Here is a 54,729-nt window from a genome sequence, read left to right as displayed (position 1 = left end):
TCTATAGAAAACCCAGCACAGAGGCGCTTAATATCCCCGTGTTTACAGTTTCATCTAGTCCTGTTGTACACAATTGTCGTGAAATTAGCTGGTTGTATTGTGGCCTTTTGGTGATAATTAATGATAGGGATGTAGTATAAAAGGATATTGACGGCATCTAGTGGTAGAGAGACACAGTCCATGGTATCGATGTGTCTACAATAGGCCGCGCTAATCACTGGCTCTGTGGCGGCTATTGAACAGCCAGAGACTGGCTTCATTAACAGCAGTTAGCCTGCTTAATTGTTATTGATACTGAAAGGAAAATATATATTACACACAAAACACACACAAACCGTTTGATTCCTAAAGTGATAAATTGCTTCACTCTCAAACGACTCTCAATAGACTGATTATACACTGAAAGGAGGAAAGGGGGGGGGCTTTATAAACTCATCAATACTCCATACAGACCTCTCTCATTAAAACACAATCATTGAGTTTACTATGAAAAACACTTCATCAACAACTGGTTTTCTCCAACACATTAAGATGTTCCCCATTGACTACTAAAGCTTTGTTGCTGACATTTCTGTGTGTTTTGTAGACTTGAACTACTGCACCCACCACTCGCCCTGTAGAAATGGAGGGATCTGTAAGAACACCGGCCAGGGCAGCTACACCTGTGACTGTCCCAGCGGCTTCATGGGGACAAACTGTGAGGTGGAGGTCAACAACTGTGAGCAACAGCCTTGTGCCAACGGGGGCACCTGTAAGGTAGGTCCTGGGGTTCATAGCAAGGGTCAGGGGGGAACATGAAGCAACAGATATGGTTATCATCAAAATTTTAAATAATGCCTCAAATTCAAAATAAAAATAATTTAAAATTACATAATTTATTGTTATTTAATATAAAATGTAAACAAAGTTTTAAATAGCTAGACAATTTTTAACATATTTGTTGATTTTATTTTCCAGACTGTCGGGGAGGGATATGTGTGTGACTGCCCAGAGGGTTTCACTGGCCGGAGATGTGACATTGTTGGAAGTTCCTGTGAAACCAATCCCTGCCTCAATAATGGAACCTGCATCCAAGTGGATGGGGTGTACCAGTGCAAGTGTATGGAGGGATTCACGGGATTCTACTGTGATGTGGAACGCAACGAGTGTGTCTCCCGTCCCTGTCAAAATGGAGGCCGCTGCATCGACGAAGTGAATGGATTCCGCTGCATATGCACAGCCGAGTACAAGGGACCAACTTGCAATGAAAACATTGACAATTGTGCAAACAATCCTTGTTACAACGATGGCACCTGCATTGATGGGGACAATGATTTTACCTGTAGGTGTCGGCCTGGATTCGTGGGACAGCTATGTCAAGAAAATGTTCCCGATTGCGATGCACGTCCATGTGCTAATGGTGGAACCTGTCATGATGAAATCAACGACTTTCGCTGTTCTTGTGCAATAGGCTGGGAGGGTAAAGATTGTTCCATTAAGATCAACGAGTGTGAAAGCAGCCCTTGTCAGAATGGGGGTGTGTGCACCGATTTCGTTGGATACTATGAATGCAAGTGTGCTTCTGGGTTTTACGGAAACAACTGTGAAAATTCCAATGGACAGCCACCCTCTACTGCTACCCCCAAACCCCAGCCTGCTGCTAACTCCTCCTCAGCTCTGATGTCGGAGGGAAAATCCTCAGAGATCACCATGATTCAGCTGGTACTGATCGTTTGCCTGGGAGCAGGAATCCCCCTCCTGCTCATCATCCTTGTAGTCATCTTCTTATTGCTACGCAAAAGGAATGCTCCAACTGAAAGGCTGGACACCAGCAAAGAACACCAGCAAAATGTGGTTAACAACATCAACAACAAACTGTCAGAATCCCCAATATTCACAACGTCATCAACAATCAGTGGCAAATTGACCAATGAAAAACAAAATGACTTCAATAATTACAGTGCATCTGGAGGACACTCTTCCTCAGATAAATCCAACAACAAAGTTTTATTAAATTCAAAAGACTTAAACATTCATCATGAACAATTTTCAAAAACCCCGCCTGCATCAACGGCGGAGAAATATAATTATGACCCCGATGCTGCGAGGGGGGGAGGGTGCAGTGTTATGAAATCAAATAATGAAAATAGTAGTAGTTGGTAAGTATTTGTTTATAAATTTAACCATATACAAATTATATGCAATTTTGTGGGTTTTTTCATAGGTTTTACATCTGCATCCAAAGTAACATTGGTTTTGTTTTTGTATTTCAGTTATGACCACAATGCTTCTATTCACACAATAGGAAAGTCTAAAGCCTTTCAGAGGGATGCGGACAGAAATTCCACACTTTTTCTCGATCATCCATCTGTGCATCGACATTCGTTCCTGGCCACAGAAGTCTGACATTCTTCTAGGCTTTATTTTGACCAAATTTTTTTTCGCAATACATCATATCACGTGATGTGCCGGCACTGACTGCACACACCGCATTGTGCTTCATTGGATTAATTTATCAAGTGCCTTCGGTATTTCTACTGCCAGGAATACGGGCTGATTCTGTGGAAACTGTCTCCAAGACAATAACTTCTCTGATGGATAATCACAAGTCGGTTTGCTATATTATGCAATGCTTGGGCCTATTTCTGTTTGCTTTTTCCCGATCGAGGGTCTTACGAGTGTCACCATGGACAGCAGATCATCTGCCGCGAGGAACCGAGTTGTGACTAGAACATTTGGCGGGAAAAATGAGTGCAGGCACTGCCATGTGATATTTAGTCCCTCCATGTTTTGTATTGACCCTGTTACTATGACACTGGATGTGAGGAGTGCTTGAATGTTTGTCTGTTAAACAGGAATTTATTACATTGTGTGTTAATTTTGATTGCAAGCTAATAAGTGTGCATTGTCGTGTTTCCTGGCCACTGCTTCATGTTAAACCTTTGTACACTATTATCTTTAGTCAAAGTGTAGTTAATATGAAATGTGCATAATATATATAGTGGCAGACCAGTGTGTGTAATGTTATGTAATTTATTTGTCTCAATCAGTATTGGTCGCTTCCAGTCGAATTCATAATGCGAAATTGATATAGGGCATTTTTGTATGAGCTTTATACTGAAAAAAAAATTTTGTATTGAAAAATAATTTGAGTTAATATTATCTAACCAGACTGGGCCTTGTCTTAATGCTCGGAACCTCTGCCCAATCACAATTGTTATTAATCGTGTTTTTCTCTGAACAAATTGGTTTGTGGATTTCTTAATGCCTCCCCTACCATTCCACCGGGCCAAGCCCTAACACTGAAGCAACTGGATGGTTGACAATATTCATGTTAACATCTGAGGTTTTTTTTTATATTTTGTTACTGAAAAATTGCTTAACAAGCATTCCACATTCATTTTATCATTTAATCTTTAACAGTCTGCTCTGTCACCCAAAACTACAACTGTTCACTGAGAGAGGAACTTACAGTTTATCTTTGACTTCATCCTGTCACATGGCTGTCAATATCATGTCTCACTTGAAAATATGCCTCCTTGTCTGTGATTGTTTAATGTACATATAATGTATATTTATAGAAAAATGTTTGGTTGTACATATTTGTTATGACATTATTATATTATTAATTTTCATGAAAACATCAATTAAAAAGTCACAAATATTTTTTCCAAAGTACCTTGTTGTTGTTTTCACTGGAATCTTGTTGCTGGGATGGCGGACGACAACTTGTGAAAGTCAAAAGAAAGCTCAGACGACGAGTTTGTAATCTGGTTCAGCAATGGCTGGACTGCGTCAGAGCACGTGCTCAGTTGATCATCGTACGACGTATCTATGAAACCAAACGTACCCATTTCGATTGCGTCAATTAAAAAAATTCAAAAGTTACAATGTGTTGATCAAAGGTTAATTACGAGAAAAACCCATTCGAATGCGCACAATGTCTTAATGGAGTACTTTGGTCGACAATAAGGATGATATAATGAAGCGGATGAAAGAAAATTATTCTAATTGAAACAGAATGTTTTTAAAAAGTTGACAAGGATAAAATTTCGTCTACTTTAAAAGATACCCTACAAAATAGACGTTTTTCAAACACTTCTTGAACAATGTATTCATTATTTCAATTACTTTCAGTTGACATTGACAACTAAGGTCGAGTAGCTAACATTCAAAGGGTTTTTGAATAGGATGCGTTATCCCGCGAAAATACGGGGAATTTTTGAGACTACAAGACTTCATAGAAGTTTTTGTAACTGTAAACACAACAAAACATTTCAATAATGGACAGGAAGTAGGTGTGCCCTGTTCAGATATATATGTACCTCTTCCTGGATTAGATTGGAGTAGTGAGTGGGTGGGGATGGTGTCACCAGAAAACCCCGCAGTTAGAGACACGTCACTTTTTGTTTTTAAGTTACGTACATTTGTACCCGAACTTCAAATGTACAGTTAATTAAATGCCTGTGGAAATGATACAAGGAGGCTGGTTTTCAGAACCTGTCGGTCGATAACGGCGGCCTTGTTCTGCCAATTGTTTCAAAAGTTCTTGTCCCGCAACCTTGGCCAACTGGGGAACCCGGGTAGTGGGCCTGGGGTGTTAGGATTCAGCGGCGAGATCCACATGAATTAAACCACCACGAATAGACAAACACCAGAGAGAAAGGAAAAGTCGATTGCTCGATTAGTCACTGACACAGTTCATACACGGCGATTGTGACCGAACTGTAAACAGAGCCACACTGTGACAACAAACACAGCTTCAGTGGGGTGGGTATCGATCGACCAGGGTCGGGTGGTTCGTCGGCAGACGGCCTGTCCTCCTGCCCACCAAGCGGCACCGGCTGATTCTTGCTCGGTCTTGCAGCTTGCAAACCTACGCTTTTCTTTGCAAGTTAAAGAAATATGCGATGTGTATGTTACTAAAAAGATAAACTAAAGGTTAAGATCTTGAAATTAAATAACTGTCTCGTAAATTACCGCAGTATTTTATGAAATTTTCTTTTCAGATTCGCAATTTTATCTAATGTCTTTTGATATTCAGTTATTAATATAACAACATTTTAAGGATACTACAAATAGCTAAATAGTTAACCATGGAGCCCCGCCCTCCAAAATCCGCATCTGACCGGTAACTAAAACGCTCTCTCTCTCTCTCTCTCTCTCTCTCTCTCTCTCTCTCTCTCTCTCTCTCTCTCTCTCTCTCTCTCTCTCTCTCTCCAGGAATAGCTTTTAGGAAAGACATATTTGAAATTGAAATTTAAACACATCTTTCTTAAATGCTGCTTAAACTTTGAATGCATGGAGCTGTCGAATAAAACAAAGATATCACATCCGATTTTCATGACAAGTAGAGAAATTGGTTAATGGTATTCGTACGAGTGTACGTAAGCCTAGGTTGCAGATTCTGAACAGAGATGGTGTTTGCTACCTGCCGCGACTCTCAAAATCCAGACAAACCTGACGGGGAAATATATTCCTATATTCGCCTAATAAACGAGAAAAACAACATTTTTAAAAGACAAATCATAGGAATAAAAAATGATATTCTTTGATGTTGATTTAAGAAATATAACAAAACTGTCAAAGGAAAGAAGCTTGATCAAAAGATTATCACGTTTAACAGCGAAAAGCAGATGAATTATGGACATGCACTTAGAGTCAACCCTGTATGCCTTATCTCTGAAAACACAATAAAACTACTATAACACTGTAGTTGTCTACATGGAGAGGATATATAGACAAAACGAACAAGCTGTATACGGTGGGGTTGTCTTTGTTCCATGTCATATTAATTGATGCTGGCTCTGGGAACAATACATATACGAATACTCTATTAATTGTATCTGTGGATAATACTGGTGCCTATTTGTACACACTGTAGTTGTCTGTTGGGATAATATCTCTATCTACACAGTATAGTTGTGTACGTGGAAAATACTTCTATCTACACATTGTAGTTGTCTATTGGGATAATATCTCTATCTACACAGTATAGTTGTGTACGTCGATAATATTTCTATCTACACATTGTAGTTGTCTATTGGGATAATATCTTTATCTACACAGTATAGTTGTGTACGTGGATAATGCTTCTATCTACACATAGTAGTTGTCTATTGGGATAATATCTCTATCTACACAGTATAGTTATGTACGTCGATAATATTTCAATCTTCACATTGCAGTTGTCTATTGGGATAATATCTCTATCTACACAGTATAGTTGTGTACGTGGATAATGCTTCTATCTACACACTGTAGTTGTCTATTGGGATAATACCTCTATCTACACAGTATGGTTGTGTACGTGGATAATACTTCTATCAACACACTGTAGTTGTCTATTGGGATAATACCTCTATCTACACATTGTATTGTTGTGTATACGTGGATAATACTTCTATCAACACACTGTAGTTGACTATTGGGATAATACCTCTATCTACACATTGTATAGTTGTGTATACGTGGATAATACTTCTATCAACACACTGTAGTTGACTATTGGGATAATACTTCTATCTACACAGTATAATTGTGTACGTGGATAATACTTCAATCTACACATTGTAGTTGTCTATTGGGATACTATTTCTATCTACACATTGTAGTTGTCTATTGGGATAATATCTCTATCTACACATTGTATAGTTGTGTACGTGGATAAAACTTCTATCAACGCACTGTAGTTGTCTATTGGGATAATACCTCTATCTACACATTGTATAGTTGTGTATACGTGGATAATACATCTATCTGCACAGTGTAGTTGTCTATTGAGATAATATTTCTATCTACACAGTATAGTTGTGTACGTGGATAATACTTCTATCAGCACACTGTAGTTGTCTATTGGTATAATACCTCTATCTACACAGTCTAGTTGTGTACACAATGTATAGTTGTGTACGTGGATAATACTTCTATCTACACATTGTAGTTGTCTATTGGGATAATACTTCTATCTACACATTGTAGTTGTCTATTGGGACAATACTTATATCTACACATTGTATAGTTGTGTACGTGGATAATACTTCTATCAACACACTGTAGTTGACTATTGGGATAATACTTCTATCTACACAGTATAGTTGTGTACGTGGATAATACCTTTATCTTCACATTGTAGTTGTCTATTGGGATAATATCTCTATCTACACAGTATAATTGTGTACGTGTATAATACTTCTATCTACACATTTTAGTTGTCTATTGGGATAATATCTCTATCTACACATTATTACACATTAAAGTAGTGTATGTGCAATTTATGCATATAATCTCTATCTACACAATATGGTTGTGTATGTGGATATTAACTCGATCTATTTACACCGAACTTTTGGCTATACGGATAACATCTCTTTTTACATATTTTAGTTGTGTTTGTGGATAATATCTCCATTTCAATGTAGAGAAGACCTCTATCTTCACATCGTAGTTATGTATGTGGATAATATCTCTATATACACTTTGCATGTGTCTATGTGGTTAAACTATATCTCTGTCTAAACATAGTAGGTGTCACTGTGGATAAGATGTGTACATATTGTGGTTGCCTATTGGGTTAGCAGCACCTGTTTATTTACACGTGATATAGTTATACCGATATCTATACACTTTAACTGTCTATACAGTGAGGATGTCTACGCATATATTGTAGTTGTCTAGTATGTGAAGAGAAAGCCCGACGGTGTCACTGAACTAATATGCAGCTGGTTGTAAGGGTACAAACTGTATTTGTAATTGTGGATATGATGTCTATATAAACTATGTAGCAGTCTCTGTTGATAAGACGTCTTTGCACATCTTTGTACATACATATTGTTGTTGTCTAAGTGGATAGAATATCTGTGTACACACATTGTGTTTGACCACATTGTTTAAGGTGGAATAACACATCGTAATAAAATGGATGACCTCTGATCGAAATGACATTTTGTTTTATTAAAAGGATTTTATCGACGGCAACATATAACTTACCTCATAGCGGAGTGGATAAAGTGTCGGGCTTGTGATCCGTACATACCGAGTTCGGATCCAGCAAGGGCTTTTGTTGTTACTTACTTAATTGAATTTTTAGAAATTCATTTTTTATCCCCAATTTGCAAATTTTTCGCTTATTTGACATATGTATAGTTTATTTATCATTATATCTTTGAGTGACTTTTTCCAGGTGTGTATCCTTGTTGTCTATGATAGAAGGACGGGTATATTTAGTTGCAATTGATGTCAAGTACGCGTAAGTACGCGTAAAACACGTGGTGTCAGGCAATTATATGATTTCTACCCCTATCAAATTGATGACTTTGTGTGATATTCTTTGATTTATAACTTTTGTTCACTGCATTATTACCTGTACTCTATTAGTTTTATGTACATATGTGCGTTTATCTTTGTTGCTCCGTCTGTAGCAGCAGCTGCCTGTTAGTAGGTCACTGGTCTCCGTCGCTGACCATGATGACGTGACAGTCTGTGGCTGACGTGCACCTGTTGGTGCCAGGGTCGGGGTAACCTAGGTTCCGGCGTCATCACCAGGGCGACCTAACCGTATCGATCTTACTTCCGGAACATCATGAACGATTTCCGGAGATGCCTGTCGTGATTACGTGATGAACCCAATAAAAGAAACCTCTCGTCGACCGGTCAGCTGGCTCTTCACACTAAGTGGACGGATCCATTACTGTCCGCGCGGGGATTCAGAGTGGTCAAAGGTTTCTCTGACTAAGCGAAGTTTTATAATTCATTTCTTTATTATTACTGAAGTATAAATTTTTTAAAAACCAAAATCCACTTGTATAGAAAAAAATTTTTTTTTTTACAAGTTTTGGACTTATTCGTTGACCTGCGGTATATTTAATATTTGATATGATTTCTTTATCCTTGTAACTTATCTTCACTGTTGTACAGAAAAACTTCTGTTTTATTTCGAAACAGGTGCAAATTAATCATTCAGGCCTGTGTATGCGTACTCTGAAATTAAATTCAAATTTAATTTGAACTTAGAATATTAATGAACCAAACAAAATAAAAATACAAAACTTGTATTTTTCATGTTCATGTTGCGTAAATATTGTGAATATTGATTTTTTGTTTTTTCCACAAAATATATCAAAAATTTAATTTTTCAGTAGATGAAGTGTAACGTTATATTAATATACTAAGAGTTAAAAAGTCGAAAAATATCGGATCAAGTTTGGCTAAAGAGAGCTAACTCTTGCAGTATTCTGCGCCTGTCTTTGCTCGGACCGTTGGACGGGGTTGGAATGAGGGATTTTTGGGTGTTTTTTTTTTAGGGGGGGGGGGGGGGGTGAGCGTCTCTCCATCGGCTTGGTCCCATTATGTCTTGCCGTAAAAATAATGTCAATTTCGCAATATATTAATTTTGTTATTTTGGGCCTGTGCTCGTGTGCTTTATTAATTGCTCTGTTTAGTTTTTATTTCGGTGTACTTATTTAAACCAAGAACTTCCGTTAACGAGTTATAATTTGTCTTTTGAAAATATAATTCTTTGATATTAGATAATTAGCTTTATCAGATTGATGTGTATTTTGTAGATTTTATCCAAGGGGTTTAAAAATTGATAACCATGATAACCGTGCAATAACGATTTTATGTTCATAAAATTATTAAAAGTTAAAAAAAAATTATATGACCTTCTTTGATATGTGATATCATGCATTTATTATACAAACCTTTAACAATGCATGTTTGCACTATAAATTTTAAAATATTTATTGGGAATAAATTACCCCCCCCCCCCCCCACACACACACACACAATATTTAGAAAATGTGGATTATTTTCTAAATGCAGACAGAGATCAAACTTTAGAAAATTATTCCCCACAATGGTAAATCGATATTTTGGCTTAAAAAAAAAGACTCTCTTGATATGAAACCGAAATAGTTTTGGTACACCCGAATCATACTCAATGAGCATGCGCAAATTTAATTAAAAATAAACATGGCGGAGAAATCTGCCAGAACGATAGGAATGGGCACAAAACCTGTGCCCATGAAGTTCTTCGCTGTTTTAGAGGTGGAGAAAACTGCCCCAAGTTGTATTCCAAGGTATTTTCCAGAAGCCACAGAGCGTGAGATGTGCAATGTTATCTTGAAATTATATTATTTAGCATCAAAACTATTTATGTTGACAAACCGAGAAATGACAGAAGGGTGGGAAAGATAAAAATTCGTCTGCAATGCATCATTCTTACATTTCAGGTTATGCACTCTGACTCTTAGTAGATTGGTTATACACAAACCACTAGAAAATGATTTGAATTCTGTGATCATTGCTGTGAAAATGCAGGTAAGAATCTTACTTAGAGTCTTACTTAGATGAATCAGGAACTTAAAACGTGGTTTTGGGATTTGACATTTGAAGTGACAACGCACATGACAGACTGAAATGTATACTTTTAACATGACAGCTAGATCTATATGCAAGTCTTATGAGACTTTATTCACGGGATGCTAACAGGATATTGTGATCTTAAAAAACCCCTTTTAGAATCGAATGTTAAATCAACAAATCGTAATGAACACCAACTTGTTGCTATTAAATTCAAAATATTGGTGTATCTTGCCCTTGTCATTTCTACAGCTCAAACATTCTTCAAATTAGTATGCACTTCTAGCATTTACGTAGCATTGTTATGACAATTTTTCAAGGTGATGCATTTGATTTGATGTTGGCCACCATTGTAAACCACTGGGATAATTTGTGGGATTATCAGTACATAAAGACAAGATGGCAATTTTTGATTGAAGTAAATTTATACATGTGATTAAAAAGATATTCAAGCAGCAAAATTGAAGTAGGCAAGAATTGTGACTATCCCAATTTGTTTTATTATAAGTGAACAAATTTTGGGACCAAATTTCCAGACACAAGTTATGAAGGACTGCCCTTAGATTAGGCAAAGGCATCAATCCAAATATGAAGTGGAGTTGAATCTTAGATTTAACTAGACAGCCGACTGTTTAAAACTTTCCACTTCAATGCTGATTTCCCATTGTCAAATGCATGAAATGCCTAATGTGAAATATGATTGGGAATTTAAAGTCAGAATATCAAATTTCAGTGATAAAATAAAATGAGGCAAGATTTGAAAAACAACTGTAAAACGGGATTTGGAGAAGTCGAGTAAAATATTTTTTTAAGGTGGTCTTATGGAGATATGTTTGTCAGTGTATGCTGATAATGTTTCTTCCTGATCAGCCTTATGACCTATGGTAACAGGAGCAGATCAATTTTAATCACACCATACCTTTAGGTTATATATCAGTAGTCGACCTTGTCAATTTCTGAAATATAGTCACAGGAAGTAAAGTCTACCCATGCAACAAAATTGAACTAAATATGGTAATTTTTAGTTAAGAAGTCAGGGTCTACAAGTTTATTTTGTAGCAAAACAATGTTACATACCCAATATTCAGACTATAGGCACCTTTAATTCTAAATCTTGATACACGCACCAACAGAATGCATAGTATATTTTTCAGTTTATGACAGAGAAAAGAAATAAACAATTTAGAGGTAAATCGAATAAAAAAACCAGATGGGATAAAAAGTATTTAATTAAAAATAAAGTCAAATTTTGTGGTTTTTTGTTGTTTTTTCAGTTTTTTAGGGATAATTACCGGTAACCTTGGACATAAGGGAAATATCTCAAACTTTATTTACATAAAACCCTCAAATTTTACCGCAGTTCTTGTTTGTGCTACCTAATTCTGTTTTCAGAGTACTAAATGAAAATAAAGCATATGAAAGCCTTTGATAATTTATTGTGCTTTACATTTTATAGTTTTATGAAGTATCCTTTTGATTTTCAGAACTCCAAGAGAATTCTAAGGTCCAATGAAATTATTGTACCCCAAGGAGGACTGCTTGATACAGAGTTGGATCTCACTTTCTCTCTACAGGTCTGTAGTCAATATTTACCACTAGATAAAATAGCATTTTTAGCAGAGTTGGGGCCTGTTCTTATTTTTGCATATTTTGCATATTAATATTGTATTGATTTGAATTATATTTTCTCCTTGATTTTCTTTAAGTATCCTCATTATCTGAAGAGAGACTGTAAGCTGCAAGTCATGTTACAGAGAAGGAAGAAGTACAAGAACAAAACTATTCTAGGCTACAAAACGCTGGCTGCTGGACAAGTGAACATGACACATGTAAGAACAAGGAAGTTGGATATCATCACAGATATCTCTGATCTAGTTCTGTTCTCTGATGTAATGAAATACTTTAAGCAATATTGCTGGAGATAATTATTTTTAAGTTTTCCAAGTATTGAACATTAAGCATTTATTTCCTGTGATTATGAAATCTAATGGAAAATTAAACTATCTCCAAAGTAATTTAAGGCCCAAAAAATTAATATTTTGTTGTTCTGGCATCACTGAATCAAACCAAATGCTGCAGTATTGATTATTATTGCCATTATTCTGCTACAAAATATTCTGAAAATTTAGCCTGTGAAACTGAATATTATTTTGGCCGTAATGTCAAGATTTTAAAAGAATCGTATAAATTTGAAGTTTATCTAAATTTCTACGTATATATAAAAAAGCTAAATGGTTTGAAGTTTGTTATAAAGCATATCCTGTTCATTTATGCTGTAATTAAGAACCATACTACTTTCTGATAATGATTATGGTTATAGTACGTGTATAAGTAATGAAAAAATGTCACATTGTTACATTAGACATGAATGGTGCCTGCTTATTATCACGTACCTATACTGGTCGTTCAGACCTTTCGTAAAAAGTTGTTAAAATATACATCTCCAAAGCAAAATTGAAAGTCACTCTCTTTTAATTTTGATGATTTATTTCTTTGTTTCTCTCATTAATTGAATCTCCTGTGTGAATTAGATGTAAATTAACAATAATTTCCTGGTTTTGTTCTCTGGTTTATATTAATATCAATATTTAAACTGATAAGCCGTTGCACTGAGGTTCTATCTTGTGCTGAGGTTCAAAGATCAAGTAAGCTTTAATTGTAGTCTGTTGTCACTGTATATTTCTGTAGCCTTTTACGTTTTCTTTTTCTGCTTCAGAAATACCCTTTGGAATTCAGTTGTGTTCCAAAGTGTTCAAAGACTCTTTTGGCAAGAGAGATACTGTAGATTCCTATCTAAGATTTACAGTCAAGTCGTACACAGACCAACTCGTATACAGGTCAACTCGTATACAAATTTTCCGCATAAAAAAACGAAAGTCAACTCGTATACAAAAATTTCCGCATAAAAAACTAAAAGTCAACTCGTATACAAAAAATTCCGCGTATAAAATAGGTATGCTAAACCGAAAGTCAACTCGTATACAAAAAATTCCCGTATACTAAATCGACAGGAAACACACAGGTGTCGTACCATGTTGAAAGAAGTTTGGGAAATGACATATAAAAGCGGAAAGTTGGATATATTTTTTTCAAACAAAATAATGATGAGTATCTTAATTAGCCTTTGAGAAGTCATCCGTTTGGAGAAGGAAGAAACACCGCGCTTGTTGTTTTAACAATTATTGTTTTGATGTGTAGAAATAATTACTAAATAATAATGATTGGATTGACACAATTAATTATCGTTAATTTTTTTGTTGTAATTTCACATTGTTACCGAGTTTAGTCATAATGCACAATTAAACATGTATGAATTTTGCAAACTTTGCTATAGTTGATAACATCCATTTTATTCTTATTAACCGGGTTTTCCAACGGAAAAATCCGGTTATTAAAATGGTGAAAATGGCGGGCGGGCGGGCGGGTGGGCGGGCGGATTGGCGGGCGGGCGGCTGCCAAAAGGGTACCCTCATTGTACGGATAACTCCTCCTACAGTTTTCAAGATAGGAAGTTGTTCTTTTGCAGATCAATTGTACATATATCAGAGGTGTGCATATTGCTAAGATTTTGATTTCCGATAATTTATCGAAAAAATACCAGCTTTTGAACTTAGTCATTTTTTGGCAAAATGTTGCATATAGGGTACCCTCATTGTACGGATAACTCCTCCTACAGTTCTCAAGATAGGAAGTTGTTCTTTTGCAGATCAATTGTACATATATCAGAGGTGTGCATATTGCTAGGATTTTGATTTCCGATAATTTATCGAAAAAATACCAGCTTTTGAACTTAGTCATTTTTTAACAAAATGTTGCATATAGGGTACCCTCATTGTACGGATAACTCCTCCTACAGTTCTCAAGATAGGAAGTTGTTCTTTTGCAGATTAATTGTACATATATCAGAGGTGTGCATATTGCTAGGATTTTGATTTCTGATAATTTATCGAAAAAATACCAGCTTTTGAACTTAGTCATTTTTTGGCAAAATATTGCATATAGGGTACCCTCATTGTATGGATAAATCCTCCTACAGTTCTCAAGATAGGAAGTTGTTCTTTTGCAGATCAATTGTACATTTATCAGATGTGTGCATATTGCTAGGATTTTGATTTCTGATAATTAATTGAAAAAATATCAACTTTTGAACTTAGTCATTTTTTGGCAAAATATTGCATATAGGGTACCCTCATGGTACGGATAACTCCTCCTACAGTTCTCAAGATAGGAAGTTGTTCTTTTGCAGATCAATTGTACATATATCAGAGGTGTGCATATTGCTAGGATTTCGATTTCCGATAATTTATGAAAAAAATACTAGCTTTTGAACTTAGTCATTTTTTGGCAAAATGTTGCATAAACATGTAGGGTACTCCATTTCACTGGAAAAGGGTTGACATGGATTATGGATACAGTTTACATAAAAGAAAACCCGGTTTGCTGTCACATTGACAGCTTTTCACTTGTATGTCCTTTTTACGCTGAATTACGGAAGCAACATATAAAGAAATTTTATTACAAGAAACCAAGTGTTTTTAAGTTACTTTTAAATTACTTTTACGTTTTGTTTCTAACTTTTTGCATACGGGTTGACTTTCAAATTATGGTGATTTTTTGTATACTAGTTGTTTTTCGGTTAAATATACGGGAATTTTTGTATACGAGTTGACTTTCGATTTTGTAACAGGATTTTTTTGTATACGAGTTGACTTTCGGTTAGGTATACGGGAATTTTTTTGTATACGAGATGACTTTCGTTTTTTTTATGCGGAAATTTTGTATACGAGTTGACCTGTATACGAGTTGGTCTGTGTACGACTTGACCGGACACCCTATCTAAATGTGAGGAATTAATATCCACGTAAAATCACTGGATGTACACCTCACAAATTTTAAAATCTTGCTTTTATTTTTCGGACACATGTAAACTACATGAAACTACCTTAAGATAAACATTTGGGATTCAGCGATTTTATGTTCATGCGATTTGAAGAAAAAAAGGCAGAATTAAGTACCGGTACTCGTGTAAGATAAGGAATATACAGTAATTTGAATTTCTTGTAGTGTTTAAGTTTTACAGCAGATGTTTTACAGCCTTTATTATTTCAGTTGTTTACAGTCTAGCTGTTTGTTGTGTTTTGGTTTTCAACTCAAATATTACATTCTGTTTGTTGTGGTTTTACAGCTGATGTTTTTTAGTCTCTTTGTTATTCAGGGTGTTTATAGTCTGTTGTTGTGTGTAGGTTTTACAGCAGATGTATTTCAGTCTATTTGTTATTTAGGTTGTTACAGTCTGATGCTGCGTGTAGGTTTTACAGACATATTACAGTCTATTTCTTAATTAGGTTGTTTATAGTCTGTTGTTGTGTGTAGGTTTTACAGCAGATGTATTTCAGTCTATTTGTTATTTAGGTTGTTACAGTCTGATGTTGCGTGTAGGTTTTACAGACATATTACAGTCTATTTCTTAATTAGGTTGTTTACAGTCTGTTGTTTTGTATTGGTTTTACAGCTTACATTTTGCAGTCTATTTATTTTTTAGGTTTTTTACAGTCCTTTTGTTTTGCATTTGTTTTCAAACTGATGTTTTAGAGTCTATTTATAATTTAGGTTGTTTATAGTCTGTTCTTGTGCATTTGTTTTCAACCTACGTTTTACAGTCTACATGTATTTTGTTAACAGTTTGTTTATTGTTGTGTGTAGGTTTTACAGAGGACTCATGACAAGGACCTGTCCCTATACAGTGAACAGAAAGACAACACAGAGAAGCTGGCCACCCTGGTGATGTTACAGCTCTCCAGTCAACCGGTGGACCACACAGAGAATGGACAGAGGAAGAACATCCTCTCTGACGTCGGTGAGTTCTAGTCCGTCTGAAACTACCCATAACAGCACCTAGCTAAATGTCTGCAAAGTATTGACAGAAAATAAAATGTCAAAATTTGCACAACTTAAATTCTAATTCAAATTGAATTTATGTATGACTGGCAAAATATTTAAAATGAGATTGAAGAGGAGATTTGAATGTATGAAGAGGATCCAGCATTGTATACAAAGAAATTATTTTCAGATCGTTCCCCAGACATTGACAATGAGTCATACGATGAAGATGATCAAGAAGAATGGTCAAATGATGACATCAGTGATCCGGAGGCAATGGATGAAGATGGCAGGCTGAGGGCAAGAAAATCGAACCGAACAGAGGCGAGAGGTGTGGCCACAGCTAGGGGGCGTGTCAATGTAAGTCAGAGGAAATGTGGTGCATGCTGGGTCGTCATGGCAATATATTAGTCATATTGATTATTTAAATGTTGGGGTCAATGTTACACTATCAGTATAGTTTGGTGAATTGTAAGGGTTCTATGTGAGCACAAATAATCACCATTCTTAATTTAAATTTCTTCACTTGTGTAATGTGTTAGATAGGTTTCTGTGGATGGTGCACTTCCATATTTTTTTTTTGCAGCAACAGAGGAATTTTAAACAGAAAATTGTATCTTTACTTCGCAAATTCAAGATCACAGAGGAGGTTTGCTAAATAAAATCTTCTTTCTTTCATTAACTTTTTAAGACTATTGGATATTTAACAATTACTTAGCGAAACTCTCCATTCTGGATTAACAATTCATTAAATTGTTAATATGCAATAATGTGCAATAGAACCAAACTGTAAAGTAACATATGTAAATGTAATTAATTTCACTTATGTAAACTGACAGTAAATTGTTATTCATTGACTTGACTGTAAGTTGTAAATTAGTAAACTGACAGTAATTTGTCATTCAATGGACTGACATAAGGTCATTCAGTAAACTAACAATAAATTATCACTAGTGAACTGACTGTAAGTTGTCATTCAGTGAACTATCAGTAAGTTGGTACTAGTGAATTGTCAGTAAGTTGTAATTTTTCAGTCACTGGACCCTGAGGAGTTCCCAGACACGAATCAGGATCCGACGGATGACATTGATGACCTGATTGACGAGCTGGCTGAGAGCATGAGTGACAGCGGACAGGAAATGGACCCTGACACTGTCAGTGTCATCTCCACCCCCAAACCCAGACTAAGGTAAGTGGCTGCCAAAAGGTAGATGTTCTACTGTGGTGGCAGTATATGGGAATGAATACAAGAGGTATACTGAGAGATGGGAAAAAAATACACAAGGGACTTCCATGTTGATTTCACTTTTGCTATAGCCAATATTACCAGTATTCAAGGAATATTGATTAGAAGTATTAAACCTGTCCATGTCTACAAATTTTGAGGTTGTAAGATAGCTTACTATGTTGAAGTTTTTGATGCTAAATTCCTTATTTATGTGCATGTGTAGTTTCAAAGTAAATATTATAAAGTGTTCAACATTGATGTTCAAGAATGCTTATTTCACAATATTCTGGTAGCATCTAATACTCAAACTGTTTACCTTTCTTTTCAGACCATTCTTTCAGGGACGGATGAGTGCGGTTGAACTGGAAGACAGCACAAAGGTCAGGGGTTCAGAGTTCATGACACAGAGAGCATGCTCAGTAACTCTCGAGTCCATGTTAACCTCTTTTCCGTATCATCTTTTATTTCTCTTAAAGCTTGATCCTTCAGTTTATTTTCCAATCAATATCTATTACAGTAATATCCTAGCCCGCATAAAAGCATGTCGATTCTGTTTATAACAGAGATACACCTTCAGAGTTTGTTTAATCTGGCCCCGTAGTCCTGATTAGTTGATTTTGTCGGACTGAATGTTGTTTGCTTTGTGCTACAGAGCTCGGTGTTGTAATCAGCTGTTCATTTGTATATACAGGACCCCGATAAACATAGCGATGACTCAACCTCCCAAAAAAAGGACCCTGACAGCCTTCTGGTAAGTGCAGAAAGGTCACAGTTTGTTTTGTTACCATGTTTTTACCTTGTCCCTTCATTCTCTGGTTATTTACATGACAATAAATGTTTCCTTGTACCCTCACTTGTTCTGGAATAAATTGCCTGCCCTCTCCCCAACCCCGAATACCCCACCCTAACCCTCTAACATTTATCCATTAATTTTATACTCCACCATCACACAAACACATTATTTACATAAGAAGCAGGTCAGAGTGGATATACATGTACGAGGGTTGTTCGGAAATTATTGAGACAAATCGATTATTTTATTTTCTAAGTGACGAATTTTGGTGAAAATTGGCATAGACACTGAAGAAACACCAACAAATAATAAAACAAAGTGATATTAAAAGAATATTAAATATTTTGTTTACGACAGTAGATAAACAAGTCGGTGGTCGGGGTACCCGGCGCAGCCATGAACTCGGAGATTAAACAACTTAAACATCTACTTTATAAGTGTCCGTAGAATTACAGTTAATGATAAAAGAAATCAAATTAAATATGTTCATTTTGCTATTCTTTGCGACTAACTGTCGATTAAGTTTCACTGATGTTCGAGATGAATTACGGATACTGTACACATATATTTACCAAACAATAAAAATCTGACAACGACTTTACATTGAATTTTGACGTCAAGGCGGCGCAACGAAAACCATTAAACTGGTGGAAATCTCAGAAGAAGACCTTTTAAGGCCACGCAATTGCGTAAAAAAACTATACGATGACAAGACAAGGAATAGAACTTCAGTTCATCATATTTTTTTCACTGATTATTTATCTACAATTAGGCCAAAGGGAACAACTTTTGACACACAAACTGTTGTAAACAGTTCTAAAATATGTAAAAAATGACTGCAGGAGACATTCACAGTAATTAGACTTTCGGGTAAAAATATCTTGATTTTTTCTTTAAAAAAAACAAGAATGAGAGAAATTGTAAATGATGACATCTTGAAATTAAAACAAAAGATGAGAAATAAAGAATAATTCTTATTTCAGTTTGTTTGTAAGGTGTTTAAAACACGGGAGCAATAAGAAGCGTTAAAATGACGTTGCGAAAAGTTTGCGGTTGCGCCGGGTTACAGGACGAAGGCACTTTGGTCAGCTTACTAGGAATGATCTATTCATGCCATGAACAAGAAACTGTTCACATTGATAAACTCTATCCTGATTAACGTTTTGGTGAAATTTCAAGAGTTTATCTTTTTTACTAAAAGAATAAGAGAAAATGTCTCAATAATTTCCGAACAACCCTCGTACAGTGTACTATTGTAGTTTACTCTCAGACCCTGTTAACTTCAATGGAAGAAACCTTTTAAAAATGTCATTTAAGATGTGATGAGGGTTTTTGTATTGCTTCATGATAAAGTATTCAGCCTCATACCATAGCTTTTGTTAAAATGATAAGCAATAAATTCTCACCTTTTCTGGTTATGCTCTAATGTTATAACCATATCTATATTTTACTTGCACCCTTATGCTTGATTACAAGTATATTATTACATTGTACAGCATAATAAGCCAATCAATATCTTTGATCAACATACTATGACTATGTCATACTATTAAAATAAAAGGAAGAGGGATGGTTCTTGATATGGAACTTCGTCATCATAATAGCGGACATTGTGAAGAAAAAAATTACAATTTGTGAATATAGCTGTGTGTTCTTAATGACATCAATCTTTGGTGAATGCAATAGGCAGAAAAACATATCCTTTTACTACTTTAAAAAAATGACTCACAAACAATCTCTATTTGACTGTATATTGATGTGAATATTTTGGGTGCTGGGTATTTAGTATAAGTAATCTCACATATATTTCAGAGTACTATTCTCTCTTTACTTGTTTTAACATTAAAAACCTAACTAGCTAGATAGTATATTCTCTGTCCAACATTTTAACACAGAAAGGGAATGAAGTTAAATCTTTGAAATGTCCAGATTGCCCTTACAACACATACCAGAAAAATGATAAAAGCCTAAAAAGTACACATCTGCAATCTTTTGAACAAATCAAAGAAATGATCAATTCATTGTCATAGTCCATTGTCCCAGTCTGCCCCCCTTTCCCCCCTCCCCCACAGATTAGAACTCTCTACAGGCTAAAGCACTTACAAAGACCAGCTTCAAATTTTCTTAATCTATCATACATAGACCTTAATGATCATGGAAAGCCAGAGGTGTGACTTTGATGCATTAAACAAGTGTTGTCTTGACTAATGTTGCTCACGCTGTGGAGTTTTGTGACTATGGCTGCATGTCTGTATGTGATGTACCTAGTCGTCAGTCTGTGATCCTATCCCTAACATTTGTTTTATTTAGCGGGAAATGGGGAGCTACAGTACCTGTGCCTGTCCATAGAAACCTTATAATAGCATTAACTTCAGTAGCCACTTGAGCTCTCTTTTTACACCATATAACTGGTATTTTTAAATATATGAATGAATTTTGGCCACAATTCTTCCATATCTTTCAGCACCAGTGCCATATTATATATGCAGTTTATTTGATTTAATCCCTGTTTTATTTTGGCAACTCTTTTTGGAACAATTTTCTTTATTATCTTTGTGCACTCTCAAACATCTTTAGTGTTTGTTATGCTTTTAAAAATCATAAAGTTAACAATTATTGAACTTAAAAAGAGTTATTGAGAATTACCACAGCAATTAATCATTTGATTTTCAGATACTTGTTCTGCATTTAAAAGCAAATCAAATGAGGTTTATAAACTTAGAATTATTTAAGATTGCTTCACAAGATATTTTTGACGGTATATTAGGAAAAAGAGCTCACAGAAGATCAGAAATCTTCTCCAGAAACAAAAGGCAAAATAAATCATGGTCGCAGTCGGTCATATCGAGAAGGGAAGCACAAAAAAGGGGAGCCTCATCGTCGACACAGCACTGGTCCAGTCCCTGGATCGGTTAGTAGCGCGTAGCTTGTACTAACACACACTGAGGTGGTACCGCTAGCCTATGTAGACAAGATCTTCATTAACTGTATCTTGTAATTCACAGTCCTTTAAAGGGGCATCACCTGATATAGGCATCATGCATTAGTTGCATCATAAGCACGAAAAATCTACATAGAATATGGCTAGCATCTGCCTATATACGGAGCGTGGACGGGTTACCATGGAAACCAGGGGGTTGTTTCTGTTGTCCTGCATGTCATGTCAACTTGTCCATTTATGTTTTTGAACTCATCTGTCTATTCTAATGTTTTAATAATTATAAATGCTTTTCAATGAGAAATTCAGAATCTGTGAAAACAAAATACATGTACCCGGTAATTTATGTTTCATCTGATAGGACATGGCAGGGATGGGGACACAGCCCGGGAAATCCATGTTGCTTTGAGTGTGTGTGACTGTTTAACCATAGCATGACATTGGACATGGACATTTATATGTATCTAGCTATTGAATGCAGCTAGCCATTTTTTGTAGACTTTCTATGTATCTTTCTCTGTTCAGTTTACCATTATTGTAGCTCTATGACTTGAAGCCAAAACTATTTCAAAACTTGTAGTAAATTGCTTGTGCCATTTTTAATTCAGTGTGTGACATTTTATTTTTCAGTTGTGTAGATTCTGCTCCCTATGTGGAAGACTGAATCAATTAGGTTAATTTTGAGTGACTGAAGTGTGCATTACTTCCCTATAGTCATTTAACTTGAATCAAATATATACGGTACAAGAATTCCGAATCCAAATAAAAGTACAGCTATTAATAATCTGGATTGAACTGAGCTAATCACACTCAATGACTGATCTTGCTATACCCAGATATAAACTAATCATTTCTTTTGAGTGGTGTTAGAGCTGGGGGGTGGGGTTGGACTCTATTGCCCCAGTGTTAACCTACTGTTTGCTGTGTTGGTGGTTCTGACATTGGTACAGTGTAATCCATCAGGGTCAACTACTCCAGAGTGATACTATAACTTGTTTATGAAATTGTAAACGTAATATCAATATAGCTTGTGTGTTCTTATGCACATTTTTTACAATAAGGAAATGACACAATATGATACTTAATTGATTTGTATTAAATGAGTAGATGCAAAGTTGTAAAGAATGACATTGCATTAGATAAATTGAAGGATTTGTGATGTAATACTCTATGACTAGTTTTATTTCAGCATTACATTTTTATTCAGATAGTGTTCCTCATGTTTGCTTTTTCCTATGTGTAAGCTAGAGGCATGTATGATATCCTAAATACAATATATTATGAGTTTGACTTTGTGATGGGTATCACCAACATCATCAATTCAAAAATATCAGTGTGTGTGAAAATACAAATATTAGTGTCAGGTACTCTGATAATGATTGATTCTGTGTGTAAATACAAATGATATTAGTGTCAGGTACTCTGATAATGATTGATTCTGTGTGTAAATACGGTTGTGTATATTGTCTGTGATCTCTCTCCCCCAGCCCCGGAAGGCACTGATGGACCAGCTGGGTGTGGTACTGGGGGGACTGGAGGAGTCCCTCCCTGACACCGTGATGTTGGTCAACATTGCTGAGTGGCAAGGACAGGTAAATATCAGCTCTGCTCAGGTGTGTGTTCACTAGGTTATAGAGGTCAAGGGGAAATTTAAGTTATTACATCATTAGGAATAAAGAAGAATTTACACTCTCTAGACATTATAGTTGGATTTTACATTGCAAAATGATGAATAGATTTTGATGTGGTTATGTTGGTGATGCAATTGTTTCACAATGGAGATAGGAAAGAGGGTGATCACTTTAATTCAAAATCTACATAAGCATAGATGTCAAGTTAAATTGATTGTTTGTGAGTTTGTTTACTTTTATGAACTACTGGATGTGTATTGTTGTAGCTGTTCCACCAGAAGGTACAAGACAATAACTACAACTTGATCTGCACCTGTGGAGAACCCGATGTCAAGGCAGCCATCAGTGCTCTCGTCACCAAAATCCAGAAATAGTAAGTCCATCGTTCAAAAATTTTATGTCTAAAGTCAAGATATACTGTGGTTTCATTAATATTCAAGGGTATCAATTTTTGTGGATAATGTGAAAATCTCGGTTTCAAGGATACGTAAATTCGAGGCCAATGACCCTATCAATACAAAATCTTAATAAAAATTTCACTTCAATGAACATTTAATTTCGTGGATCAACTTAACAACGAAATCCACGAAAATTGGTATTCAACGAATATTGATGAAACCACAGTAGTAAGTCCATTGTTCAGATATGATAAGTACAAAATACAGAGGTGATTTGTCCAAATCCCTAAAATAGCAAACCAAAATACAGAGTCCCCAAATAATTGGTCTGAAGTCAGGAAATTATACATCCAAATATAAATTTGAAAGTTTAAAAAAAGGAAATACATGTAGTACATCCTAAATGCCAAAATAGTATATGCAAGTTTGCTCAAGCCAAAACTTCAATCCCTATCCCTCTCCTTTTTTCCAATTCCTTGTTATGTACGGTAATTTTCCTGTTGCATAGAAATGAGGTTTTCAAAACAAGTCTCAAAAACCTTAAGTTTTTAATGGAAGCATCTTTATATTGATTTAGGTTATTAATACATTATTACATTTGTTAGGGTATACATGTGTTTATATGTCTTTAATGTTGATTACCTATGGATTTGTTTGTTACCGCTAGTATGTGTATAATGTGTTGGTTACCCTTGGATTTGTTTGTTACAGCTGCAACAGTAACTCCAAGGCCCCCAGCGCTGTCAAGGTCTGTATTGCAGGAAGTGATAGTTACGTTAACACCGTTCTCCGCCCATACGTGGAGCAGTTCTCTGCCAAGCCCCCAGACTGGCAGACCTATGTCAAGTTCCTCATCATACCATTTGGTAAGTGTCTGTTATCAATCATTATAACTCTAAGGGGAATTTTATGGTGTTTTTGTAACAAACACTCTCTGAGTGTGTGTTACATTTTACTACATTACTCTGAAAGTCTGTCTTACATGTAATTACAACACTCTTAGAGTTTATGTTACATGTGAATACATCTTTCTCTGAATCTACCTGTAGTTACATGTAATTACATTTCCCTCTTAGTCTGTGTTACATTTAATTACATCACTGTCTAAGTCAAACTGACTGGATTACATGTAATTATATCAATTCTTGAGTGTGATTGTAATTACATGTAATAAGTTCCCTGGATTTGATTGTCAGCTTTTGGTATTTATAATTAGGGCCCCGCTCTGCGGGGGCCCAATAGTGTTCAGTCTGTCGTCAGTCGGTCCATATGTCTGTCCAAGATCTCTTGTCCTGAGCATACTTCTCTCCCTTTAGCTCAATCTGGCTTATACTTCACCAACAGAGTGTCTATGGATAAAGGGTGTGCAGTGGTCTTGAACCATGTTTCTAGGTCAAAGCTTAAGGTCATTATAGCAGAATTAAATGAAATATCCTTGTCCAGAGCATATCTTCTTTCCCCTTAGTTCAATCTGGCTCAAACTTCACTCACAGACTGCCTATGGACAAAGGGTGTGCAGTGACCTTGAGTAAAGTTTTTAGGAGAAGGGTCAAGGTCATATTTAATCATGCAAAAATTCTTTTTTTCAGAGCATACATGTATATATTCTTCACTTAACCATATTTGGCTTATACTTCACATAAGGTAAGCTTTGAGTAAAGAGTGTGCAGTGACCTTAAACCAAGTTTCAAGGTCAAATGTGAAGGTCATAGCAGAATTATATGAAAAAATCATGTCTGGAGCATATCTTTTTTCCCATTGGTCCAATCTGGCTATAACTTCACTCACAGAGTGTTTATGATCAAAGGATGTGCAGTGACCTTGAATGATGTTTGTAGGTCAAATGTCAAAGTCTTTTTGGATCATGCAAAATTCACATTAACAGAGCTTTTGGGTTAATGATGTGCAGTGACTTTATAATTTGAACAAGGTCAATGTGGCGGTCATAGGGATCTCTTTATAGTTTTCTTGCTCAGGTTGAACAAAAATACCTGTAAGTAAGGGGTAATAAAATTGAATTAAAACTTTTATGCCAGTTGGAAAATTTCAAAGTTATAGGACAAGGTCTAAGAAAAATTCTCTGAAATGCTTTTCATCTTATTGTCCATTATTTATGTGGGGCCCTTTGAGATGGTCACCATTTCAATGTTGTCTAGTAACAATATGATTGTTATTATATGTAATAACATTGATCTGACTGTCACTTAGTGTCAGCTTTTGGTACATGTAGTTACATCTCTGTCTGAGTCTTACTGTGTTACATGTATTGATTACATCACTCCCCGAGACTGACAAACTGACTATACTTGTATTAGCATTATTTGTGGAGTCTGACCTGTTGGTCGTTATTTTCAGGCTCTAGCTCCATCGGGAGATACATCGGTAGCCTGGACAGTGTATACAACTCTCTGTTCCTGGATCAGCATTGGAAAGACACATTCGAGAAAACAGAGGCCCCAAAACTAGGTAAGAGTCTAAATTTAACTCTTAACCTCCCACTGAAGGCTAATACTGTACCGGGGTTTGGTATTTGATATGGTTCATTGAATTTTTAATCGATGAGAGACTAAACATTTATCTTAGCATTTATCTTATTTTGTAGATTCTCAAGACATCGTGAGTCGTTTGTCAAAGTATCTGAGTTATGTCGGGTCTGTTGTTCAAATCCCAATCGCTGAGGCCATGGTTATGTGTAGAGCTAAAAGGTAATGATGAAGAAAGAAATCTCAAGCTTGAAATATGTTCTTAAAAACTTACCCTGTACCTCAAAGCATTGTGATTTATATATCTTTTCCAACTGGCAGAAAAATGATGGTTTTAACATTGTATGGTTCTTGAAGCTTTTTAAAGATGAGTTATTGTTGTGTTTAAATTGAGGTCTGACATTTCTCTTTCAGTGGAGAGGAAGATTCATCACAAATTTTGATTCCATTCATCAGTGTATGTATCACTGATTTACTTTGAATTGTTTACAGAATAAATGTATTTGAGATGAAGTAATGCCAGAATTTTGACTGCATTATAAAGTTCAGTTGTATTTTGGCATGATCTGAAACTATTTTATTTGTGCTCTACAGGAAGTGAAGATTGGTAGTTGTGATATCATGAATGCATCCAGTAAGTCATTTCTTTAATTTATATAATTTATCGTATTTTGAAAATTATTATGTTTAAATACTCTATATAGATAAGAAGTAAATCAGAATTTATTCAAACAAGTCCTTTAGAAAATCAAGTACCATCAATGCTTTAGATAAATATGACAGTGAAGTTGCACCACTGAAATACAAAAATCTTTGTTATTTAAATAAATTATCAAAATTCCACTTTCTAGCTTAATTTCTTTGTATGTAACTCCATTGTCTGTCTTTTTTTTCAGTGGACTTTGATGACACAAGTAGTACGATGGTTAACTCGCCCTCCTTATCCAGCTCTCCCCCAAACAACATGTCCACTCTGGATAAACCCAAGACAGAATTCTCTACTCCCCCCAGCTCTCCTAATGTCAACGTGGCCACCAACAGGTATCAATCAGTCGGTTTAGATGGAGAAAGAGATTCAAATTAAAATCTGATAAACACAGTTGAATAAAGGTCTTTCATTTAAAACAAGAGACCCTAATAATAAGGCAAACTTAAAAAAAACACCCCATTGGAATCGCTACATTTATTGGAACTTTTGTAACTGTTACAACTAAAAGACTTTTTGTGTCAAAAGAAAAAAATAAAGTGTATTATGATATAATCTGGAAAACAAGTATGTGACATAAACTAAGCATGAGTCTACACATTAACTTCAGCACCAAGTGACTGATTTCTCTGTTTCCTGTTCTATTTATAGCCAAAGCAGCCTGCCCTCTGTGGTGCCCCCATCAGGTGAGTTTGTGGAACTACAGGTAGATTACTGGACAACGACTCCCAGGTCTGAGAGCTCGGAGAAGACGGACAAGGCCAGCAAGAAGGACAGCAACAAGTGTACGCTGAAGACCACGTTCCGCTCGCTGCAGGTGCAGCGCCTGGCTCAGAACCCGGTGGACCTCAACTCGTTCTCCATGGTGGTGGTCACCAAGGAAAAGAAGCACATCAGTAAGTCAGCCTGTCGATTCTGATTTATCAAATGTTTACTGTGGAACCATTAAAATTTTTAGTGGCACCCCTGTTGTTATTTTTGTAGGTTGCCATTACCCACAAAATAATCGTAATTTAATAAATTGTGAAACACAGCAATAATGTATCAATAGAACTAGTAAATCTGCGAAAGTATATCCCCATGAACCTGTAAATAACCAACAATCCACAAAAATTGGCCCCTTAAAGTTTGATTGATTCCACAGTAAACTTTTCTATGTAGATTCTGATAAGAGTGCTCTAGGGAATGGTAATGTTAAATCCCATGAAATATTTAATATTTATGGATATATTGATGGGGAAATCATTCATTCTACAGAACTAATGTTACTCAATTGTTGTTTGTAGTAATGAGGTTAGGGAAGAAAGCCAAGGAGAGTGAATCTAAGAGTCAAATTGTGGATGGAATTAACCGGCTGATTTGTACCACCAAAACTCAGAGCTACTCTCTCAAAGGTAAGAAATCATTTGTACCATCAAAACTCAGAGCTACTCTCTCAAAGGTAAGAAATCATATGTACCATCAAAACTCAGAGCTACTCTCTCAAAGGTAAGAAATCATTTGTACCATCAAAACTCAGAGCTACTCTCTCAAAGGTAAGAAATCATTTGTACCATCAAAACTCAGAGCTACTCTCTCAAAGGTAAGAAATCATTTGTACCATCAAAACTCAGAGCTACTCTCTCAAAGGTAAGAAATCATTTGTACCATCAAAAGTCAGAGCTACTCTCTCAAAGGTAAGAAATCAATTGTACCATCAAAACTCAGAGCTACTCTCTCAAAGGTAAGAAATCATATGTACCATCAAAACTCAGAGCTACTCTCTCAAAGGTAAGAAATCATTTGTACCATCAAAACTCAGAGCTACTCTCTCAAAGGTAAGAAATCATTTGTACCATCAAAACTCAGAGCTACTCTCTCAAAGGTAAGAAATCATATGTACCATCAAAACTCAGAGCTACTCTCTCAAAGGTAAGAAATCATTTGTACCATCAAAACTCAGAGCTACTCTCTCAAAGGTAAGAAATCATATGTACCATCAAAAGTCAGAGCTATTCCCTCAAAAGTAGGGAATCATTGGGACATGTACCACCAAAACTTAGAGCTGTAGTACCAAAATTCACCAAAATTCGGAGATTTTCTTTCAAAGACGAGAAATCATATGACCTGGAAAAAAATTAACTGGGGATTTTCTGATTTATCATGTGATACACTACCAATATATTCTTATGTCTAACCTGCTATTTTCTGTGTATAGTGATGGTTGATGGTGTGGAGTGGACAGGAGTGAAGTTTTTCCAGTTGTCCACTCAGTGGCAGACTCACATTAAGCATTTCCCTATCGCAATCCTCGGCAACCCGGACCCAGTCTGACTCCCATCACAGAATTGCACAAGTCTCAGAGCCTCTCACCATCAAGGTGAATCCTGGGAAATTTCCCTCTGAGGAGTTTTGTTTCAGGGCTTCCCTCTTTAACCAGAGATTTTTACACATCATGCACATAGCATTACCTTGTAGATTCATTTGTTCGATATTCTTTCTGATATGTAACTCAGAGTTGAAACAACGTGTGACAACTGAGTTAAAGAGTGCTTGACTTGACTTCTAGTTAAAATCTCATCACTGAACAAAAAAGCCAAGTTTCACTGTGCTATTGTTAAACAAATACATCAGAAGTTGGAATGATTTGTTTCCTTTGCTGCGAGAGATTTTTTTATTGCCCAAAAGTGATCAGAGAATCGGAACCCAATCAAGCATATCTTTCCTGAAGTGCTGCTTTGTGTTCGACTGCGTCATGGATGGTTGAACGTGAGGGGTTGTAGTGCTAACTTGGCAGAAATGTTTCAGCCTGTGTTGTACCTGTCAAGTACAGTAATAATTTATCAGATAGGAATTGTATATTGCATTAAATTAAATATTGAATGTCAACAGTTCTAGAGCGAGATCTGTACCATATTTTCAATGTATATTTATGAGTTTGTCTCTAGTGGTGCTTTATGGTATATTTTTGCATCATGCATGTTGTAAGTATGAAGCAAGAGTAGAAATTACAGTATTGTTATTTTTTATTAGAAGGGTATTTTGTAAAGTAAGTTGAAATACTGGTATTTATACTTGTATTTAGTAAGAAAGCCTTTTATCTTGTTGGATTTAAATTTTTATCTTAAAAAAATGATTGCAGTAGCATGAAGTTGCCATGTTATCTTTCTCTCTCTCTCAAATGATTAAAAAAATCATGCTATACATTTTATAGATACCCAGTATTCATTTCTGTATTTTACTGCTTTTATTGTCTCAGCTTTTGATTGACAGAGGCCAGTAAACACAAGATAAACAGCTGTGTTGTTGATGCATATTGTATAAACTGTGTATTTTATACTGTTAGTTATTACTGGTATACCTCAAAAATAAAGGGGGGGGGGAGTATATGGGAGATTTATGTGATCTAAATCTGCATTTGTACAGTTAATTTGCATTATAGCTTACTTGCACTAATGACAAAAGAGCAGTGATTTTATATCTTATTCTTAACATGGAAGATGAACTAACCGGTCCACTATCATTGTACATTGTTATACCACTGATCAGTATTGTCCAATCATCACCCATTGTGAGTACTTTGCCTAGGATGACACATACTAATGAAGGCCTTCCTTTACTTGTACCGGTACTTGTTGGACTTATATAAGGGCCAGAAACACCGACCAGTACAAATGACATGTTAAATTACATATATTTTCATTGTGACTTTTATTTTTGCGACCATCTTATTTTTGCTTTTTTCGCTTTAACTAAAGTATTATACGCAGAAATTTATGTCCGGTACTTTTTACTGTTAGAAATTATAGAATGGAAAAAATGATTTGCCCAAATGCATTAAAGTTTTGCAACTTTTTGCAAAGAAAAAACCTCTTGATAATTAGTAAGTCAGACTTGTTTTAAATCACAAGTAGTTATTGCTTGTGAGGCATTGATTTTGCCCTTTTATTTGTGAATGAATTCTAGTTTTTCTTGGCTTTGTAAAGTATTTTCGCTGCTTGATCTTAAGATTTTAGTCATCATAATCTTTTGTCATTTGTGTACATGTATGATGTGGAATCAATAGCATTATTTTGTGTGGATAGGAATGTACGTATCGAAGCATTAACAATAAGATGAGGTTCCAGGTAGTCAGTGTGTTGATGGTACTTGTGATCATGTCATGGTGTACAACTGTGCTACACTGATCGAACTATGAGATTCAGAACATTAACATGATACAATAGTAATAGTTCAATTGTCTCAATAATCAATAATGTAATGTGCTACATTGTCCTCAGTTGAAGATTTGGGCTTGCATATGTAGGGGTCTTGTTTAACTTTTGAACTGTTCAAAATTCTTAATTCTTGTATATTATATTGGTAATGGTTTCAGGTTCAAGGCTAATTAACAAGTTCAAGGTGAAATAGATCAGACACCCAGGGGATGCTAATATATATGTCTTAGTGAGAATATAAGCAGAAAAGGACACTTATTAAAGGAAGCCCATGTTGGTGGATTAGAGAGGTACAGTAAAACACGCTTATAACGAAGTCCCAGGGACGGGCAATTTAACTGTTCGCTATAACCGTGTTTTACTGTACCATGTATTAGAGTCAGATGTGGTACATGAATCAAGGTTTGCCTGAAAAACTTAACCTTTATTAGACTGTCTCATTTTTGGGGAAGGGGAATTTAAGGTGGAGTAACACATCATCACAAAGTGGCTGATCGAAATGACATTTCGTTTTATCAAAAGGATTTTATGGACTGAAACATGTAACTTACTCCATAGCCAAGTGGATAAAGTGTCTGACTTGTGATCCTTACATCCCGAGTTAGAATCCTGCAGGGGCTTTTGTTGTTACTTACTGGAATACTGTAATTATTTTAGATATTCATTTTTTATCCCCAAACTGCAAATTTTTCACTTATTTGACATTTGTACAGTGTATTTTTTTATTATATCTTTCATTATTAAAAAATTTCCTGTTAATTTGAGTGACTTTTTCCAGGTGTGTTATTCCACCTTAAAATGATAATAAAAGAAACTTCAAGGGTTACTTTCATGGGTAAGGTCATTCAAGAGGATGAACAGTGTTTTCTGTGGCCATCTTATGTAAGGAGTGTGCTAAAGCTTGCATGTGAGGCAGTATACCTGCACTTATTGAATGTGTTCACAATTAACCGCCGAAGATCAAATTGCTTGCCAAAATGTTTGTTAAGTCTTTTTTCCTTTCCAGTTGAACAAAAACTCTTTTGTATGAGAGATGGGCTGCTGGTACATGTTAAACCAGATTGTTAACTGTACAGGGTATTTATTATTCACCCCGTCAGAATATAGGTGACAGGTCTCGGTATCTTAATTTCTAGTCGAATCACTTTTATTTCTCTCACATTTTGACATTTTGAAAAGTTAATGGAAACCTAATGAAATATGACACTGATCAAAGAAGATAGCAATGTGTTCTGTTGTTTTAAAATTTTAGTTATTATTGTATATGTATGTGTAGGTCATGAAATCCTTTCTGCAAACACAAGTCTTAGATAATACATGTAGTGTAATGATATAGACCTTCTTTTGCAATTCTGTACATTTTTGTCCTTGAGTCAAGTAGGAAGCAATACGTTAACTAGTGCCTGATTGTTTTTTATCTAGAGATTGATTTTTTTTATCTTACAATCACATGAACACCCTGTTCTACCAGTATAGTCCTGTGCCATCTGTTGCCAGTATACTTCAAATACTGATGATGGACTGGGCGTCATACCCTGAAAATTTGAATGTGTTATAAAATTGTTTTTATTAAAAATCAAGATTTTAAAAAAATATCTGTGCCTCTTTCAACGTCAGGCTAGATTTATCAATAAGTTATTTAACAGTTTAGTCATGACTTCAAGTGGTTGGCCAAATATCTCAATCAATAGAATTTCAACAAGTCAGGTCAGAAAAAGACAAGGGAATAATGCATTAAACTCAAACTGAACTTAATTAATCTGTGTGCAAATGGTGATCAACAATTGCTACCTTGAATCAAAGTCTGTAGGTGAGCACAATGACTCATAGGCCCATTGTTTGGCCTCAGATTGAATTGGTAACAAAAGTAAGATGATGAACCATATTAAGTTGTCTTTTTTTTATTTCCTATGATTTGTGTTATAGTATGCAATTTGTTTTGTTTGATTTGTTTTTATTAGGGGATAAATTGCAATACCATGACTGCCAGACCTAGCTCGTCTCCATTGTAAGGTTGTTGTCATCAGTACAAACAATAAACAATATAACCAGAACTGTGTTGGGTGTTTTATTTTAATAAATCTTGCATTTACTTCACCATAAAGTTGAAGCTTATTATACTCCCAACAGAGTTTGGGTTTTTTCCCCTGTCTGTCTGTCTGTGCAATCGTGTCCGGTCCTTATCTTTTTTAAAGGAGGAACAGTGGAAGTCCCCACTTCACACAAAGATTGCTGGTCTGAGGACATTCATTATTTTGACCCAATGTCATTTGGGCAAGTTCATGGTCACTGGAAGGAAAAGTGCATACATTGTACATTGTAATTTGTGTCCTGTCTACATCTTTCTCATGGGGGAACATAACAAGTTCCTACTTCACACATAAGATTGCTTATGACCTTAGGATGTGTCATAATTTTGAGTCAAGGTCATTTGTATAAATTCAAGGTCATTGGATGGAAAAGTTCATAATTTGTCTGCTCCATACCTCTTATTGACAAACATAGGAAGTTCCTACTTTACACGAAGATTGCTTATGACCTGAGGGTATGTCATGATTTTGACCTAAGGTCATTAAGTTCAAGGTCGTAGTAAAAAATGCATAATTCCTGTCTAGGCTACATTTTGTATTGGAAAATGATTAGAAGCCAAAACTTGACACAAAGATTGCCTGTGACCTGAAAATGTTGTAACCTTCAGCTTTGGTCATTTATTCAAGTTCAATGTCACTGGAAGAAAATGGTGCATCCATTTCTTTTCAATACAGAAATATTTGAGTTCTTATATTTTCTTAGTGTGGGGTACTGTCATATCCTTTGTGAGCTTGCTCACAGTATCTCTGGTTAGTGTACAGAGATCATGTCATGTATTTGGTAATTATTATTATAAGGTCTAAGTGATGTCTACAAATTATACTTGTATCCTTGTTATACTGTCCATGGTATAAAAAAATCTATCCTATTTCTTAGTGGCTTTCACTTGTTTATGTTCTCCCACTGCAACTTAAAATTCCCCTTTTCCACTGCTGGTTAGCACAAATTATTACCCATTTTACAATGGTAACAGTATTTACATTCCATGACAAGTTTTGGTTTTTCTGACTGCCCGACAATGGTGGTGCAAGTTTTGTGGTCATCATGAAAACAGAGATCCACAGCACCAAGCGAAACCCAGTAACTTTAAATGCCAAGAATTATGTACCGGTAGTAGCACTTATGACCTAAGAAGGTACAGTTTCTTTTAATATTTGCCCTAAAATTCAAAATGTATTTAAATCTCATGAAAATACACATATACAATCTTGAACATGTGTGTATATGAAATGCCAAGTTATACACTTGTATCTTGTTTCAAAAAAATTATCATGACTTCAACATTTTGGCACATTCCTAAGATTTAGTCAAAAATGGTGAAAAATGTCACATTTTCTCATAGTTTTTTGAAGAGGAAAATGTGTCTGCAGCCGTCGCCCAAAACAAAATTAATATATTTTATGTGTTTTAACATGATAAAGTTATAATGTGAGTTTCATAGTGGACGATGGCTGCGGACATAGTTTTCTATTAAAAAAAACCACCGAGAAATTGATGTCTTCTGCTCAGTTTTATGAAAATTACGGGAAAATACACTGTGAGGACACAATTACCCTTGTGAAAGTCTTATCAGGTAACTATTTTATACATTCATAGTTTATAGGTATTTTTGTGTAATAAATGTTAAATTTTCATTTTTGGCGATATCTTTTAAAATCATTTTAAAACGGGGCAAAAATAGACTGAAACTGTACCTAGTTCTTTTTGCACTGCCTTTTCTACTAACTCCTCTTTATTTCTCTAACTGGCTTAGAGATATCGGAATTACCATATTTCTTCAGACGAATAGACGTTTGTGTTCTTACAAAAAAATCATTATATAAATAAATAGGAAAATATTTATGAACGGTGGCAAAGTTCTACTGGCATCAGGACATTATATCCCTCCAACACACATTGGAACACTTCTGCAGTATGCTACATGCCTCAGGATGACAGGACTAAACTTGTCTCCTTTTTAAAGATAACCACATCAAGTTAAGTTTTTGTAATATTTATTTTCAAGAGAAGACCACTTAAGACGAATTCACAATTATTGCTTCCCTTCATATATATTTCAGTACATAAGAGCAGTGGCACCAATAAAAGTTATAACAGATTTAGAATGGGATTTCTGTGATCAGACAGATTTTGCTAAATTTGTCATATTCTGTTTTAAGAATAGTTAAAACTGCCATATTCTTTGATAAATTTACAGACAATACTGTTTATGTACAATGATATTGTTAATTAGCACATCTACATTCTTATACTTTTTACATACATACAGACAACATCATTAAAACATGATGATGCAACATGTACATGTATCAGAAATGCTGCTTTTTCAACTGCACAAAAACCCTGCCTCTGGGAGTGAAGAGAAAGTACAGGGCTGGCCAAGGTACATCTGTATTCATGTCTAAGCAAGAAGTGGTATGTTAGTTTCTGTATCCCTTTGAGTTCCAATGAATCATCCACTGCCATCAAATGAGGCCAGGCTTCATTTATTACTTCATTATCTTCCACTTTTAATGAAAATTTTCTACCGAGAACACTTATTTTTGAAACGAAGTACACAATATCAGATTACCATGACAAAATGAAGACATGAAACAGTGAATACAGATTTTCAATTTCCAATGTCATAGAGGCACTCTGAAGAGTACAATCCACAGGGCAACAACAAAATAAATAATGAATACAAATGAGAAATTGATGACAAGGCTGACGGGGCCTGAACACTCAAGGTCAAGGCCTTCACAGATTGACCCCTCTGAAGGTCAATAATTCACTGTAGGCAAGTCCTTCAGTCATTCCTAGCACTGGGCAAAGTCAAAGATTTTCTTTAAATAATCTGAAAGAAAGAAAGAAAAATCTGAGTCAAACGGAATGGCTTGTTGTCAGAGAAAGCTACAGAAAATACTTGTTGATTTATGATTATAATTAAAATGTTGCTTACCTATGAATGAATATCACTGCTCCTCATATGCATACCCTATTAACATTGTCTCTCTGAAAAAAATAAAGAAGTGATCAATAAGTTAACATAGATCACATCTTGGTATCAAATCAAAATTCATCATGTTGACTCTATCAACGTTTACTTACTGTGATGAGGGAGGCTGGTACGTTATTGCTTGATTTCTACAGAAATACAGAAATATAATTAGGTCATTTGAATTTATGAAAGCCCATCATCCTTACTAGTACACTTGTTCTAAGTTAATTGAGTAACTAAAAAATTTTCTTTAACATCTTGAATTACATGTAACTCGATGTTGTTGTAGTTTTTGTCTTCTTTTTTTTTTTATCAAGTTACAATACTTTGTCAGAAATCAAAACTTCTTCACAGAATATTTCAATTTAAGGGATTTTGAATTTCAATCATTCATTATGGACAATACAATTATAACCATTGTCATCTTTCATATACAGACACATGTACATTCATCAGCGTTCTCATTAACTAACAGTATATCCGAACAGTATTTTTTTTGCTTGTTGCTGTTTTAGTACGGTAAAGAGCAGAGAATAACATTGTAAAACTTTGTTGCTCTGATGATGTAATACAAACAACCAAGAGTGAAAGAGGCAAGAGCATGAGTGTCTTATTTTTTGGCTTTCAGTTTCTATATATTCAAGTGTACTGTGAATTCTGATAATGTAATCAGACTTGTGAAATGTTGATGTAATCAGACTTGTTAATGTAATAAGACTTGTAAAATGTTGATTTAATCAGAGACTTGTTAATGCCATCAGAAACTTGTTTATATAAATAGAGATTTATTAATGCCATCACAGACTTGTTAATATCATGAGAGACTTGTTAATGCCATCAGAAACTTGTTAATGCCATCAGTGACTTACTGATGTAATCATATTCTGTTAATGTAATCAGACTTGTAAAATGTGATGTAATCAGAGACTTATTGATGTAAACATATTCTGTATGTAGATTTGTAAAACGTCAGTGACTTGTAAAACGTTGATGTAATCAGATTGTTGATGTAATTAGAGACTTGTTGAAGTAGAGACTTGTTGGTGTAATCATATTCTGTATGTAGATTTGTAAAATGTTGATGTACGGTAATGTCGCGTGTATAACACACTTTTTTTCAGCCAAAATTTGATCAAAAGTGGGGGGTGCGTGTTATACATAGGACTAAAATTTTACCCCATTTTTTCAAACCGTGACTCTTAATACCTGACCGCCGATATAGCGTGTTATGCAAGTTGAATGAGTGTATATATTTTCTGCTGATATAGCGCGTTATGCAAGTTGTACGAGTGTATACTAAATACTAAATTTACTGCATCAGAAATACCTTATTCTTAGTTTTATTTCTTTATCCACTCTCAACACTATTTCTTGCATCAAACAAGTTTAAATATCGCCAGTGTATTCGCCATTACGTAAGCAATCACCTGTTGACTCGGCGCGTGTTCAATGTTTGTTTAACAATTTCCGGTGTCAGAAGCATGCACCTGTCTTGTGTCGGACTTCACAGGGTGTTTTCAAGTGCATGAAGATTAGCGATTATTCTGATTTTATTAAACTTGATTACTTCGTGTCCAGTTATGCAGTTAAACGTTATTGCTTTACAAAGACACTGCTAAAAATATATCGATCATTTGTACGACTTGATAATGACGATATACGACATACATACGTTTCTTCAGAATGTTTATTTAACAACAATCAATGAGTTTGACTATAATTAATCAATTAAATCATTTCTTTTGATGTTGTTTTGGTTTATATCTGCAAACATTATAACTTTTAAGCTCGGTTGCCGTTCTTCCCTACGTATGATGATCTTCAACTTTTCCACTGTTTTACGAAGTGTCTAATGATATTTGATACCGCCAATGTAAATCATGCCGTCCTTTTTAAGTAAAATTGTAAGAACTTTGACTCTAATATCGCTTGGGCAATGTTCCGATCACGAAATTACAGTAATTGCGCTTGGGTTACAAAATTATCATTAAACATCGATAGTTATTTGGAAAAATGGCGGCCGTCGATTTTCATCATTGTGCTATGTTCCGATCACAAAATTAAAGAAATTGCGCATGGATTATAAAATTATCATGAAACATCGATTGTTTTGGGGGAAAATGCGGCCGTTGATTTCGCCATTTTTGGGTGCGTGTTATACATAGGACCTGCTGTTTTTTCGCTATTATTTGGTCAACTTTGGGGGGTGCGTATTATACACGAGTGCGTATTATACACGATACATTACGGTAATCATATCCTGTATGTAGATTTGTAAAATGTTGATGTAATCAGTGACTTGTTGATGTAATCATATTCTGTATGTAGATTTGTACTTACAGGTCCACACTGCTGTTACTGTCACTCCCCAACTGGACTGATATCACATTGCTGAAGTCAACAGGAAACAAGCATATAATAATAATAATAATGGTGTGTTTTTCAAAAAATGTCAAGATGTCTAATACTTTACAATTTCACTCATGGTGATTGTAAACTTAATGGAAGTGGTTTAAGGAAAATACGACAGTTTTTAAGAATTGATCTCACAAAATCTGAGAGTAAATAGGGAGATAACGGACTTAGCCAAGTAAATTCATTACTTGTATAGTTTACCACCTGAAGGCAGCAAATCAGTGATTTGCATCCTGTTGAGTTCTACAGAGGGCATCCCCTATGACAGGGGAGACAATTGGACACTTACTTTGCTTTGGCATGTGTCAGTATGTGAGACTTCAGATTAGTGGACTGGGCAAACTTTTTGTTGCATCCGTCGAATGGACAGACATATGGGCGGTCGCCAGTGTGAATCCTGACATGAGTTCGAAGATTGAAGTCCAAAGAGAACCTCTTCCCACATCCCTCAAACGTACACTGCAAGACAGAATTATCAACCAGTTAGTAATGCTGTGTAATTAAGGCCCCTCCTTTCCCTAGTAACCTTTAGCTTTGGGTGCTACAAATTTTAAAATATAATGCGGCAGGTTGGGATTTACTTTGTATAACTTGAAAAGGGATAAACCCAATTTTCTTTATGACTCAAAATTGAAAGTTATTTTTCTTTTCAATATGGCATTAATATGAATGAATGCCACAGCATTTTGCTAATGCTGTAATGCCTGAGAAATGTTTCCTTTTTGGCCTTAATGGCAATCCAAAAATCTACAAAAAAATCCCCAATGGATTTTTGTATTGTATTGAAAGCTAAATAAGTACCGACCTGGAAAGGCTTTTCTCCAGTGTGAACCAACTGATGTCTCTTTAGTTTGGAGCTCTCTACAAACGCCTTTCCACACTCCGCACAAACATGAACTCGAGGGCCGTGCGTGTGCAGGTGTTTTCTCATGGCCGAGTTATCTCGAAACATTTTGCTGCAGCCCTGTCAAGTGAAACGTAACTATAGATATAGCTTATTGTTGCTGTCACAGTCTTAAGGAATATTGGAAAATAAGACCATATTGTCCCTTTTTTTAGTAGAGAACTGAGCTAGACCTACCTTGTGAGGACAGGGAACTGTTCTGGGAACATCATCGGCTGGCTTGCGGGGCTTAATTCTGGAATCCAAAACATTGACAAGATTAGGATGTTTGAAAGGAAATCTTGGTTAGTTGAAATTATCCAGATTTTCATCAGTATAAACTTTATAGATATATTTTATTAACATGTATTAAATTAAAAAAAATATAGCATAAAAATGTCCTACAAATATTACTAGCAATGTACAAGATACAATTGCATTCGATATCATGAATCAATGTATTAACATAATTATGATATTAAAGAGTTAGGAGTGAAAAGAACAACATTAAACATCCTGGCTATCTTGCCAATGAGCAGAAAGAAGACAACAGATGTAGCAAATAAAGTCATAGTCTAGAACAACTGTGTGCTTACTGATTAATAAAACTTAGAGGAAGATTTTAAAGAGAGATTTCCTGTCACTGACTCTTACCTACTCTGGTTTTTTTGGTGCTTTTTTCCTAACTCATTTCAATTTTTTCACAAATTCTTTATTGTCGTTTAGAAATAAAAGAATAAGATATTGTGAAATGTCCCAAACAAAGTGAGGCAGTGAGTCCAGTGACAGAGGCGGTGCCCCAGGAAGCATACAGAGTGGGGGTGTGAAGAGGAGGTCAGAGACAGAAAGCGGTCCCCAGAAGCCAGGTGAGATAAATACCTTGAGTGCTGCAGCAGAGTGGTGTCCCTGTGCTGGAGACTGAAAAGAGGAGACAACAACAAAACAGATCATTACTAGACGTCTCCCTGTGTCAGCACTCAAGGACACCTGCACCCAAACAGGTGCTCTATGACTAACCTAACCTCTCGTCTACCTTACACTTTCACTACAGAAAATTACTTCAATGAATCGATAATAACAATTATATTATTCATACAAAACTCTAACACTCCAAAGCATTCACCCAGTAGATAAATAAAGAAGTGAAGCAAATTGCATCCACACACAACGTTCATGCCAGCCTTGTAATTTACTGAAGAAAAATAAAACATTCTAGAATTCATGCATTTCCTTGCTACATTCATTATACAAATTATCTTTGGGTGTTCAACCTATGCATCCTTAGATGTGTTCACCATTTACTCATTAATTCAAATTTGATGTCCAACACAGGATATTATTCTCTCAAAAATTGGTAAGCTTAACCCTTCCTTTCATCTTCACAATTATCATATCATGTGTCATTTCAACACATTTGGTGGTTATGCCAGTTGTATTGTTTGTTAAGGTAATAGCAATAAAATCAAAATAAGAAATAATAGACTAAATCTATTAAATTTCAAATTTATCATATGGTTCCTCCCAATGGTGAAACACCTAGGATAAAAAAATCTAAGTGACGTGGAGGAGGTTATCAGCCCAGATTACATCGTTTACATTCCAAAAGGAAGCTAGATAAAAAGAATATCTTGAAGAGAACAGAATACCTTGCAAATTCTGCCAGCTGTTTGGGGTCACTGAGGTCAAGCCCTGGAATGCCCCCTGGTGGCAGTTTCTTGCCTGTCATGTATTCTGTGAAATCTGCATCTGTTTCTGATACTGATGCATCTTCTTCCAATTTGATTTTGTCATCTGTTCCTACAAAAAGTATTTCATTACTTCTATTATAAGGTACAAAATTTTAAAAGAGTTGAAGTCTGACACCAAGCTAAACCTTTGTAATTAAATTGATTCTGTTACCATGGTAACTATAATTATAAATGTAGTATTTAACACACTGTGTATTCTTAAAAAAACTAAATGGTATAAATTAAATAATAAACTTTTGCAAAGTGATTGAAATGCACAAGATGTAGAATAATTATACCATTTCGGGACCAATCACTTAAATGGGTTAAAACAGCCCATATGCATTTGGGTTGTAATACTCCAAATGGTGTAAAGTGCAAAAAATGCAAATTTTACAAAAAAAATTAACCATAAGTTGAATAAATTTCACTTCTATTGGACACGATTTGAGATCAAAAATTTTATCTTTATTTTTTTATGTATAAAATGGTTAACTGGTGCATTTTAAATGATTGACCAAAATATTGAATGTCAAAGTCAAGTTATAAGCGAGATACAGAGGTAAGAATTGATTGTTATGTACACAAAGCTCGAGTCTTATAGTTGTTTACAAAAATGTAATGTAGAGAATTACCATTTCGTAGACAAAATGACATGTAAAAAATTATCTAAATTAATTCAATATCTTCATAAATACTATTATTAACAAAAGAAAGATACATTTGATTGAAACTTACACCAATACAACACATATGTAAAAAATGACAATATTCGAGCTTTGTTTACAAAACAAAGAATTATGAACTCCGTATCTTGCTTACGGTGTAACTTGATATTTGACTTTCAAACTTTGACATAGCATTATAAATTTCTATATTTATCAGTATAAACATTGAAAATGGAAAAATAAAATTTGAAAATATTAAGTCAAATCGTGTCTAAGTCCCTTTAAATTATATTTGGCAAAATAACACAAATTTCTTTTTTTTCTTTTTTTTTCTTTGGCAAATATTTATTTGCATTCGGGATATACTATTATAACCCATTTGAGCAATTGGTACCAACCTTATGATTTTTTTTTCTTTAACCATTTATATATACATAATAACATTAACATGTGTATCAAAGTACACAAGAAAATGTTAATACACAGAAATCACTGTACAATCGTTCTGTGCTATGATTGGACACTTTACATCTGACGTCACAAAATCTGAACCAGAGCCAAGATGGTGATTTCGAGAAGGAAGCCATATTGTTGATAACCAACAATATCTCCCATTTCCAAAATGCATTCGCTCACAATGATTTATCTAAGCTCCTTATACCTTTATTAAATCATAAATCGAAAGGAAAAAAACTAAGCTTTTGTGTTCCGTAAAAATAGAATTTGCTCGTACAAGAATATACAAAGAATTTCTGCAAAGTTTTAGAGCACCCGATACAAATGGCCGCCAGTCGCCATTACTCTACCACCGCCATATTCTTTTTCATGGCGGCGCCCAGCAAAACATGATGGCCGACACAAAACCAAAACAAAGTTGATTATCTAGCGATTTTTGAAATAATCGACAAATGGTTAGCATGACATGGGGTAAAATGGATATAAAACGAACATATCTCGGGGGCGCCTGAAACGGTGACGTCATTCAAGCTACCTGGCCTCTTTTATTCGCAAGCTTATTTTTCGACTCGATACAGTCTATTTGTATCTTGTTAAACTCGAAACAAATGTACAATATGCATCAAGAACAAATGAAAATAGTATAAAATACCTGTAGCCCACATGGTAACCGAAAATTCTCCTTCCAGTGTTTTTATTTGCACTTGCTTCTGTTCCCATTTTTTAGCTGACGACGGGGAGTCGAGAGTCAATTCAGTGCCTAAACCGCTTAAAAGTCCACGATTTTTTGCTCCTCTCTTTTTCCCTCTACCTCGCTTCAATGTGTGTGTTTCTTCTGTACTTATTTCAATTTCAGGGGCAGGCACTGGTATAGAATCAGCATACACGAGGTTTGGATCGTTTGGATCACCTACAACTTCTTCTCTTGTTTGTAAAACGATTTCCTCCTGTGCATCTGGGAGTGGTTGAAGAGCTATCATAGGTTGAACTTCAACTGTTTCATCTGTTGTCTCAACTGTCTCTATTGGCATTTCAACCGGGATCGATTCGACTTCAACTTCTTGAATCTCTACTTCGGAGCCTATGACGGACGCCATTTTGATTTCACGTCAATGGCGGGGATACCTTTGCTGGGGTCAAATCGCGTAGTTACTTCTGAGTCACATGACATATTTTGCATAACTGTCACGTGACTTGACAAGGACTATAGTGGTACGATTGATAGGTGAGGCGATCAGAAGGGAAAATCAGTCTTGTAACGGGAAGGTTACATATGCAAAATGGGTGCACGCGTTTCAAGAGAAGATTATGAATGGGTTTACACTGAAGAACCACATGCCACAAGAAGAAAAGAAATCATGGGTAGGTTTTTTTCCTGATATTTAAAATGAATTTTGGAATTTATCGTTTCGGTGGCCCTTCTGCACTTGAAATGTATCTGCACACAGCTGATGCATGACAGACCGGTGCATGCTGTTTGACGCTATATTTTTGACGTTTTTTTTATATCAAGTGCAAGTTTCGCTTTTGCGACTATAAACATGTCCAGAACTATATTTGATGTAGTATAATGTTAAATAAATTAAAACTATTTACATGTTTCAACATTTTACATAATATGAAGGTACGTGGGCTGTGTTGGGTTTCCATAAAAATGTTTGAGTCATGTCTGCAGGTTGCACTACAGTAATAAATTCTACTATATATTCTTACCAAAATTGCACAACTTTACATACAGATTAAAAATGCAAAACGAACTTCTGGAAAAAATCCTCTTGACATCTTTTTAAACAACGCTTCATTTACAAGTTTCTAGCAAAATACACACGTGCATCCAGCAAGGCGTGCGACTTTGTTTACATCGAAGTTACACATGTGCTTGAAAATCAAGCCCGGGACTTTTCACCCCCCTCCAGAAACAACGCGCATCAAAAATTCAAATGACCTCGCATTATTACAAAACTGGGATAGTTAGACCTCTTACACATTGTTTTTCATCTCATACAAAAAATCAGCTCCTGTCTCGAGCGGAACCGCCCCGAATTCAAAGGAAAATTCGGGAATTATTTTGGCTCAGCCATGTTTTGACGTGAACCTTCAGTGAAATACTGTTATGACACCTGCAATGGTGAACGGTTTTCTTTGTTAAAGCTAAATTTCTTCTAAAATCCTGCTTAATCAATAATAGGGTAAATTAATCTTTGATAATAATAATTTTATTCATGCAGCAATAAAATTAAAGAGTTTTTTGAAAATCGAATTTGAAATTGCCTATGAAGTTCTGCTTGCCTTCACATTTTTGATGCCCAAATCTAATGGGGAGGGGGTCTTTAATCCCCAACCTCCTGGAAAATTCAAAATCACATTGTAGATTTACTGAAAAACGGCCTTGGACCCTCCCTGGCAAACACAATCATGCCTTGGACACTCCATCCACCCCCGGACATGCAATATGCTATTCAAGCAAGCTCTTAAGCAAACAGTTTCACGGTTTTATTTTCAGTGTATACAAAATTATAAAGATCAAGTTCCCAATAATACACTTTCAGATCTTAAATTGTGAGGTCAAATTAATAAATGGTATGATATATGTAACATTTAATATCAATATTCCTCACATATTGAAAAATGATGACATACTGTTAGATAACCCATGTACAAAACATCATAAAAACGAAGGCGATTGCACATAGTTTAATCATTAACAAATAAAAAAACCTTTGTGTTTACAACTTTATGTGTACATGTTGTGACTGTGTATCATTCTATGGGAATTAATATTTTTTTTCTTTTACAAATTGCAATGATGTACTCTAATTGTCACGGCTGTTGTTTGTTTAACTGTGAATTATAACAAGAGTTGTTAAGTTTGGCCATTTAAATAGTCAATCGTTCCAGATGAACTGAATTTAAGAAAGCAGACTTAGCTGAATATTACGTTTAATTTTAAATAGCCCCTTGCACTACAGTACGTATTAATTAAGATACTGACCTTTTAATGATGTAACAAGAGATCTTTTATATATGGAGACTTTTTAATTTAAACCAGCAGTGATAATCTTTACATTAATACAGAAAAAGAAAATAAACTGACATCTCTTTATGTTACATAAAAGGTGAAAAGAAACACCGTTAGGTTTATTTTTTACTAACTCACTGTATGGTTTGTACCAATTAAATTACTACCAAAGAAATGTTTTGATTATTTTATGATTAACTCGTTATTTTCTATTATCAATCATACCAACATATATGATTATAATTGAACTTAAAAATCCTTCCTCTATTTTAGATTGGAAAAGAAGCTAATTCTCCTGTATTTTTACAAAAAGTTATACACATATTACTATCTTAAAACTTATACTGTGTTTTGATTTAACTTGTTTTCCCTTGGACTGAAATGTCACACTTTCATTGGTTTAAACCAGGCTTGGGGTGAATTACATTGTAAAGTAATGCATTACATTACCATTTCTTCATGAATTTGGGCATTAAATTACCATTACCATTACTTGATTTTCTTGAAGTAATGCATTACATTACCATTACATGAGTAAAGTAATGCATTACCATTACCATTACATTGTTTTAAAAAAGTAAGGCTAATAAAGAGTTTTTGCCAATGTTTCAAATATAAAACGTTCTTTAACATATCTACAGGTTCATGCTCAGTATCAGGTTCAAATTCAATGACTATACAAGAGTCATTCTTTATTTGCTCAATATATAATCATCTTGTGGCATTATGAACAACATATTACATAAGTAAAATGATATTTATAGACATTTGGCATGATACAATGTAGGATACGAAATAGAGACACAGAATTACATGCATAACAAAAAACAATTTATGGAATAATGTTGCGGTTTCCCTGGAGATATTTCCCCAGATTACACAAATCTTTATAATTTTGGACACTTAATTGTATTAAATCATAAACAGATGGTTTTTCCCAGTTATATTTCTTAATATACGGTATTTTAATCGTATTTCTTTCTACTGAGGACACTTTAAGACAAAAGATTGCTGTTGCACTTTATGATCGAAGTTTCAAAGGATTCATCTTTTAACTGCATCCTGTTAGTTTGAAAATCTTCCAAGCTATACTAAATAAATGTTTTACAGGAGCAGTTGAAGCTTGGACTGAAAAGTACTGTTTGACGATCTTTATCTTACTAGGATATATTAAGTGCAATAATAGAAAAAATATACGAATGTTGTATTTTCTATCAGTCCAAACTAATGTACAGTGTACTTAATATACGAGAGAGAGAGAGAGAGAGATAGAGAGAGAGAGAGAGAGAAAATAAGTAAGTAAAATTATTTTCAACTGGGTTATAATATTGGAAGTGATATTGATTTTCATCATGGATGGACAGTGCATTCATTTTGCTTTTAAAGGTGCATGTATGTCTCCTATTTTATTTGGACCTAGCGAAAGGAAGGGGATTGGGGTGTTTACAATAGATTGTTTTGATACTTAGATTATCCTGGGGGCATAGTGTGTTGTTGACACATTTCTTATTGAAGTGCAAACTGATTGGAGTAAATTGTTTAAATGATTAAAAACTCTTAATAACAACACTCTTAAAAATGTTATGAAATTGTGCTGTTATATTTAGTAATATTAACAGTTCAAAAATGAATTTTTAAAAATCTTTGTTAATAATACAATTAAAACATTTTTATCTCAAGAATTATTTCTTTCTTCTTTAAAAATAAATTTAATCAAATTCAATTTCAACTATTCATTTATTTATCACATTTTTTAAAGTGAACATGCATGAATAAGCATAGTAATGCAAAGTAATGCCATGTAATGCCAGCATTACACTAGATTTTGGAAAGTAATGAATTACATTACCATTACTTGTAATGCTAATTTTGTGACATTACACATTACTAGCATTACTTTGAAAACATGTAATGCATTGCAATGCATTACCATTACATTTGTATTACCCCAAGCCTGGTTTAAACATAGCACATGATTGTTCATAAATCTATATATTTGTTAGGTGAGAAATAATATTAGGCAATATGGCCATCATTGGCCTCCGCTTTGCTTACTCATTTCGACATTTCATAGTATTTAATACATAAACCGCATGCCGTAAGTTCTTAAAGTATTTGGAGTAGTTGCCCTTTGAAATTCTTTAAAATTGGAGTAGTTTCCCTTAGAATATTGACGTCACATTGTTTTGTCTGGAGCAGAACAAAATGGAAGCGTCGAAATTTGCTCAAATCTCTGCAGAGAAAGGGAGAAAACATTTAAAATTGAATAGCAACAAAACATTGTAAGTAAACATGGGTGAAGCAAGATTTTTAAAGAGTATTTGAAAGGGGAGATTGAAAATTTTGAGGAGTTAAAATGAGTTAAGTTGGACGAGATGTTAGGCATCTTGTACATGGCTTTGCGTAGATCATCGCTATTTGAGAATAAATATGTCGCTTGATAGTCCTCGGGAAAAAAAAAACACTTATTAGGTTAGTTACTGACTCACTACGGAAATATACTGGGTTGATCAATCTCATAGACAGCTCGGCTTCGCCTCGCCATCTATGAGATTGATCAACCCAATATATTTCCGTAGTGAGTCAGTAACTAACCTAAAAAGTAATATTAGTCTGAAATAAACATAAACAATTTACCACCTTGATTCAAAGTCATATATATATTTACTTCCAGAGGCAAATTGTTGCATAAGCCCCTTAAGAAAATATTGACTTGCTTTACCTATAAGGCTATAGGTGCAGAACTGTAGCTCCATGGGAAATTTGGGATGACTGACCCTGGAGCTACAGTTTCATCCATACAAAAAACTGTATATTTATTGCAGCATTTTGTGTGCTATAAAACAGGTTTTTTTTGTATGGATGGGACTGTAGCTCCATGGTCCGTCAACCCGAATTTCCTGGGGATCTACAGTTCTGCATCTAATGTAACTAAGCAATATGAGAAGTGTGAAATCAAGAGCATAAATGGCTGGGAAAAAACCCCAGGGCATACTACTGGTATTCCCACTTTTCTCAACTGCAATCAAGGCAGACAATAAAAAACAGATGTGAGATGAAAACTTGATTAGATTTTATTAACCTTCATGCAATAAATATGTCTACATTGTTTGATTGCAGCTAAATATCCACAAGTGAAGAAACTGATGGGACCAGACCCAAATCTAAAGTACAAAGTCCTGTTTCTGGTTACTCTGCAGATCCTGGCAATGTCCGTCATCTCCACGCAATCCTGGCCCATCGTCTTTCTCATGGCTTATATATTTGGTGGAACTATCAACCATTCCTTAAATCTGGCCATTCACGAGATTGCCCACAACCTTGCATTTGGACATGGCCGTCCCCTAGCCAACAGAGCTCTTGGAATGATTGCCAATCTTCCCATTGGTGTCCCTATATCAGTGTCCTTTAAAAAGTATCACTTGGAGCATCATCGTTACCAAGGTGATGTGAAAAAGGACGTAGACATCCCAAGTGAATTTGAAGGCAAGATGTTTAACCGCACATTGTTGAAGCTGATCTGGGTGATCCTTCAGCCCTATTTTTATGCCTTTCGGCCTCTGTTTATTCGGCCTATGCCAGTCACCACCCTGGAGGTCATCAATTTCATTGTCCAGGTTCTGTTTGATGTGATGGTGTACAAGTACTTTGGTGTGAAGGCCATCTTTTACTTCATACAGGGGACATTCCTAGGCACCGGCCTTCACCCGCTATCTGGACACTTCATTTCAGAACACTACATGTTTATCAAAGGTCAGGAGACCTATTCTTATTACGGCCCCCTCAATCTGTTGACCTTCAATGTAGGGTATCACAACGAGCATCACGATTTTCCCAGCATTCCTGGATCTCGGCTCCCTGAGGTTAGTTATATTTTTTCCTGTCTTCGTATGTTGTACTGTACAATCTATTCATTTTTTGTACACACTGTGCCTCCAGTGATTTGTACTGTCAGAAATAGGTAGCTTACCAGTTATTAAATGTGCTTCAATTAATATCTAATTATAATGCAAATAATTTGAGCACAAATTCTGTCAACTTACTAGGTTCTCGCCATGCTCACTGATTTTCTGTTGAATGAGCAGTATTTGGATTATTCTTTAAGGTCACTGAAACAACATTAGGAAATCTATTCCACTTGTATACCTATTAAGTATTTTAAACTAAAGTCTGAAGAGATTCAAATATTGATTCATTTTACATTTTAGCTGAAGAAGATTGCACCTGAATACTATGATAATCTTCCCCACTATACCTCGTGGGTCAAGGTCATCTACGACTTTATAATGGACCCTGAGATAGGACCTTACTCCAGAGTGAGGCGACACATCAAGGATTCTGACAAGACTGATTAACCACGGGATGTGTTAGAGGTCTTAGCTTTGTTATGTGTTATTTTTGATGTTGGTCAAATCAATGTAGTGTTTTAACAATTTTTAGACTGCCATTGTGTGATGTACCGGTAGTAGTTACTGACTATGATGTAAAGAGTGATTTCATGGAGCATTTGTTTTACATGTATAAGTTATTGGCCAGTCCAGACAGCTGAAGTCTTTGTATCTAATATATAAGTATATTCATGATTTTGTTTAATATGCGTCCTGTAACCAAGACATCTCAGTCTGTGTGAAGCCATCCTCAGTGAGGTCACCCAGACTTTTATATCCTCGTATCAACTGATGAGCTCCAGGATTTTGACAGGTTACTAGTAAAGAAGAGCTGTTACTACAAGTTTTCTACTGTATGTACATTCACTGAGCAAGAAAAGAACAGCTGATCAAAGTTTGTAAGGAATACATACCAAAATGCTTTTTGAGAAAGCACTCATACATGTATTTTATCTTTTCAAATCTCATTCACATATGATTCATGCAGTTTTATATTTTGTGAGATAAAAATCTCGGAAATTTAGGAATTTGTTTGAGGTGCTAGTGTATAAAAGCACATGTGAAGATTGAAAGATAACTTGAGATTCACGCACAGTGCTTTTGCCAGATAAACTCAGCCAGTATTGTTTTTGTTGTCTGTGTGTTTTGTTGTTGATGTTTACAACGAATGATACAATAAGTTCTTTTGCATGACATCATGTCTGATATTTCCTGATGAAGGTACATCACTGAGCAGCTGTCAAATTCACGGAACAAAAACTACATTTTGACTGTATATGTGAAAAAAGTTACTGTTTAATCCTGTATAGGCTTTCACTGGACAAAAATTGATTTTAAAATGTTGCTGTATGAAATTACACAACAGCTAGTCAGACTCTGTTGATCTGAATGGGTGTGGATAGGTGGGGTTTAACTGTTGGTCCTAATTATTTGTTATAACTAGTATTCATTAAAGAAGTCATCCATTTAAAGAAAGGCCCTCATGTTGCTTAAACAAACTATACAAATATTGGCTGTTTGCCTTTGATAGAAAATCTTTAGACTTTTGTACCATTGTGAGAACAAATATGGATAAAGTTTTATGTAAGGTTGCATGAAATATTGGTAAACTGTGTTAGGATTTTTTAATTTTATAATTTTACTTTATTGCTGTATTTTGGTCATGTAGTCCTTTGACTTATGATAAACAATCCTTAAACTTTAGAATATCAAAGCAGAAGCTCACAGAAATAATCCTTCAACCTTTCTACAATAAGCTTGAAATAGCAGTAATCCTGAAGTATGTCTTTATTGCCTGACTTCTTCATGGCCACCATGGATTTTAACAAAGAAGAATTTAACAATTTACAAACTTTGTATCCTGGATTTGTGTTGGATCAAAATCAGCCGTCTTTCTTGGTGTAGAAAAAGTGTACGCCTGTGCTAGTCAACCTAGTTGCCAGGTATAGGTATATTGATCATGCTTTTGGTAGAGAAAGGTTGATCTTGTAAATCAGGGTAGGCTTTACCTCTGTTTTTAAGGAAGGTTTTTACTAACATACTGACATTAAGTCAGCGGGATTAGACATTTGAAGATAAATTTGTTTGCTGATAATTTAATCCCATTGTACTCTGTGCTTTATCACTGACATGCATTATACCTTTGTTCTATATACACGCTTTTATGTGTTTTTTTCTAATGTACCATACTTGCCACTAATAAAAAAACGACAGTAATTATAGATTCCTTTAAGTGTCTTTCTTTATACAAAATATATAAACATTTTTTATTTGCAAGAGGTTATATTAAACTGCCGGTCTGTATCCCTGTCTGAAAAAACTCGGATGGACGACCGGGAGCTAGACCTGCAGCTAGGTTATATTCTGTTTATAGAAGTCGACTGGCTTAGTCAAAATTTATCTATGTATATCCTGATTCTCTATCAAAAATGTACTGGTACTTTAGGTTTGGAGATTTTTCTTTATAAACAGAATATTGACATTATCAAGGTCTATCAAACAATCTTCTATGTACTAGCTGGAGGTGTCCGTTTGAACACTATTAATACCAAGGGGAGGTTCCTGTGTCGCCAGAGACCCGTCTTTCCGGTTCAGTATAAGCCCCCTGACAGTTTTTACAGTAAAGACGACTCCCACAGTTTGGGAGAAGACTCGGCTCACTGGATCTGGTCCATGTCGGACTCCAGTAGACTTTCACACCTCAGTAAACAAGTGGAGGTGAACCACGTATCTGCTTATAATTGTAATTTGGTGTCTCTTTTCTTGTCGATTATAATCAACTAAAAACTTGGCAAATAAATCTACCCTGTCTATCAATAGTGCAGAACAAATGACCATAGGATTTTTGACAACCGCTTTCTGATATTTGATCTTGTTAATCATCCCCTGTGCATTGAAATCTTTGAATCGTGTAGGGCATTCATACATTTAAATACGGTACGGGGTAAGAACTACACAAACTACACTTGTACTCAAACCTTTAAATATTTAGAACAGACGCGGAAGTTGATTTGACACGGTTCCATAGAGCAGGGTGGAAAGGGCATTTATTCAATAAATTGCATACAACTAAGGACATGGATCGTACTACATTTCAAGATTCAAAATGATACAGTACGCGATGCCGATACAGAATTATGTAACTTTAATACCTTTAAAAACCCCAACTGAAGTCCACTAAAGCTAGGTTATAAATTACATACACAATGCGCTACAAATGACAAGTATACAACTAGAGGCGAGCATGAAAAATTCAAACTTGTTAAATTCACTCAGTAAACTCACTAAAATGAGGCCTTGGACCCCAATTTTTAACCTTAACCCCCTCTCCCAATCATGGGAACCGTGTGCAAAACTGTCCCCCGGAACCCACCACCACCACCACTCCTGGAAAACACGACCGAAACGCATACTTTTTGTAGTTGAAACAAAAGGTACATATTTTGCAGATTAAAACCAGTTATCATTTCGAACAAGAAATTGGGGAGAAGAAAATAGTTCTAGAGAAAAATAAACTCGCTTAAATAGTGGACAATAGGATACAAAGAACTTCAGAGAATTTTGCTTTGACCTTCACCTATAACTTATAAATTTTTTCCAGCTGGCATAGAACCTCTAATTCAATATCATCACCCCTTACATTAAAGAATTTTTGTTCAATCTGAACATATTAGCCAAATGGGATATAATCTATGGTCTAAAACTGATTATAAAGAGATTTGCTAAGATCTTCACATTGACTTTGTTCAAGATCACTGTACGCCATTAACCAAAAAGCTCTATTTAAGTAAAGTATTAGCCAAAAGGGTAAAGTTTTATATAAATGCTCTTAAAAACAGGGTTTTGTCTTATTATTATATCTTATTTATTTTAATCTTATATAACCCGGAGTCCTTGACACTTGATCTACAAACATCATTCAAGGTCACTACATACCCTTTGATCAAAGGCATCATGTGGATAATGTATGAGCCAGATTGGAGCAAAGGAAAAAAAGATATGCTCCAAACAAGGATTTTTCATATAATTCTGCAATGACGTTCACATTTGACCTTGAAAATTGGTTTAAGGCCACTACACACCTGTTATTCAAAAGCTCTGTTTATGTGAAGTATGGGCCAAATAGGGCTAATTGGAAAGCATGTATGCCCTGAAAAAAGATTTCTGCATGGTCCGATACGACCTTGATCCTTGACCTACAAACTTTATTCAAGGTCACTGCACATTTTCTGACCATAGACACTCTGTGAATGAAGTATGAGCCAAATTGGACCAAAGAGAGAGAAGATATGCTCCGGACAAGGATTTTATTTATAATTCTGCTATGACCTTAACTTGGAAACATGTTTCATGGTCATTGCACATTCTTTACCCAAGGGCTCTCTGTGGGTGAAGTATGAGCCAGATTGGGCCAAGGGGAGAGAGAATATGCTCCGGATAAGCATTCTTGGACGGACAGACAGACGGAAGGACGGACGGTGGGACGGACGGACAGACTGATCCCTATAAAGCGCCTGCAGAGCGGGGCCCTAATTAGTGGGAAAACAGCCTCCTTAGTAGAAAAGAATGAAATTTTGTTTGTTGATTCTTGCATCTTCGCTAGCCAAGGGTTTACGATCCACTCTGCTGTAGAGGAGCAGATTGGATAGTAAACCCTTGGATAGCGAAGATTGGTTCTTGAAGAAAGAGTAATAGGTTGGGATAAATGCAACCCTACTATTGTCTTTTTTCTCGTTGTATTGCAAAAGGGATTCCATGTCTTTTTTGGTTATCTCATCAATTGCAGATTGCACTATTGGTGGGCTTTGTACATGTAGCATTGCGAACACACAGATGGGGTTTCAATGTCTTGCTCTGTTCTCCAGAGAACAGATTCGTCAGTATTGGATATAGTTTTTCTCTAAAGAACACCTCTAGACTATGGGGAGGGTGGCGCTATCGACAGCTTGATGTAGACATGAGAATCAGCGGGTTTGCAAAGATCGAGAATGATCTTCATATTGTCATATCATTATGATTTTTTTTATAACTGTAAATTTTGTAAGATCTGTAAATTTGGTAAGTTCAGTGTTTTCTACGAAAGCCGAATAGGGCCACATAAAAAAATATTTTTAGCTCGTAATTACGAGAAAAGATCTCGAAATTACGAGTTAATTATCTCGTTATTACGAGATCTTTTCTCGTAATAACGAGAAAAGATCTCGTTATTACGAGTTAATTATCTCGTTATTACGAGAAAAGATCTTATAATTACGAGAAAAGATCTCGTTATTACGAGATAATTTTCTCGTTATTACGAGAAGAGATCTCGTTAATTATTACGAGTTAATTTTCTCGTAATTACGAGAGAAGATCTCGTTATTACGAGAAAAGATCTATAAAATGATTCGACTGGATCCCACTTTAAGTATATCTTTTTCATTCCAGAAACGTTGATTCAATTTTGATCAATATTCAAAAAGAACAACGATCATTATTCATTAATTTCTACATATCAAAATGATTGGATTTGACATTTTATCAGGTATTAATAAAAGGAAAGAACTTCATGTAATTTTTCTATTCAACTTATATATATTATAATCCCACTTCGAAGTAAATACCAGGTTGTCCTATAGTCGTAAAAACACAATTTTATTAGTTACAGATAACTTTAATGACAATATAGTTTCAGTCATGGATATGGATTTACAGAACTTACCCGAATTTGCGTTTTATATGTTCATATACAACCTACATGTATATTGAAAATAATTGATTTTGTAAATTAACATTCTGGAGTCTGAACACAAATTACACGTATCCTTCTTAATTATTGACATATAGTTCAATGAATTTATTAATCAATTTGCTTTGCTAATTCTTCTGAAATTTCTTTAAAACTGCTTGGTCCGATTTTATATCAAATTATACGTTTTAAACGATGATCATGCTAAGTAAGTGTATATTAATAGACATTTCAATAGTTCATACACTTTATTACGAAAGACGAATAGGGCCACATAAAAA

At 35.2% G+C, this 54,729-nt stretch overlaps 4 protein-coding genes across 15 annotated transcripts in view; 3 read left to right on the top strand and 1 right to left on the bottom strand.

The window, feature by feature from the left end:
• Nucleotides 1–3,654, top strand: part of LOC105325787 (delta-like protein 1) — a 53,258-nt gene extending 49,604 nt beyond the window's left edge. For all 8 annotated transcript variants that reach the window (XM_011425508.4, XM_011425501.4, XM_011425494.4 and 5 more), the window contains 3 exons: nucleotides 587–756; nucleotides 958–2,138; nucleotides 2,253–3,654. In XM_011425508.4, coding sequence (XP_011423810.3) covers nucleotides 587–756; nucleotides 958–2,138; nucleotides 2,253–2,385 — 1,484 coding nt within the window. In that variant the 3' untranslated portion in view covers nucleotides 2,386–3,654. The remainder of the gene's footprint in view (nucleotides 1–586; nucleotides 757–957; nucleotides 2,139–2,252) is intronic.
• A 6,274-nt stretch (nucleotides 3,655–9,928) lies between these two features.
• LOC105324233 (phosphofurin acidic cluster sorting protein 2) lies at nucleotides 9,929–32,648 on the top strand. Of its 4 annotated transcripts, XM_066086631.1 has the most exons (22): nucleotides 9,929–10,058; nucleotides 10,212–10,299; nucleotides 11,826–11,915; nucleotides 12,048–12,170; nucleotides 16,045–16,198; nucleotides 16,412–16,581; nucleotides 16,808–16,870; nucleotides 17,256–17,410; nucleotides 17,778–17,829; nucleotides 18,141–18,200; nucleotides 21,010–21,153; nucleotides 22,668–22,772; nucleotides 23,078–23,184; nucleotides 23,921–24,075; nucleotides 25,565–25,675; nucleotides 25,812–25,914; nucleotides 26,107–26,149; nucleotides 26,287–26,326; nucleotides 26,589–26,733; nucleotides 27,050–27,294; nucleotides 27,685–27,792; nucleotides 28,596–32,648. In XM_066086631.1, exons 1-22 carry the CDS (start codon nucleotides 9,952–9,954, stop codon nucleotides 28,709–28,711), a joined length of 2,484 nt encoding a protein of 827 aa, XP_065942703.1. In that variant the 5' UTR covers nucleotides 9,929–9,951; the 3' UTR covers nucleotides 28,712–32,648. The 4 variants fall into 4 exon arrangements, with proteins under 4 accessions (XP_065942703.1, XP_065942704.1, XP_065942705.1 ...); XM_066086632.1 differs by lacking the exon at nucleotides 18,141–18,200; XM_066086633.1 differs by lacking the exon at nucleotides 21,010–21,153.
• Nucleotides 32,649–34,662: 2,014 nt separating this feature from the next.
• Nucleotides 34,663–42,976, bottom strand: LOC105320209 (transcriptional repressor protein YY1). 2 transcript variants are annotated; one of them, XM_011418057.4, is made up of 10 exons: nucleotides 42,467–42,976; nucleotides 40,610–40,760; nucleotides 39,843–39,881; nucleotides 39,162–39,219; nucleotides 38,886–39,044; nucleotides 38,370–38,539; nucleotides 38,006–38,056; nucleotides 35,776–35,811; nucleotides 35,627–35,679; nucleotides 34,663–35,521 (listed from the first exon to the last, which is right to left on the bottom strand). In XM_011418057.4, exons 1-9 carry the CDS (start codon nucleotides 42,909–42,911, stop codon nucleotides 35,640–35,642), a joined length of 1,149 nt encoding a protein of 382 aa, XP_011416359.1. In that variant the 5' UTR covers nucleotides 42,912–42,976; the 3' UTR covers nucleotides 34,663–35,521; nucleotides 35,627–35,639. The 2 variants fall into 2 exon arrangements, with proteins under 2 accessions (XP_011416359.1, XP_011416360.1); XM_011418058.4 differs by lacking the exon at nucleotides 39,843–39,881.
• A 20-nt stretch (nucleotides 42,977–42,996) lies between these two features.
• Nucleotides 42,997–49,584, top strand: LOC105320205 (sphingolipid delta(4)-desaturase DES1). Its single transcript, XM_011418054.4, has 3 exons — nucleotides 42,997–43,176; nucleotides 47,954–48,696; nucleotides 49,042–49,584. The coding sequence occupies exons 1-3, from the start codon at nucleotides 43,095–43,097 to the stop codon at nucleotides 49,186–49,188; spliced, it is 972 nt and encodes a 323-aa protein (XP_011416356.3). The 5' UTR covers nucleotides 42,997–43,094; the 3' UTR covers nucleotides 49,189–49,584.
• The last annotated feature ends 5,145 nt before the right edge of the window (nucleotides 49,585–54,729 follow it).

This window comes from Magallana gigas, chromosome 6, assembly GCF_963853765.1.
Source record: "Magallana gigas chromosome 6, xbMagGiga1.1, whole genome shotgun sequence".
Lineage (NCBI taxonomy): Eukaryota > Metazoa > Mollusca > Bivalvia > Ostreida > Ostreidae > Magallana > Magallana gigas.
Note: the sequence above shows the minus strand (reverse complement) of the source record. Positions and strands in the feature narration are given on the sequence as shown.

Bases quoted from the DNA above. Each gene is read 5' to 3' on its own strand.
- LOC105320205 (XM_011418054.4), top strand. From the start codon at position 43,095: ATGGGTGCACGCGTTTCAAGAGAAGATTATGAATGGGTTTACACTGAA. The intron at 43,177-47,953 runs GTAGGTTTTTTT...GTTTGATTGCAG, and splicing joins AAGAAGAAAAGAAATCATGG to CTAAATATCCACAAGTGAAG. The intron at 48,697-49,041 runs GTTAGTTATATT...TTTACATTTTAG, and splicing joins CTGGATCTCGGCTCCCTGAG to CTGAAGAAGATTGCACCTGA.
- LOC105324233 (XM_066086631.1), top strand. From the start codon at position 9,952: ATGGCGGAGAAATCTGCCAGAACGATAGGAATGGGCACAAAACCTGTG. The intron at 16,199-16,411 runs GTGAGTTCTAGT...AATTATTTTCAG, and splicing joins GAACATCCTCTCTGACGTCG to ATCGTTCCCCAGACATTGAC. The intron at 17,830-18,140 runs GTCAGGGGTTCA...TTGTATATACAG, and splicing joins AACTGGAAGACAGCACAAAG to GACCCCGATAAACATAGCGA.
- LOC105320209 (XM_011418057.4), bottom strand. From the start codon at position 42,911: ATGGCGTCCGTCATAGGCTCCGAAGTAGAGATTCAAGAAGTTGAAGTC. The intron at 39,882-40,609 runs GTATTCTGTTCT...TCCTCTTTTCAG, and splicing joins CAGCTGGCAGAATTTGCAAG to TCTCCAGCACAGGGACACCA. The intron at 35,812-38,005 runs GTAAGTACAAAT...GTATTTCTGTAG, and splicing joins AGTAACAGCAGTGTGGACCT to AAATCAAGCAATAACGTACC.